The sequence below is a fragment of the Pollicipes pollicipes genome, unplaced genomic scaffold (genome assembly GCF_011947565.3).
Source record: "Pollicipes pollicipes isolate AB1234 unplaced genomic scaffold, Ppol_2.1 Scaffold_7233;HRSCAF=8593_pilon_pilon_pilon, whole genome shotgun sequence".
Lineage (NCBI taxonomy): Eukaryota > Metazoa > Arthropoda > Thecostraca > Pollicipedomorpha > Pollicipedidae > Pollicipes > Pollicipes pollicipes.
The window spans coordinates 1-69,364 of record NW_023597035.1 but is presented as its reverse complement, the minus strand read 5'-3'; the positions used below and the strand labels follow the sequence as shown (position 1 = coordinate 69,364).

At 55.3% G+C, this 69,364-nt stretch overlaps 1 pseudogene; it reads left to right on the top strand.

Moving 5' to 3' along the window:
* Nucleotides 1–32,145: 32,145 nt before the first annotated feature.
* LOC119110810 (zinc finger SWIM domain-containing protein 5-like) lies at nucleotides 32,146–64,808 on the top strand (annotated as a pseudogene).
* The last annotated feature ends 4,556 nt before the right edge of the window (nucleotides 64,809–69,364 follow it).

The window sequence follows — 69,364 nt, the reverse complement described above, 5'->3', positions numbered from 1 at the left end:
CGGAGCGGCTGCCTGTGCCGCCGGGCTGTCCCGGCTGGGGACGCCGTCGGCGGACCCCGGCCGACGGCCGCGGCCGACCGGCGGAAGGTCGCTGATAACGTGCTCGGACCATGCCCCTGCGGCGCGGAGCTGCAGCGCGGCGGTCAGGTGTTGGGCGCGCCGTCTCCTGCGCTGCTTCATCAAAACCCGAGACATGCTGTGGCATGGAGCCTGCCTTGCTTTGAAGCAAATGCACTCCAGACTAAGATGTTGCATGGGTGATGAAATGGCAATATGAAGAAATCAAAACGGTTTAATTGCTGCAAGCAGGAATTCTGCCGCAAAAGGCAAAAAGCCTATGCGCCATTAGGTAAAATAGCACCTAGGCCTTTTGCTTTTGGACGGTAGAATTGTTGCCCGTGTGAGGTTGTGTACAAAAGCGCTGAAGTTCTTTAACTACCTTCGATTTTCTCGCGATGTAAATGGCTTACGGGTGCTGCGCTATCAGTGAAGCGCTCTGACCTGGCCAAAGAGCCGCCGTGACATTCTTGTGGGGTCGGCCGCTGATCGCCAGGCAGGAAGTACCATTACCAAGCAGCCGTGGGGTGCGCCGTCCGGCCGAGCCTGTCCACATCGAACGCACTGCTGTCAGGTCGGCAGGCGGTGCCAAGCGAGCCTTGTGCCTTTCTGCACAGCAGAGTATAGTGTTCGGGTATGCTGGAACGGCGAAAACAACCTGATTTACTTAGGAGGTTGTCGCTCAAAATCATATTTGCGCCAACAGGCGATTGACGCTTCGGTAACGAAGGCACTTCGTATCAGCAAGAAAGGTCTGGAGCTCTTGGTTTCTGAAAATGATCGAACCTTATTATGCCAGAAAGAACGCTTGGCGTTTCGAAGCGGCACGTACTAGAACGAATGCACATGGTAAAACGCACAATTAATGTAACAAAATTCTTAGGCATGTGAACTTCAGCAAATGTTCCGAATTAGTGCAAACACTGCCAATGAAAGGCTACGAAAATACTAATAATCCAATATTCGACAGCCTATCACCCGATTTTCAGGGTAATTTGTGTCGATTATATTTAGCTCAGGAACACCCATCTCATCGTAATTAAAGGCAATTAATCTTGAAATCTGACATTATTCCAAGTAAAACGGTAGTTTTGTTGTGATAAACATGGGATATCGTTGCGGTTTTTAACCTGTTGGAATTGTGTTTATTGAAATGCCATGTTCGCGTAATATCGTTGCGTCTACTTAAAGCTTGAGTTTATACGAAAAACGTCACGGGAATATTTGCCTTTTCTTGATCAGCATCACAACAAAATAAGAAACCAGTAGCCCACTCTCATGCGTACTTGTGGCTTAGCCCGACATATGTCAAAAGAAAACTGTAGATTTAAAGCCTTTCTGTCACTAACGTAAAAAGCAAACCAATGTTGTTTTGTTTTTGTTTGGCTGACCTTCTGCCCGTCACCCTCGTTGTCTCCTCAACGGACCCTCTGCTCGACTGGCCGTCGTTCTGCCGGGTCGGTCACGGTCTGCCTCTTACCGCCGACCATCTACCCAGCCGGCCCCTGTCCATCTTCTCCTCCGGCAAGGCTTAGTCGGTCGGCGTCGCCGCCCCATTCCCCACAGCGGCGGCGGACACCGGGCCCAGTCGGTCGGCGTCGCCGCCCCATTCCCCACAGCGGCGGCAGACACCGGGCCCAGTCGGTCGGTGTCACCGTGCCGCACCCTCCGCTCCGCTGTCCCCTGCCTGCGACCCGCCCTGTCGATGTGGCCGCTCCGGCTGCCCCCTGTCTGCGGGCGGCCGGGCCCAGGCAGCAGCGAGTGGGTGATGTACCCTCCACTCGGTCGTCCTTGCCTGCCTCCCGTCGTGTCAATGTCTCCGCTCCGGCTGTCCCCTGTCTGCGGGTGGGCGGGTCCAGGCAGCAGCAGCAGGTGCTGCACCCAGGAGCGGAGGGTACAGCGGAGGGTGCTGCACCCTCCGCTGTACCCTCCGCTCCGCTGTCCCCTGCCTGCCTCCCGCCCTGTCGATGTGGCCGCTCCGGCTGCCCTCTGTCCGCGGACGGCCGGGCTCAGGCAGCAGCAGGTGGGTGCTGTTCCCTCCGCTGTACCCTCCGCTCGGCCGTCCCCTGCCTGCCTCCCGCCCTGTCGATGTCGCCGCTCCGGCTACCCCCTGTCCGCGGACGGCCGGGCCCGGGCAAGCAGCAGTGGGTGCTGCAGGCCGCCCATCGAAGCCGCTCCTCAGGAGGTGACCGCAGAAATAGTCGGCCCGGTAAACAGGGGTTCGATGGTGCGATAGGCTCGCTGTCGGCCCACCCCGCGGCGTCTGGTTCGCCGGGCGCCCAGTAAACACGGCGCCGCCCCCGGGCGAAGAGAAGGGGAGAAGAGGGCGGCCGCCATCCCCGCCCGCTGCGCCGCCCCCAATCCGGCCGACCGGGCCGCTCCAGACTGCGCCCGCGCATCGACTGCCGCCACTTGCGTTCGCATGAGCTGTCCATTGCGGCTGAGTTGGCGCGGGCGCTAAGACCGCGCTCCCAGCCCCTCCCCTCGACTGTCCCAGGATCCCAGGCCCCCCTAGGCGCGGAGCCCGCCCAACCGTCCCCGGCTCCCAGCCGGCTCTCCTCTGTACCGGGCCGTTTTCACCTGAGTAGGTCTGTGCCGCGGCTAAAGAGATTCCTCAGGAGGGGAGGGGAAGGGGTCTCGCGAGAGCGTATGGAGCAGCTGCTCTCGAACGCCACAGTGCCGGTGCGGACCTCCTGAACCGCTCCCGTCTGGAGTGCGCGCTGCCCCATCACCGGGCACGCAGTGTCCGGATGAGATCTCCGCACGGGAGGTGCCATGGCACTGGGAAGCCGATCACTGCAGCGGTATTGTGCCGTGGCCTGCTTAGCTGAGGTCGACCTGTTTTTTTCTGTTTTCGTGTGGATATTCGAGCCTTGGAGGGTCAGAAAAAACGCTTCAGAGTGAGCGCGGGACATGTGTGTCGTAGTGATGTAGTGATGTAATGTGGGTGATGTAGTGATGTATGCTCACAGCTCATTGCTGGCCTCGGGGGTACAATCCCCTTTTAACAAACCAGCTGTTAGTTACGTACGTTGCGATATTTCTGCAGTTTCGGCTTTAATATGCGATCCGTGGAAGGCTAACACCACAAAGTGGTACAGAAATGGCGTCAGTGACAACCGATCGGGTGCGAACCATAGTAAGTTGTATTGGTAATGGCTCGCGGCTATCATGAACACTATGGTTACTGCTGGAGCAAGGCTTATTTCGGATCCCCCTGGCGCCCAATATGTCATTCAAAGGTAGAATTAAGCTAAAAGCAGCGACATGCCGGACCTTTTCGCAACTACGTCTTCCACCACGAATTTGATGCTCCACACCGCATGACATCCGAACTCTAGACCCCAGCGTTACACCAGCTGAACAAAGAAGTAAAAAATTACATTTTCCTGTTCTGCACCTGCTGGGGTGAAAGCGGACACAGGGTACAATAAAGGTAAACTTGCAAAACCCTGTTAAGCCAGGCTCATTCTGTTCTAATTTTTTTCTCAAAGTACCTGGGTTCCACTAAAAAAACTGTAGGCTAAGAAGGAAGACAGCTGCGACCCATCTATCTTGAGATTTCATTAGAAGAAGTTTTGTTAGGAGTTTTTTCACACTGTGATACCTACACAAACATGTGGCCTTAAAAGGGGCTCAATGGGAGGAGCCGAGTACCGCATCGCGATGTTGTAATAAGCTTTGGCAGTCTTTTATCTCATAGAGTTATTGCCGAATACGAAACGGAGAAAATCGTGCTTTTTCAGGTGTTTAACAATTACGGAATAATAGAAATCTCTTGGGAAGTTTTGGTAAGCGGATGTCCCGCTTGTTCTAGAAAAAAGATGACTAGGTATCCTGTTCATTAGGTTTGGTCCTGCAGGATCCGTGTAAATAAGCATAACTGTGATTACATTGACAGAACGTCCAGCCGTACCCTTTTCACAGAAAGCGTAGGACCTTAATACCGTACGCCATTGAGCAGCCGCAAATCAGATATCAAGCCACATCACGCAAGCCTTAACCATAAAAAATAACTGTATAAATAGCCAGGAAACGTATATAGCAGTGGGGGTGCCGACAGTGCAGTGGTTAACCTGTCTGCTTTAGCCACTGAACGTCTGAGAAACCAGAGGTACGGGGTTCGATTCCCTCGGCACCCACCCTTTCCGCCGGGGTGAAAGGCAGGCGGCGTCACATAGGTTCAGAAGCTGAGTGCATCGTTAAGTCCAAATACGGCACATGTGCTCATGTCAAGGTAGATGCGGTCAAACTGTTCTAAGTCACCTTCTAAGACTGATCTTCACCACTCCCAGTTGGGCCTTCCGGCGAAGCAGCTCGGCGCTGGGGGGCGGGCCGGACCGGCCGGGCGGGCGGGCGGGCGGCGCGCCTCCGACCCCGGCCCAGCGCTGCGGCCGCCGACCGCACTTGTTTGCGCGCGGCTGGCCGGCCAGCGCCCGGCCGTGGCGGGCGGCGTGACGGCCGGCGGCGCGGCGCGGCGCGGCGCGGCGCGGCGCGCGGCGCGCGGCCGGCCACGGCAGGCCACCACCTGGCCGCGCCGCACCGCCCCGGGCCCGAGCATCCGGCCGGCTCGCGGCGCGGCGGCGGCCCTGAGAGCCGCCGCCGCCGCCGCTGCTGCCGCCCGCCGGCCGGGGCGACAAATGTGTATGCAAAGCTGCCCGCGCCGGAACAATGGCGTCGATGACTAGCGGGACGCCAGGGTGGGCTTCTGTGAGATTGGTCTTAAGAAATAACAATACACTTGCGCAAATACGTTTACGCCTTTGTTGGAGATGCTCAAGTGACGCCGATAATGCCCTATTTCATGTGCCAACTGATTCCATTTTTATGGGTATGAATGGCTCTAAGCCGATCTAAGAAAAAAAGGCCTTCAACACTTGGTTTCTCGGCATTATGAGTTCAAAGTTCTTGTGTTGAACTAACGACCTTCAATATGCTAGGGAGTGCTGGTTAAATGACGTTCTGGCCCTAATTAACAAATGTATTAGCGCTACTCATTTTTCCAAGATCTTTGTATATATATATATATATATATATATATATATATATATATATATATATATATATATTACTTCCAGATATTGGGTACCATAAATAAAATCGTTATTAAGCACAACATCGTAAGCAGAACCTCCTAGCATATCAAAGGCCGTTAACTTAACATAAGACCTTTGCACCCACATCTATCGGTCCTCTGATGGCATTCCCGGGACAGGAGATAGCTCGCTTGCCACATTGCGTGAGGTGGAAACTTTGCCAGCTGTAAATGCTCCGGAGCTTCTAGGTTCGTTTCAGATCACTGTACCGGGATGGGTCTCTGGCTCGTCTTACGCCGCACGGCAAAAAAGTTATAGTTCGTCTTGCGTCACGGGACCGTACGTCAGTCGATACCAGGTCGCAAAGACGTCACGCTATGTCACATCTCAAAGACGCCACGCCACGGGACGTCGCGTCACAAACACGTCACGCGACGTCACAAAGGCGTCGTGCCACAGAACGTAACGTTACGGAAAATTACGCTATGAGACCATCACGTTACGAATTCGTCCCGTCACAGGTACGTTACGTCACGTAGGTGTTACGTTACGCTGCGATACGTTACGTTACAGAAACTCCACGTGGGAGGGTCTCTACATCCCGGTCATGTCGCGCCTACACGCGCGTATCCAGGATATCCTTTAAGGAGATCACAGCCGTAACGGAGACGCGATGAATTTGCAATCGCACCGTTCAAACTTGTCCTGTGAAATTTTGTGGACGGGGAGGGTTCACATGATGCGCCAGGCGCGAAACCCTGCGCGTCAAAAACTGGTGTTATTTGCTGGTGTTGTTTTCCGGCAGCAGAACCTTCTTACTTGGATAATGAAAGAAACTCACCATAGCATTTGACGGATGACGTAACTGTCAACAATTTCACGACAACTAACCGTTAACAAAAAAATTGATCAGACATCCTGTTTTTAGAAAACGCTTGATTACGCCTAGAACGAAAATTGCACTGAGCGATCTTGGGACACAGCACGTGAATGGAATGTGTGATCATAGGATCACCATAGGATGGGATCACCATGGGATGGGATGGGATCAATGAGATCACCACTGGGATGAAGGCCAGTTGAGGAGATTGACCGGGGTGGTCGCCGTCACAGGTGGCATGCTATCCGCTCAGCTCCAGCTGTTGTAAGAGAGACCCCTCGATATGACGCACAGCATCGGCATGTAGTTTATGTGGAACACCTGGTATTTGTTTCCAGTGGTTAGTTGGCGGGCAAAGTTTGTCATATATGTTTCGTTGCCAGAATCCAGTCCAGTCCAGTTCAAAGCTTTAAAATTAATCCGACCGTCTCCCGTCCCTCACAGTCCGAAATCGTATCCCATCCCATGCCATGCCATGTAATTCTATTCCATTCCATCACATCCTATTCCATCCTATCCCATCCCATCACATTTTGTTCCGTCACATCCCACCACCATCACATTGGGGTTAGGGTTCTTCAGTTCGTATGTCGAGGTTGGGGTAAGGTTCTTTAGTTCGTATGTCAGGGTTGGGGTTAGGGTTCTTTAGTTCGTATGTCGGGTTTGGGGTTAGGATTCTTTAGTTCGTATGTCGGGTTTGGGGTTGGGGTTCTTCAGTTCGTGTGTTGGGGCTGGGGTTGGGGTTCTTTAGTTCGTATGTCGGGTTTGGGGTTAGGGTTTTTTAGTTCGTATGTCGGGTTTGGGGTTGGGGTTCTTTAGTTCGTGTGTTAGGGTTGGGGTTAGGGTTCTTTAGTTCGTATGCCGGGGTTGGGGTTCATGGCGCTCATCTAACTGTGATATTTACGCCGCCAGCAACAACTGTCGCAATGATGCCCCTCTCGAAGCAGGATTTATCGATAATCGAAACGCCTTTGCCTTGCCAGCTTCGTCGCTGCTCTTGCGCGTTTAACGCTTACTCTTACCGAAGCATCGTGATGTCATGCCTTTTACCTCAGATGCGTAAAATACCTTTAAAGAACACCGGACCTTAGATACCCAACCCTTTCCGACGGAGCCCCCTCCGCGCTCGTTTGAGGGCTTGCGTTTCAGCCTTCTGCGGCACATGTGTTGAGCTCAAGGGCGCCGCTTCGCCTGAGTTTCGTCTGAGTTTGGGCCACCCTGCTATTTAGATTACGAACTCTTTTGCACATGGGAGAAGCACTTACTCTCTGCGTTCTTACGTCTCTACAGCTCTTCTCCTCTATTCTCCCCCACACCCCTCTCTGCTCTACTCCAACCTTCTCTCCTTATGTTTCCGAGCTTCGGGAGTTCCCGTGTTTGCTCCTGTCTGCATCTCTGTAGCTATCGTTAAATCTCAGGGAATGACATTAAAATTCGTGGATCTTTATGGGAAATTCGTCCATGGAGCTACAATTCTCGGCGTTTAGGCACCGCTCAGTTAAGAAATTCCTGAAATAGCCACTTAGGCGTCGTAGTGGGACCACGAGCCTAAAAATTCTCTGGATCCAAAAGCAGGGCACCTGTAGCGACGAAGTCAGGATCCCTTTGCTGGAGTCCTATGCCCCGCTTTGGCCCAACGCTGCGCGAAATTCTGGCTTTGCCACTTACAGGCCAGGTCAGTTCAGGGGACCTGGTCGACTGAACCAGCCGGTTTACCCGTTCACTGCGTCTGAGCATCCCTCTACCTCGGCTTAGGGCGCACCACGATATGTGCCTGGTCTGCCGGTCTGCTCTGTTTATTGACATTCTCCCGTAGACTGGCGGATACGCTTCTGCTGATGCTTGGGGCGTCTTTATATCCACGTTTGTGAACGCTCCTCTTCCTGGAATTCGAGGTGCCAGTCTCCTGGACCTGGGGCATCTGCAGTTTGCCTGGGCCCTCATTTGCCTGCACGCATGGCGGGCCTCTGGCCTAGCGTGGCGTGGGGCGCTCATTTGCACGTGCCGGACCGTCCGCCAGCGGGGCGTCGGGCTCGCTCACGCCCTGCACTCGGCCCTGTCGCAGCCGGCAGCGGCGCCGCTGGGCGCGCCCGCCGGCGGACTGTTCCGTCTCTCGACCGACGTCAGGACGTCAGATCTGGGGTCCGTCCGGCCCGCCGGCCCAGCGGCTCCCTCCACAGCCGGCGCCCTATTGATTTAACGAATCGCCAGAACTCGTTAGGCGGCAGGCCGCGTGCCCGCCGACGGTGGGCCGGCCGGCGGCGCGACTTGCCCAGGGCGCCGCGCCTTGGGCGCGGCGGGTCGCGCCCGTGCCCGCGCTCCGACCGCGCCCCGCCCGCCCCTGATCGGCCGACCGACAGCGGTGGGACCGGCCGACCACCGCTGTCGACGACACTCTCACCCGCTGGCCGACGTCAGCGCCAGCGCTGGAGGCGTGTTGACACCGGTCGCAGCATCCGCCGCGACCCGACACGTGCACCTACGTATTGTGCATGCCCACACTTCACACTCACACGTATTACGCGCACCAAACATAGCACGCCAGTGACCGCGACGAGCGCTGTGGGACTCCACCGCCGTGTCGTGACTCACAGCCGGTCTCCTTGGCCGTGTGTCCGCCGGCAGCGTCGCGGGCTGGCCAGGGTGAGCAGCGTCGCTCTGACCACCCGTCCTCCAGTCGTCTCTCATGCGGCTCACGTCTCCGCTGCTGGCGTCTCCTGAAGCCGCTCGGCCGGACCTGAGCGCAGCAGCTGCAGCCGCCAGATGGCGCGCCGGCGGGCGCAGGTGCCGCCCAAAGAAAGCCCGGCTGGACCCATAAATAAATGATTAAGATTGGATGTCACCCGAGGGCAAAAAGCGGCGTCGGCGGCGGCCGCGGGCGGCGCCGGCGGCGCGCTCAATGGCGCCGAGCGCGGCGCCACTCCCACCGAGCTGCGCCCCGATCCGTCGTGGGAAACAGCGGCGGCGCCGCCACGGCTGCTGGCGTCCGCCGGCCGCGCTCCGCTCCGTCTGTGGAGTGCGCGTCCGTCCCCGTGTGTGTGTGGGTTGGCAAGGCATGTGTGGCACGACTACGTGCGAGCGTTGCCGGCCGCCGCCGGCCGTCCCCGCCCCCCGCCGCCGCCGGCCGACCCCACCCTCTGCCAGACGGCCGCGCCGCGCCTGTGCCGACCGCCCGGTCGGCCGGTGCGCTGTTTGGTTTCGGCGCTGTTTGGCGGCGCCCGGCCAGCTGCTCTCGTTCTCAGCCGGCGCAGGGGATAGCGCGGAATGCCGTCCGGCATCGCGTCTGCCGTGCCGCTGCCGGAGCCGTCCTCAGCGACATCGCCGGCAGTCGTCATGGTTCGGCGGCGATCGCAGGTCCGCGCTTCGGCCTGTTCGTACTCATTGAAAAAATTAATGGAGCTTTGGTCTAAACAAGCAGTTACCGCTCGCTGATCTCTCAGCTATTGGCCGCTGGTGAACTAACTTTTAAGCATTTCGTAAGCTCAAGTTCTTCTTCCGTCACTTCTGGATTCGTAATATGGTGTCCACGTGCAGCATCGTTAATGGCTCTCTCAGGCCAGGGTCTGTGCTGCCAGTCCGACGAGAAGGCTGTTCGCCTGGCTCCAAACGTACGTCTGCTGCCCCGAATCCAGCTCAGCCCGCCCCGCGGCCGGCGCTCCAGACAATACCGAGGTTTGGCCTCGGGCACTGTTGCGATGGGTCAGTGACCATCAGGCGGATGCACCCATGAACACCACCACGCGCGTGCCCATTCGTCCCATCTTCACCACAGCGTCGACTGCGGGGGCACTGCCCTTTTGGACTGCGGCGAGGCATCTCCGCGTCAGCCGGCCATCCTCCCATCGACCCCCAAATGACGCGGTTGTGTCTCGCGGCCGCCTTCCCGATGGCACGTCTGCTCGCCGCGGCCTCCTCCGCCGTCAGCGGCCGGGGTCGTGCGGCCGGGGCCGTGCGGCCGGGAGGGCCCGCGGCCGCGGATGGAGCGGTCCGCCGCGCTCGGTCGACGGCGCACACTACCGGCCACTGACCCGGACCAGTTGGGCGGCATCTCCGTGGCAGACCCCGGCCCTGCAGCGCTCAGATCAGCTGCGAGCGGGCCGCGCACTCTGCGGACCGGCCAGACCGGCCGGGCCGCCGCTGTAGTCAGGCTACGAGCAGGGTCAGGGGGGCGCAAGCGTCCCGTTCTGCAACCACGCGGAAAAACCTTGCCGGAGCGATAATAACTTCGGGTTCTGATGCTCAAGTTTGTCTGTAATGTTGTGTTTCCGTTTGGCCTTTCACTATCTAGGGTCGTCGTCAATGGGTGCATAATGGACAAGTGACTAGCGTCTTGACCTCCCACGTAGTGGCCTGGGTTCGTATCCCCACTGGCGCTGGAGAAAAGGGGCGCGACGACGAGCGCGACACACGTCGCTCCCTAAGGTATATTTATAGCCGTCATATGTTATGTTTAAGACCCATGCCGGTTTTTTAGATATCTGGCAACACCTGGCGTAACAGCAGCTGGCATAGCTCACGTGGCGCACTATTTCATATAGCTACGAACACAATTGGTTGGGCTGCCCAAGTAAAATTCGCTGCATCTGGTGAGATATGCGTAAAACTGATGTCAAGCCCTTAGAACTGGGATTGTCAAACATAAGGTACACAGCATTCAATGAAGCTCAGGCGAGACAATCTAACGATAGGATAGTGGTTACTGCGCCCGTGCTAACCACTGCACGTTTGGAAAAACCAAAGATACGGGCTCCAGTTCACCGCCATACCCGCCCTTCCTGCCAGGATGAGAGGCAGGCGACGCCACATAGCCTCTGGAGCTGCGTGTGTCGTTAAGTCCCAGGGGCGACGGTGACACAATCTAACAATTACAGAACTGACAAAAAAAGAATGGATATCACCATAACTGATGCCATGCAAGGATGGGAGAAGCTTGATACTTGCTATTTGATGGTCTTAAAATCGTTTTACTGCTATCAGCTCTCACCAATGCCCGTGCAGCGTGGGAGGTACGGCTAAAGACAGCGAGAACATGACTCGGGCAAAACTAAAGACTGGCAGACAAGTGTATTTTGGTGTCCGTTGGTGTGTGGTCTATGGCGGTGACTGGCTGTTGTCCGGCGAGATGTACCTACAGCAGTCCTCAGTCGGGTCAAAAAGAATGATCCGCGGGAGCACAAGCGTCCCGCATTTATCTGCAGAGGTATAAGAACGAGTGCCAAATATTTTGAAACGGAAACCCGGCCTGGGTTCAGTCAATCAACATCATGTTTGTATATACCAGATGGGCTGGACCCGTGATATATCACGTACCAAATGTACTTTTCTAATTTGATAGCCAAGCGCTCTGCTGGAGCTCGCGCCACGCTCTGGGTTTTCAGCCCGCGCCGAAGACTGCTGCGGTGTAGCCGACTAGATCGCGGACCGCGGACCGCGGCACGGTGTAGCCGACCAGACCGTGGACCGCGGACCGCGGCGCGGTCCCTCCGTCCGGACCGCGGCGCTGCTCGGTACCGAGGCCGCCGCGTGTGAACTGGTGTCGGGACTGCTGTGCTGTAGCGCAGCGTTAGAGGCCCTGTCTGGGTCCCGTATCAAGACCGCCGTGCCGCAGCCCGTCCTCATGATCGCCTCACATACCCGGTTTACATGGGCAGCCGAGGATAATTCGAATTAAGATCGGAACGGATCATGCGACGTTAACCCTCTCGGCGAGGGGCGTTTACATGGGCGAAACCGGCTTTACGTCGGATTAACGGTCGATAGTTCGATCCCGCTTAGTTCGAACCAAGGAACGGGTTATGGGCGAAAACTGCGCTTTTGAGGCGAACTGAACAAAACAAGAAGAAAAAAGCCGGTACTCTGCGTATGGATGGCGAATGTCACGAGCCAGGGTGGGCGCGAGACAGCTTTGAGGGCGAGGAGGAAGATGGACTCCGTTGGAAAAATGATCTGTGCGGGACTCAGGCTTTGAAGCTACAGCACAAGCCATAGCACTTGAAACACGAGTTGCGCAGTCAGCACTGCCAAATCTGTCACATAAGCAGTGTTATATGCAATTTTTTACTAGCAGGAAACTGGCTAGCACGAAATCAGTATTTTCTTGTATTGGCCAATGACACTCACAAACTTACCACACTCATCAGTATGCCACCCAGCATCATGTCATCTACTTTGCGCAGCCCAAGAAACACATTACCTAATCCCGCACCAATGCATTTATGAGCAGCCTGCAACAGTGAGCTAAGCTACAGAAATGACTCATGAATGCTACACAGTTAGTGGCAAAAATTGTGTAACTATGTTGTCTTTCCCCATCCAATGCAATTAGTACCTGAGGGCAGCATTGCCATTTAGACTTGGCATGGACTGGCAAGTCAGAATGCAGCTATTTGCTTTCTTGACATACTAGGGTTGAAATACTGCTTTGATATCCTTGCAGTCAACAGCATTGGCTGATATGGACTGATGGCTAGGTGGCACAAACAGCCGTGTTCGCACAGTCCAAAGATCATAACGTGAACCAGCCCCAGAGCTGTCATGACAAAAGCAATCTGGGCTCAAAATTCATAACAAATGATTAATTATAGCAACAGCTCAATTATCCACCTCATGGTTTGCAAGGATACATGTCACAAAAAAAGCACCAAGGCAACATATTTACTCACCAGTACAAAAACAGGTAATGATGTGCACTGCAGATGTTCTCTGCACATCATGTGGCATTAGGTTAGGTTTACTTAGTTTATGCACTGTTTTCTTCCACATGAAATGCACAAACCTGGATTCGACGGAGTCCTGATGACAGCTAATTTCATCCAGTGCTCACATTTGCTTTCTTGACATTTTGGAACCATCACTGGGCAATTTTTGTCCCATCATTAAAAATAGTTCACATTCTGCACTGACTGCAATGATCTATTGCCTATATTTGTTGATCCTTTGCATCATGCAGGAATTATTGAGTTACCTATCTCACACACACTAAACTGACACAAACAAACAGCCTAACTGCATCAAAAACAAATATTCCAGGCCCCGCTTCCTTGCCAGTTGGTCTACCAGTGTGACGTAACTTCATATTTCCTTGACAAGCCAGTCACCAATATCCAGCACATCCCTCCTGCCAATAGGTGGTCAACCAAGTGTTCAAATCACAGGAGGAATGTCTGCAAAATCAATCCTGGGGCATTTATGTATTCACCTAATGAAAGAAACTATTGGTACTCCCTGCAAGAATTGTTGAACAGTTGAATTACCTACCTCGTGGCCTGCAAAGACACCCATCACAAAAAAGCACCAAGGTGACATATTTAATCACCAGCACAAAAACAGGTGATGATATGCAACACAGACGTGTTCTCCATGCAGCATGAGCCATCGTGTTAGGTGTTAGTTTATGCACTGTTTTCCTGCACATGGAACACACAAACTTGGATTTAGCAGAGTAATGATGACAACTATTTTCATCCAGTGTTCACATTTGCTTTCTTGCTGTTTTGACCCCATCATTGGGCAATTTCGGTCCTACCATTAAAAAAGTTCACATTCCGAGCTGACTGCAATGATCTATATTGTTCATCCGTCATATCATGCAGCAATTTTTAAGCTACCTTTCTCACACAAATTAAACTGACAAGCAACCAGCATCCTAATTTAAGGAACATCTGCAAAAACACTCCTGGGGACTTAAGGTATTAACTTAATGAACGAAACTTGGAGGCATTCTCTGCAAGAATTTTGAGCAATCCAAAAATTAAAATGAGAACAAGTCAAAGCTATATAAAATAACCATATTACCTCCATCTGGCTTTTGGAAGCATGGAGCCTGCCCCAGATGTAAACTAATCTAACCTTTAGGCGGAAAGATAGCACCAAACACCGTCGACGCCTGCTGTCTGCATAGATCAAGCGCCTAGCAAGGCTAAATTACGTGAGCATTTCTGTACTGCTAGCCACTCAAGGCCCTCAATAATAAGAGTAGTTTTAGCAGCATGATGTCAACTTCACCTTCCTTCTCTTTTCCCTTACCATCCTGGACTTGAACCGTCTCGAGCAATAGCTAAAAACCCGTGGAAAAGCGGTAACACCGCACAAAGCTGAAATGGCTATGAACAGAACTGCGTGCGCCAGGCATTTTTCTTTTTTTTTGTTTAGACAGCTGACGGCCGATAATTCGGACGAAATCCCTTCCTGAACGGATGATCCTCTCACGGGAAGGGATTTCCTCCGGCGCACGATTCGAATCAGCGGAACGGCGCGTGAGTGTATACATGGGCCAGATAGTTCGGATCGAGGACGGGTCCTGGCTTAATTCGAATCACAGCTGCCCATGTAAACAGGGTAACTGTCGCCTGGTGTCGCGCCTGGAGTCGTTCCACCGGATGAGCCAATTACCTCCCCTCCCTGGCGGCGCCCATCCCCTGCTCCGGCGCAGCTCCCCTCCCAATCAAGCCGGCTCACTTATCCGTCCCGCTGCAGGATGGAAACGGCTCGCACGCGCAGCCCGCGTCCGCCTCAGGCGGGCTGAACCTCTGTCTAACGAGGCTCAGCTTCGCCTGAGCTCACGTGTGGCGGTTTCGTTCGAACTCTGCCGCTGGACGACTCGCACGACTTGGTCAGCCCTGCATGGCGTGAACGGCAAGCGGCCGTGCAGACCACGCAGCCGCGGGCCACAGCGCAACGTCCGCCATTTGTCTCAGCCGCGCCGCGAGCGCCGCCGGCCGTCTTGGCACGCCGCGCGGACGCCCGGCCCCATTCCTGGGGCACCTGCGGCTCGCCTCCGCGCTGCTTTGTTATGCTAAGACCCCTTTTGTTCAAACATTTGTCAGTCGGCTCACAAAGAGCAGGCATCGGGGGTCGGCCGGCCCGCCGGCTTCGAAGGGCTCTGTTATAGGCGGCTGTTTGTCGGAGCCGGCGCCGTCCGTGCACGGTACACGTCGCCGCTGCGGTTTTTGCCTCGCCGTCTCCGGACGCTCCGGTCCTATGCGCCGGAATTTATCGCAGGGTAATTGCAGTGGCCATGGGTGTACTTTACATTTTGCCGACTGTCGTAAATAAAGGCTGAGTCGGGCGGCGGCCGGCGCCGGCGGGCGGCCCGTTCTCCGAGGACAGCGGCGTCTGGCGGCGCCCGCGCGCTGTCGCACCGCCGGTCCACCGCAGGCCCGCTGCGGGCACGCGGGACGGCTGGCCCGCACTGCCCTCAGCTGGCCGTGCCGAGGAGAATCCAGGGAATGCGCTTCACCTTCGGCTGCAGATATGCAATCCTGTCATGCCCTGCGGGTTGAATGGGCCATTTTCCACTTTGCAGAAACACTGCAAAAGTATCGCAAAAATTCAGCGGACATGCTACGGAACCTGTTAAGTACGTTCCCAGGAGCTGCAAGTGCTTTAGTTGGTAGGGAAACTAAGTTTTGGCGGAATTTATTGCTTGCCATACCCTTGCCTCATCTTGTACGAGTTGCATTGCAAGTCTGAAATTATTCGACCCCGTGACAGCCCAGTAGGGTAGGCACGAGAGTACCGTACGGCGCCCATCCAGTTCTAGCTGTCGCGTAGTTGCACCTACCTGGAGATGGTGGAAAACATTTGACCTGCTGACCTAGGCGTCCTGCTGTTTTTATGTCCGTTAACATACGAGATTTCAGTATGTGGATTTTGTTCCTCGAGTCATCTGCCGTTTTAGTGACTGGTTGAATTGGCACCCTGACTAATTTGAAGCAGTTGGCAGCTTAAATTCAGGATGTGCAGTGACGTTTGTCTTGTAAGCAACAACATCGACCAGCAGTTGTGTCTCTAACATAATGCCCCGAAGCAACCCCGCAACCATGCACTCGTGCGTCGTAGCATTGAATAGTAAAGGAAATAAGTACACGAATAAATAATGAAGGAAACGCGAATACGCGTATGAATAGATGGACTTTGTGTTGCGCAGTTCACATCTCTTAGCGTGCTGTAGAACGTGACCACTTCGCGGACCGCCCGCTCAAGCGCTAAAAAGTCCTGGCCCTCTATCCGCAGCAATGGGAGGTAATTCGTGTCTGATTAATCACTTGCCGAGCGCTATTATCCTATGAATCCAAGGCCTCTGTGCGGATATGCCGCCTGCAGCCACCCTCGGGCGGCGTGGTGATAGGTTATCGCGCAGGCTCGACGCGGACGGACTGCGGTGTGTGCGGGCCTTGAAAACCTGACGTCTTGCAGCTGGGATTATGTTCTGAAGCACTTCCTGGTGGAGTTGGTCGTCGGCTGTACATGTCGGCGTGTGCGCTGCTGGGTATGGCCTCTGAGGAGTCCATTCCGTTCGGACGTTTGTTTCAAGATTCCACCAGTCGTTGGACAGATCTGCTCAGGAGTCCACCAGTTGTTGGACAGATATGTTCGGGAGGCCACCAGTCGTTGGGACAGATATGTTCTGGAGGCCATCAGTCGTGGGACAGATATGTTCTGGAGGCCACCAGTCGTGGGACAGATCTGTTCGGGAGGCCACCAGTCGTTGGACAGATCTGTTCGCGAGACCACCAGTCGTTGGACAGATCTGTTCAGGAGTGCACCAGTCGTTGGACAGATATGTTCTGGAGGCCATCAGTCGTGGGACAGATATGTTCTGGAGGCCATCAGTCGTGGGACAGATCTGTTCGGGAGGCCACCAGTCGTGGGACAGATCTGTTCGGGAGGCCACCAGTCGTTGGACAGATCTGTTCGCGAGACCACCAGTCGTTGGACAGATCTGTTCAGGAGTCCACCAGTCGTTGGACAGACCTGGTCAGGGAGTCCATCCACCTCTGAGCAGAGCCGCGTATGATCGCACTCTTTTGTGACCAGGTCCGCATCGGGACAGGTTCCGCCCGTCGTTGGCCAGATCCTTCTGAGGTCATCTGCGGACAGGTCCATGCAAGGGATTACACCTTCTGTTGGACAGACCCTTGCGTGTATTGCAGCCGTTCATAGACACTGGACGGCGGACAGATCCGTTTTAGCGGTATCTGTGCATCCACCCGAGCCCGCCCTGCGATTCCGTCTGCGAAGTCAACCAGCCGCACGTCCGGCCTAGGAGTCCGCCACAGGGATCCTCCTCAGCAGTCCGTCTCAGGAGTCCGCCGGCAGGATCGCTGCAGTCGGTCGCCTCACGGGAAACAAAGCGGCCGCTCACCTCTCATTACTAGCCGGGCCGTGATAAAATCAGGTCTAACGATCGGCGTTGGGCGGCGGCGGCGGCGTCCGGTGCGGTATGCGGCACCCTTGCCGGGCCGGGCCGGGCCAGACCGGCCGGGCCGCTCGCTCCGCCGCTGTTTTGTCCGCGCGCAGGGAATGTGACGCCGGCGGGTGAATCCCGACCCTGAATCATGGCAGACGCGCGCCTGAACCGCAGCTGAGTCACGGCGAGTCACAACTGGGACGTGACGAGTCACAGTTGAGCCGTAGTGAGTCGTGAGCGCCACAACATGCCCCAACTGAGCTGCAGTGAGTCACAGTTCAGCTGCGCAACGGGTCACAACTGAGCGGCGGATCACAACTGAGCGGGGCACATGTCGGCTTGGCTGAGGCTGTACCGTAAATTTTGCTGAGCCACGGAACCGGACATGGGGCATGTTTCGCCTCTCAGTCACCTGTCGCACGTTTGTTGCGCTTACGCGGGCAATCCTCGCAACGCCTCGCGGGAGATGGTCCTCCTCGCAACACCTCGCGGGAAATGGTCCTCCTCGCAACACCCCGCGGGAAAGGGCCCTCCTCGCAACGCCTCGCGGAAAATGGTCCTCCTCGCAACGCCTCGCGGGAGATGGTCCTCCGCGCAACACCTCGCGGGAAATGGTCCCCCTCGCAACCACCTCGCGGGAAATGGTCCTCCTCGCAACGCCTCGCGGGAAATGGTCCTCCTCGCAACGCCTCGCGGGAAATGGTCCTCCTCACAACCGCCTCGCGGGAGATGGTCCTCCGCGCAACGCCTCGCGGGAGATGGTCCGAGGCCCGGCAGGCGGTGAGATTGAGGAGAAACGATTCCATTTTGGCCCTGTAGATAGACCATTAAATGTAATTTGGTCTGTTGTTACCAAAACTAGAGGCCATGGGCCGGCTGCGCCGACCGATATGTAAATCAAAGCGGGTGAATCCCCGGCATGGACACAGACTTTGGGAATAATCCGGGCACGGCGATAAGTGCAGGTACCAGTTCAGAACGCATCATCAGTTGGCCCAGCTCCCTTCACAAATAGAAGTCATCCGGCCATGTAAAGCGAAGTTGCACAATACAAATTAAGGTGTGTTGTAATGTTTCAAGCCAACGCCAATACCCGTCTGTGTGTGAAACTGTGGAGGTGAGTGTGCACGTCCAAGCATTTTGGCATACCGAGCGAGTTAGCCAACACTGCAGACAATGAACGGGTACTAGTATGCCTTTACCGTTGAAGGTAACCCCGGGCGTGGAATTTGAAAACCCCGGGCGTGGAAATCTAGCATGAACACCCTTGCGCATTTCTGTTGAATAACGGTGGTCGGCGCGGCTTATCACGCGATCCCTCAGTGGAACTACGTCTAACTCAGTGGTCACGTATTAGAGCCCATACACGATCCCTCAGTGGAACTGCATGCGCCTCAGTGGTCACGTGTTAGCGCCCACACACAATCTCTCGGTGGAACTACGTCTACCTCAGTGGTCACATATTAGAGCCCAGTGTTGGGTGTTATTGGTAACGAAATCAGTGGTTTCGGCCATCCCTCGCGCTTGAGCCGACTGTTGAGATAGTAGGGACCAGGTTTAGCTTCGGGCTGTTGAGGTAGTAGGGACTAGTTTTAGCTTCGGGCTTACCAGGGATGCCTCTTTCTGAACGTGGTTGGAGGACCCAGCCGAAAATATTGGCCCAACCTATCCCAAAACCCGATTTCGCCCTGCATTTCGGCTATTTGAACCTGCGTTTTCTGTGTTGAAATTAAAGAGAGACTTTTTAAACATTCCGTGGATTTATTTTTTCCTGCAAAAGAAGGACTTCCCATGTCAAGTTAGCACGACAAACCTTTTTATGAGGAGCTTAGAATAGGGCGCAAGTCACAAAAAAATATATGAGTAAATATTATTAATGGGCTTATGATGAATACCGCTGGCGCTGAACGTGTTGTGTAAGTGAATATGACCTGCCAAGTCACCAAGTGCCCTACCATGACCTGATGAAGTGAATATGACCTGCCTTTTTATGAAGGTCTTAGGATAGGGCGTAAGTCACAGAACGGATATAACTAAATTTTATTAATGGGCTTATGATGACTACCTCTGGCGCCGATCGTGTGGTATAATCAACACAGCCACGATTTCGCGAAAGACACGCTTGCCACTGTGGGGGAAAACACACATGAACTTTTAGCTGGGCCACCCTGTACTTTGACAAGGTGCCGCATATTGCAGTGAATTGTTCTTTATTCCAATCCAGACGTTGTCATTTGCAAAAACTTGCCAGACATTGGCAGACTGGCGCAACATACAAAGGAGTGAGCATGATAAAAACATCAGGCACCTGCGGGATACCACGTGGTGCAAAATTGGCATGATAATGATAGTCATGTGCTGAGGTACCTACCACCGCATAGTCATGTGCTGAGGTACCTACAACCGCCAGCATTGTGGACTCAGACTCCCGATGGAAATAAAGGAATAATGAAATCACTTAAGGTGACGTCCCTGGGGTTTGCCCTTTGTCCCAAAACTTTCTTTTCCATCACGTATTTGTGCACAGTTTTCCGGGGGGATTGGCGCGAGGTGCAAGTATCACGGATGTGTTGGATGGTTGTTGGTTGGTACGCATGGGTCACGATTGCGTACATACTAACACACCAGACGAGGACGATACTCCAACCAACAGTCCCATCCGTGATGGTTTGTCTGTGGGATCGGACCATTCACACGCGCGGTCCGCGGCGGTCGATGGGATGTCGAAGCAGTCCATGCCCCGGGGCAGATGGTGTCCTCGGCGCAGCGTGCGCCGTCGCTGCATCGGCCCCTGCGCGGCCAGCTGAGTCAGCTGTCCACCGTCGGGGGACTTCCCCCAACGAAATGTCGTCCGCCATCATGTCAGACTCTCCTAAAGGTCAGCTGGGACGTCAGCATTTTGTCCATGGCTCCTGTCTGATGTTCTAAATGCCAAACCTCAACTTGGCTGTAAAACCGACTATATTTTGTACAATTTTGATATTTAGCACGCCCGTTTTGTTGACCATCGCCCTGATAGGAGAGGGGGTTCGATGCGACCCCCTTAAGGGTTTTCTGCATGATACCTCACCGACGTTTTGTGCAATAGCGCCTAAATGCTCAGAAGCATAAAGGCATCTATTGCGCGTATTTTGACACCAAAGAGTGTTCCTAGCTTTTCTGGTTTTCGAGCAGCGGCGGTTTTTGAGGAGCACTGCACGGCGATCTATGACTTGGCGCGGCCCGCGGGCGACACCGACGGTGCCGCGGAACGCTCGCGGAGGCCCACATTTACGGAACCATGTATCATGAATGTATGCTCAAAACACCAACAAATATACACCGTTATGCCCACAATTAAATTAGGAATGCGCCTGTTAAGATTTTTTTCTCGCCACGAGACGTGGTCTCATATGTATGGCGTGGTAAAGATGAAAAAAGCGATTTTCCGGAAAATATCATCTTTGACATGGGAGATCTGAACTTTGACCTGGGGCAATGACGCTAATTCTTACCTAATAACATGCAAACTTATACCAATCGCGAGATCGTGTTCAGACCAATCTGCTGGTGTTTCTCGTCAAGCTCTATATTCATAAGTTTGAAAACGCCAGGAGAGGGCCGCATCGAACCCCATATCAGTCTGCGTCATGAAAAACGACGAATCAGGGCAAGGAATAAACTCAGCTTAGGACCATGATGCGTCCTGCCAGCATACCCAGACATGGCTGAAGCTTTCCATGTATGCGAGAGGACAGAGTTCGCCGAATGTTATTTGATGAATAACGTTTGCACGTAACCCGAATAATTCATCGCCTAACCAGGGCGAATTCCATTTCTCCGAAACATAAATTGATGAAACTAAGCAGGAGTCCGACCAAGTTGATTGGAATCAGACTTGTAATTGACTCAACTTGGGTGTGTACTGCTTACCTGTACCGCCTGGTACACGTACCAAGCGTCACTGGCCAGACGACGTTATCAAACATTCATTGCTATGTATTACGAGAAAGCCAACGTTTCAAGGCAGTGGCCGTCGTCACGAACGCTCCATCGCTGGTATAATTATGGGAATTTTCTCATAATTTATAAGTGTATTCAACGTGACATTGTTGTTCAGTGAGTGCTCTGACCTTCTCACCGTAACTGGTTAGTGCGAAATTCTGCTCCCACCAAGCAGGGCTTAGCTGAGCGTTTCGCTTTTTATGTGCAGAGGTAGCTTATTATACTTTTCTCATCATTTCTCATCATATGTCCCAATGGTTCGTGGTGACGTTATTTGACCCGCACCTCTTGATATATTTTAAGCCTGTTTGATATTAGCGAGTTGAATTATGTGCTCATATTAGCCCATAATGCCGAAAAGCCAAGAACTGAAGGCATTTCTTGCTCATATCTCTCGTATCCCCACCGGCTTGGCAGACCATAAAATTGCACGTAATGTGTTGCATTAAATGTCCCCGCACTTAAGCTGGGTGCCTTAGCTTATTCAGTGTCAAGCGAACTATGGAGACGCTGCAGGGTGGTGCAAGATATTTTAGCATGGCCAGACACGCACGACCCTGTGGTTGCAGCGAGCGCCACGGAGCGGTGACGGCTCGCGCACAAGCTACCCCGTTCTCCGACCCGGGCCGGCCACGTCTCAGCCCGGCCAGCCAGCCCCCCCCCCCCCCCCCACCCTCCCCAGTGCCAGCTGGCCAGGCACGTGATGGCCGACCCGGCCTGACCCGTCCGTCGAAATCGATGCGGTGATGTCATCGCCATCGACGCGTCATCGACGCCGGCCGGCGGAGAGGAGGGCAGCGCGGGGCCGCTCCGTCGAATCGATGCGGCGCCGGACGGGGAGCTTGGGGCGGCGGAGCGAACACAGCGCCGGAGGGGAGCGGCCTACCGGGACTCCCGCCGGACCGGCTCAGGACGGGGCTGGGACCCCCGCCGGACCGGCTCAGGACGAGGCAGGGACTCCCGCCGGACCGGCTCAGGACGGGGAGCTCGGAGCGGCGGAGCGAACACAGCGCCGGAGGGGAGCGACCTACCGGGACCCCCGTCGGACCAGCTCAGGACAGGGCTAGGACTCCCGCCGGACCGGCTCAGGACGGGGCTGGGACTCCCGCCGGACCGGCTCAGGACGGGGCTGGGACCGGGGCTGGGACCCCGCCGGACCGGCCCAAGACGGGGCTGTGGCTCCCGCCGGACCGGCTTAGTCAGGACTGGGCTGAGATCCCCGCCGGATCGGCTCAGGACGGGACTGGGACCCCTGCGGGACCGGCTTACTCAGGACGGGGCTGTGACCCCCGCCGGACCGACTCAGGACGGAGCTGGGACTCCTGCGGGACCGGCTCAGGACGGGGCTGGGACCCCTGCGGGACCGGCTCAGGACGGGGCTGGGACCCCTGCCGGACAGGGAGCTCGGAGCGGCGGAGCGAACACAGCGCCGGAAGGGAGCGGCCTACCGGGGCTCCCGCCGGACCGGCTCAGGACGGGGCTGGGACGCCCGCCGGACCGGCTCAGGGACTCCCCACGGGGCTCCCCACGAACCAGCTCAGAAGAGGCTGGAGGGAGGACGATTGGAACTCCAGTCGGACCCACTGAGACCAGGGTCCCCCGCCGGACCCACTAAAAGCCAGGTACCTAGTTGATTGCCTGCTTCGGGAGATATCGGTCTGCACATCAGGTTTGTTTGTCGGCTGCCGCGCAGACCAGACCGTCTAGCCCGCCCACACCTGGCCTGTCTTGCGCGTCGCGTGCAGGCTGGAGGTATCCATACACCGGGCATGGCCATGGATACCCAAACAGAGCCGCTAAATCCGCGAATTGTGGTCAACATTCGGGAAAATCTCCTGATACTGGTACACTATGGGCATCATACACCTTTTTGAAAACGCGGGCGTGAGTACAGGTTGTTGCTAGATTAGTGCAGAGGATGTTGCCAGTTTGACTAGATCAATTTCAAATAAAAATCTCCGTGTCAACAAAGCATATTGCCACGATCCAGATGGTTGTGATCTTTTCAGTGCTGGCAAGTGATATCAGTGTATTTGTTTCCATTTTTTGTGGTTGGAAGAAATAAAAAAAGAACGACAGAAGAAGCCCAACTCAGGCAGCAATCGTAGGCATCATGTCTTAAGATATACCCGCATTACGTGAAGCGCTGAATATATACAGATTCCCGTGAAACGGGAATAATTTTTATAAGCCAAGGATTTAATTTTGTATAAAAAATGAAACATGGCGAAAAAAATCGCCGTTTTTCGTAGTTAGCTTTATTTGTTTTTGGTTCCTTAGTTTATTTTTTGTAAAAACACAATTATTGTCATGTTGAAGATCGTTCCTTGTTTTGCTGTAATGTCGACAATGGCATGGATCCACAAAATTTACAGGCTACACCAAATCGCGCGGTGAACGGTGTGTGTGGTTTCTGTGGTTTTGTGATCTCTGGTCATCTGTGGTACGGTGTTTGAAACGGTTGGATAAACAGAAGAGTAAAGCCTACGGCTGCATACACCGGGTGGCCGGCGAGTGCGAGTAAGGCGACGGGGGTACGAACGTCGAAACCTTGTTCGCAGGGCTGCAAACTGAGACCGCTCGCTGTCGCGGGTTCGGCAATGTGATGGGCTGGCCTAACGGTACGGCCGTCATGGCGGTTCTTTCTGCACGCATGCGCACTCATAACACTGCGGTCCGCAGGCTTTCATTCCGTCTGAGTGACAACGATACAAATTACTGTAGAGATATGCTGCCTGCAACTACTTTGGCCGCCAGTTCTGTGTTGTCAGACGCGCAGAGTGTTTGCTGTCAGTAGACTCGCTGAACCAGATCTGAGCACTGGCGGACGGGATTTATGATAGCGGCGGCTTTGGCCTCCTCATCTCCGCCGGCGTGGTAAAACTGCCATGATCGAATGCCAGAAAGCAAGTTAATGTGCGAACTGAACACGATCTCTGCGGCTATAGCGGGGTTCTCATGCCACGTGTGGATTTGGCTTGCAACTCGTTAGCCGCCGGGAAAGCGTTCATCCGATCTTCGTGACAGCGGGCGTGTGGGCCGGGGGAGCAGGGGCGCGTGCAGCAGCGCCGCAGTACCCCTGCGTTCGCGAGCGGATCGCATTAGGCCGGAGATGACAGCGGCTCAATGTAAGCCAGCTGGCGCGGATGCAGAGACGCAGATCGGATCGCCGGGAAGGACGCCAGAGCGGCCCGGTGAGTTTACGTCAGCGCTGCCAGCCTGCTCATGACCTCGGGAAAGCATCGGCGTTCGCTGGAGTTCGCGGGGTCCCTGGGGCGGTCCGTGGACCGCGGAGCCGGACTAGAGGCCGCTGAGGCACATTCGAGCTTGGAGCGCGGAGACGGACCAGAGGCCGCTGAGGCACATTCGAGGTTATTGGATACTGTGGGGAGTCAGGGAGTTCAGACATAAGCCAATGGCCTGCAAAAACGCTGTGGATCACGAGGATCAAAGAAGGCGCCGGGGGGAGGGGGCGAGTGGGGGGGGAGGGGGTAGATTTGCTTGCTGCCGATCACGGGTGACAAAATAACAGGCGTTCTGAATGCACAACAACAGGCTTGTGGGGTGAATGATATATATGTATTCATCTGGTGCCGCACTTCGCTTCCCCTTCACTTCTTATTTGTTTTGTCCTTCTTGGCTCATAATAGAAAGACCTCCTTCTTCTCGTCCGTGTTGTGAGAAACGTGGGACCCGCGTAAGTTTGATGCTGTGAATTTTTCAGCTGACGCCTTTCTCTTTCTGTCCAAGTTTTGCATAAAACTACTTTCGTGCAGCAGCTGTTGGTCCGGACTTCACATGCAGTTCCTCAATGTGGAACGGTTCTATTTCAAACCCCCCTCTGCTCCACTGATAGCACTGGAAATGTCAGCTTTCCGCACTAGAAACGTTCTCAGGACCGCGGATATATGTGCGAGACCACATTCCATCCTTTGTCATGTCCCAGAAGACCTGCGTTCAGTGCTGTTCAGCGTCCCTGGCGCTAGCACGGCCAACGATCGGGTTTTGTGCCGATGCGATACTGTCGGTTCCCACGCGTGGCATTAAATTCCCACGAGGAGTCTGAAATTCTCATGAACAGCTGACAGCCGGCCGACGTGATTCGCAGCCGGGCAGGCGCGGCTCGGCTTTGCCGGCGCGCAGAGCCGGAGCCGGCCGGTGGCGCGGCGGTGGTGTTGGCCGGCCGGGGAGGGGAGGGGGAGGGGCGGATTCACGGGCTGTCGCGGCGGCTCGGCCGACGGCGGACGCACCGCCAGCCGACAGGTTCGCGGCGGCTGGACCGAGCCGGATCGGGTGGGCCTCGCCGGCCGGCGCGGCGGCATGGGTCACTGGGGTGAACGGCTGGCCGCCTGACTCGCCGCCGCCCCCACAATTATCATTACCCATTACCCGCTGTTTTTGTCAGCTCTAATGAAACTGGCGGTCCGGGGCAGGCAGAGCCGGCACATCCGGCGGCGCCGCCCCTACCCTGCCCGCTGGGTGCCGAGCACGGCCTGCCCCGCTGCCAGCGGCGCATCACTGTCCTGGGGGAGTCCACCGACCCCGTCCCAGCACGGCCTGCTCGGCCGCCAGCGGCGCATCACTATCCTGGGGGAGCCCGCCGACCCCGTCCCAGCACGGCCTGCCCCGCTGCCAGCGGCGCATCACTGTCCTGGGGGAGCCCGTTGACCCCGTCCCAGCACGGCCTGCTCGGCTGCCAGCGGCGCATCGCTGTCCTGAGGGAGCCCGCCGACCCCGTCCCAGCACGACCTGCCCCGCTGCCAGCGGCGCATCACTGTCCTGGGGGAGCCCGCTGACCCCGCCTCAGTCGGCTGCAGGCCGGCGCACCAGGGGTGTGAGATCTACTAACGGTCTGCGAACCAACGGTCTGCTAACGACTACGAGTGTGATTTCTTTTTTGGGAACTGAGGCTACAGAGGACCACCAGCTGCGTTTCGCAACTGCTTTGAAGCTTGAAAAAGCCCTACGATTACGAGCAATAACGCATGTAGGAACAGACTGGGGCAAGGGTAAGATAGGATAGAATAGGGAAGACTAAACGATTAGAAAGGGGCGCGAACTTGTTGAGGGGTGTCACTGCGCGGTGGTGGAATGGTTTAAGTACCCCCCCCCCCCCCCCCATGGTCTGTCGCAGCATATTTTAGCTGAACATCACATTTTGAACGTTCTTTTACTGGCACGTTGCGTCACGTTGGGAGCGAGTCTCCGTGGACGTATATGCAGCAAAGCGTCTCACTCTGAAGCATGTTTTTATGCGATTTTTGGATTACTTGCTTTTGAAATTTGTCTTCAAAAAAGTACTCCGGACTATCACATCTGGATGTTTGCTCACTTGGTGCTGCTCCAATCACAACATGGACTAAGCCAAGAGTGAAATCGTTACCTGGGCCTATGTCCACCGTTCACCACACCGTCTGGGCACTTCTAGAGGCCCGCAAATTGCGTCATGAAAGCTCGTTTGACTGTAATGTGATAACCTCCGCACTGCACAACAGCTGTGCAACCGCTGGGAGGAAATTAGCTCAGTTAGCAAGGGAAGGAGCCTCCATGTTGAGATATCGTTCAGCGTCCTTCCGCTAGTAGGGCTGCAACACTAACTGTCGAGGTCGGTACGCTCTGTCCCTGCATGTGACCCGGTGGTCACCTGGTCGGTTCTGCTTCGAACAATGCGCAGATGCCGAACTCATTGTTATGTCCAGCGACTTTCTAGTCCAGGATAGCCATATACTGATCTCATTTATGACGATAAATGTCCCTGTGGTTATCAATGGTTTTTACCACTTCGTTGGACCGAAACAATTAGATAAGATAACGAGGTCGATAAGCCCTAGTTGATCTGCAGTCCGAACCAAATTGCGATCAATTGTGAATGACGTACGACCAATTGTTAACACACAGTAACTCAACAATCATCAGTAACTCAACAGCAACTGCAGTAAATGCAGTAACTCGACAATTGGGAAATCATCAACCGTGTGCTTTACGATAGATCAAAGAAAGTTATCCACTACGTTGCCAATGGTAAGTAACAATTATATAGCACGTTTATATGTAGAGCATACAATTTAACTTGTTAATAATTTGAGTATAAAATTTAAACTATTTGTATCATATCACAATGTTTATATGACAGTTATGACATACAAAGCTATTAACCAAAAGAACCATGGCTGCTTTGCCTGGGCTCTTCACGCCAGATGTCGTCTCGCTCCAAAAGTTCTCCCACTCACGAGGTGAGGCAATGTTCTGTTCAGATCGAACTGACTATTGGTAACTGGGTGCGAGAGAGCCCTCCGGTTCTGTTGGGAGCTGTGGGGTAACCCGGCTCGGGTCCAGAGCGCATGGGTGTCCTGGTCCCGGTCTGGAGGCTGTTCTGAAGCTTGGCCTGGCCCGGTCTGGAGGCTGCTCTGAAGCTTGGCCTGGCCCGGTCTGGAGGCTGCTCTGAAGCTTGGCCTGGCCCGGTCTGGAGGCTGCTCTGAAGCTTGGCCTGGCCCGGTCTGGAGGCTGCTCTGAAGCTTGGCCTGGCCCGGTCTGGAGGCTGCTCTGAAGCTTGGCCTGGCCCGGTCTGGAGGCTGCTCTGAAGCTTGGCCTGGCCCGGTCTGGAGGCTGCTCTGAAGCTTGGCCTGGCCCGGTCTGGAGGCTGCTCTGAAGCTTGGCCTGGCCCGGTCTGGAGGGTGGTCTGAAGCTTGGCCTGGCCCGGTCTGGAGGCTGCTCTGAAGCTTGGCCTGGCCCGGTCTGGAGGCTGCTTTGAAGCTTGGCCTGGCCCGGTCTGGAGGCTGGTCTGAAGCTTGACCTGGCCCGGTCTGGAGGCTGGTCTGGAGGCTGGTCTGGAGGCTGGCCTGGCCACGGTCTGGAGGCTGGTCTGGAGGTTGGCCTGACCCCGGTCTTTAGGCTTGTCTGGAGGTTGGTCTGACCCTGGTCTGGAGGCTGGTCTAGAGTCTGAAGGTTGTCCTGATCCCGGTCTGAAGGCTGATCTGAAGCTTGCCCTGACCCCGGTCTGTAGGTTGGTCTGGAGGCTGCTCTGGAGGCTGGTCTGGAGGTTGGTTTGACCCTGGTCTGGAGGCTGGTCTGGAGTCTGAAGGTTGTCCTGATCCCGGCCTGGAGGCTGGTCTGGAGGTTGGCCTGACCCCGGTCTGGAGGCTGGTTTGGAGGCTGGTCTGTAGGTTGGTCTGGATGCTGAAGGTTGTCCTGATCCCGGTCTGGAGGCTAGTCTGGAAGTTGGTCTGACCCTGGTCTGGAGGCTGATCTGAAGCTTGCCCTGACCCCGGTCTGTAGTTTGGTCTGGAGGCTGCTCTGGAGGCTGGCCTGGCCCGGGCCGCAGCGGGAGACGGCCCGCCTCGGCCGTGTCGGAGCCGGCTGGGACCGGTCCCGGCCGGCGCCGCTCTTCGCCGCCGGCCCGCGCGCCCCGGCCGGCTCGGTGCGGGCGGACAACACAGCCGGCCGCCAGCCCGACGCAAAAAGCCGCCTCGCCAGTCGTTGCTCCCGCGTCGGCGCGGGCGGCGCGCCGGCGCTCGTGCCGTCGCGCCCGCCCTGCTACCTCCGCCTCAGCTGGTGCCGCCGCCCCGGCCGGCGCCGTGACAGGAGGCCAACCTTGGGCGGACTCTGGGCGCAGTATTGTGGCCACTGGGAGACGTTTGGGTACTGCTCGGTGTATTGCAGTGGCTCCGCACGAGCTATTGGTGCTGACGTTCTAAGGAACCTTGAGCCCAACACATTCTGTGGCCGGGGGGCACGTTGTTCCGATCATGTGGACACAGACGACCGCTGCGTTCGAGGCGCTACTTTCGTTTCCAAAATGTGGAGTCAAAATCCGGGGCAACATTGGATAAGTGGAGGGAAGCATCGAGGAAGACCATGGGCCCAATTTTAAGACATTCCAGCGTCTTCTCTGAAACGTGTTCGAAGCCTTTCGGCAGCGTCCTAAGTCTGCACAATATCCCCTGCTGGCCACTGCTGCTTGGTCCGAAGCCCGGATGATATCATGTGCAGGCATTTACGGCTTGAGGTCACGTGACAGCTCTGCCCGCATGTCGGCCCCAGTGGTGCGGGGTATGCCACGCATTAGCCGATGGTGGCCACGCAATGGCATCGCCCGCATGGGCCCTTTATGCTGCGGGCGTCCCGCCAGTGGCGGGAGGTCACCATCTGCATGGTGGATGGCATCAGCTGTGGGACTGCATCATACGGGGACGGGGATGAAGTCAAGGGATGGGGTTGGGGCAAAAGGGATTGACCCTCCCTGAAGAACGTGTGGATACATTAATGTGGTATGCATGCTTCTGTCGATTAATTGACATGCAAGAATCACGAATGATCTTTCTACGAGGTTTCCAGAAGCGTCTATGGGTCCTGGATTGGCCAAGACGCCGTTACTGGTCTGCCACGGGCCTTGTGTTTAAAAGAGCAAGCTACGGCCAATAAAAACGACTTTGGGAGAGCCTTACGGAAACTGTAGGGCACCAACAGGTGTCGGGCCATTCAGGCTACAAACCTGGACATTAACTCCCCGCGGCGAAATCCTACCCACATGTCCGGTTATGGCGCCGTAATGACCACAGCATGCCATTACATGACGTTTCAATACTAAAAGTAGGGAACGTAATAACACTGGTCTGAATTAGTAATTGTACCACTGCGCCGCCCCGGTCCATCCTTTTAGGTTGATGACGAAGCCTAGGGCACTGTATTGCAATGAAAGGTGCAGCGACAATAGGCCATATGGACTGAGCATGGACATCGCCGTCTTCTGAACAAAAGCCATGCTTCGGCACAGCCAGCCGCGCCACGCGACGCTTGCATTGCGTGATAGGGATGTCGGGGTCTCCCGGCGGCGCCATGTCACAGCTCGGTGATCTCCAAAGGCCTCGGCCCGGTCTTCCGCAGTCGAGATGCGGTCTCGCCGTCGAGATACGGTCTCGCCTTCCCCAGTGCAAGCCGGCTTCCGTCGGCCAGCCGCGGTCAGGGACGGATCGGCGCCTTCCCTAGTGCGAGCCGGCTTCCGTCGGCCAGCCGCGGTCAGGGACGGATCGGCGCGGTCCCCGCACCCGTCGCAGCCGGTCGGTCCTCTGGCGCGCGCTTTCCCGAGGCCCCGCGGCCGGCCGGGGGAGGTGGGGCGAACCGGAGCGGCCCCAGATGTGTAGTCCGGGCCGCCGCCGTCCTAGCGATAGCGTCCCCCTGGCTGCGGCGGGTGTGGCGCTGCTCTCCGCCGCGTGTCGCCCTCCTCTTCGCGGGGTGACGCGTTCCTCCTCGCCAGGTGTCGCGCTCCTCCCCGCCGGGTGTCGCGCTCCTCCCCGCCGCGTGTCGCCCTCCTCTTCGTGGGGTGACGCGTTCCTCCTCGCCGGGTGTCGCGCTCCTCCCCGCCGGGCGTCGCGCTCCTCCCCGCCGCGTGTCGCCCTCCTCTTCGTGGGGTGACGCGTTCCTCCTCGCCGGGTGTCGCGCTCCTCCCCGCCGGGTGTCGCGCTCCTCCCCGCCGCGTGTCGCCCTCCTCTTCGCGGGGTGACGCGTTCCTCCTCGCCGGGTGTCGCGCTCCTCCCCGCCGGGTGTCGCGCTCCTCCCCGCCGCGTGTCGCCCTCCTCTTCATGGGGTGACGCGTTCCTCCTCGCCGGGTGTCGCGCTCCTCCCCGCCGGGTGTCGCGCTCCTCCCCGCCGCGTGTCGCCCTCCTCTTCGCGGGGTGACGCGTTCCTCCTCGCCGGGTGTCGCGCTCCTCCCCGCCGGGTGTCGCGCTCCTCTCCGCCGGGTATCGCTCCCGGCTGCGTGGGGTGCAGCCGTCCGTCCGTCTTGTCTCTGAACGGGATGGGGCGTCACAGGGTGTCTGGGTGATGTCTGAATGTGACCTGCATGAAGCTGTCGGCCACCATACGCTTGGATCGCGGGGCTGTATCGAGCTCCCCGGGAACGATTTTCGTTCATCGATAAGCCCACATTGATATGGTAGTATCGCTGCGATGGCCGGTAAAAGGAGGGCCCCAGATGATATCGGTGGGCGGCGGTGTTGTGAGCCAAACCGTTCGCAGACGTCTCCGTACGCAACACACCGACTGGCCACTGTGACGACAGGTGCTCCAGTTTCCGTGTGTGAGTCACGACACGGCAAAGGCGGGGCTGTTGCCAGGGCCCTGGCGGCACGTGTCTTTCCTCCTTCGGCCTTGACCGCGGACGTTCCCGTCAGCTGTGACCGACCCTCCCCCGCACTGCGCTGGTCAATCAAAACAAACCCAGACTCTCACTGGTCTCCTACAACCGCGCCGGCCGCTCAGAGGCGATCCGCCGCTGCTGGTCGAAGGAAAAACACCCTTACGCCTCCCGAGACTTACTATATTGAGTCGAGCGCCGACGCGCGCTCGAACCAGGGGAGGCAGACGGGGGTTCTCTTCCGCCGCAATGTTTCAAGTGTTTATGCCTCGAGCAGACCAAGAATGTGGGAAGGAATTTGACTGGTTTGAATGACAGTCTTGTGGCGTGAACTGGGGAGGAATTTGCGCTTCGAATCTTTATGTGGCTTGTAGCGGGCGCAGTTTTTTCGGACAATTTGAAAACAACTGCGTTATGGACAAGACATTGGTTAAAAAACACTGCTTCGAAACATGAAGCCTACCGCTTGCTCGTGTGCATTGCCCCGAAGCGCTGGCACGGATTTTTCATGTTACTGAAGACGTGTGATGCGTTTAGTATTTAACCAGCATTACAACTCAGAACCAAACGATGTCAACGCACCACATCCGCGTTCAAAATGCTGAAAAATGACTGAATCCATAAACTTATGAGATGCGTTCGAAGACGGTATTATCCCATAAAATACAAAAGCCGTGCTTGCGCAAGTACTCACACAGTGCTTTTGATAATATTGACGTATTCGTGTACTAACAATACAGCACTGTCGCATGCTGACGCAACCGCTCAGCTGCGCTGGCTCATGCTGGAGACGATGCCTGTCCGCCCCAGACATCCAGCCCGAGGGGCGCGCATGACTGTCGTCCTGTCCTCGGTTTCAGGCTTCCACCTCAGCGGCCTGGTGCACTCGTCCAAACCGACGATGCCTCTGCCGCCCGGCTACAGCATGGAGCCTGAAAAGAAGTACAAGGTTTCGGTCAGTTTCGACAGGTACGTGCCAGCAGGCCGCAGTCTGCTGTGACCTAGCGCCGCCGCCGCCGGACCTCCTCAGCCGCCGGTGGGGAGGAACTCAGTTTAGAATGCCTTATAAATGAACATCATACCGGTTGTTTTGACAACCTTAACGGCAGACTTCACCACCATCGTAAACGCATGCTTCGTTTTGTTGCGTCTGTGGCGTACGTATTATATTTAGCTTATTGTAGCAGCGCCATATGAATGGACGTGTTTTGTCTGGATGGCTTTAGAAGGCCTGAGTCGTCCCAAGAACCTAGGAGTTCCCAAGTGGAGATGGCCATACGGTCACCATGACGTAAGAAGCAAAGGGCATCCAGGGTGAGAAGTGACTCGGAGCTGCTCAACCGGCCACGGCATCTGAACGAACGGGGTCGAAAACAATCTGAATGACTGAACATGTCTTTAAACACGTACTGACCACCAGAATGAAACCGATATGTCGAGGATGTGACCAGAACAGCAACCTGCACTGAGATATGTCAGCTGGCGTTGATCGACCGTTTTCGAGGCCTTTTGGATAAAACGCGCCTGTTTCCAAGCTTAAGGTCACCTCAGTTACGACGACGTCTGTTTCCAGGTGTAAGATCACATCTGTGACGTGCACGTGCGAGACGCGCGACATCTTCTGGTGCAAGCACGTGGTGGCGCTCTCCCTCTACCGGATCCGAAACGCCGAGACAGTGAAGCTGCGCGTGCCCATATCAGGTGAGCAGGTGACCTCCAGGGCCGCCTGGTCAGTCGGATCGGCCGTTTGGATACCTTAACACCGGGTGTTGAAATGAATAGCAGTTGCCGACATCGTTATGTTGCGACGACTACGTCCAGGGGTTCAGGACTGGGGCTTCGGTAGGCTGAGCCGATTAACAGGCACGCAAATTTTACTTTGAGCGAAACGGGACGTTGATCTCTGGCATTACCTGGCAACGCAAGCGCGAGAATTCGCAGCAGATTGCCGTGAACAAGTGCCGTGAACTTTCATAACTTGCGTGTTTTCAGACCAGAATCGGCTATTGGGTCTCTGAAAGCCAGTCAACAAAGCGTGCTCTTTAACTCTGGATCCTGCGGAAGCCTACGGGTGTTTTTAGGAGTTGTCTGGAACCTTGAAGGAAATTAGAAAAAAGCAGCTGCAGCTGGACAAACACCGGACCGTGCAAGCCGAAAGATTTGTCCGTAAAATGCTCGGCAGGATCTCGCCTGCTCTCAAGCACATTTGTAACACGAAGCTTTTGTCGGATTTTGATGCATCCGGATGCAGGCGAGAGGGGTCCTCATCTGGGTCCCGGGTTGTATGTCTGAGCTGCGGACCGTGTCTGGCTGCGCTGCGTCATGATCCATGGGTCCTATGTACGCTGATCCGCACACCAGCCGCTGCCACACACATGGCGCACCGCGGGAGCTCGCCGGCTGCCGAGCCAGGGGTGTCGCCATGTTACCCGACCGCGCCCCGAGTGGGGCGGGGCCTGCGGGGAGGTGGAGGGGGTTGACCGGGTCGTGCCGGGAAGGAGCGCGAGGGAGTCCTTCGGCGCCGCCGTATCTCGCGTTGGGTGTCCCCTGGAGGCTGGCCCAGCACGACCGGCCCGGCCCGGCCCGGCCCGGCCCGGCCTGCACGCCACACGCACGGCCGATCGATACGCCGCCCCGGCCGGCGTGCTCCCGGCGGCCCCGGGCTCATTACGGTCCGGGGTGAATCAGAGTCACAGCCGGCGCCGGCCTCGGCCGCGGCCGCCACCGGACCGGAGGCCGGCGTCGCCAGCGTCGCCGGCTCTGTGCCAGCCCCCGACCGGTCTCGGGCCCCGGCCGGCCCGCCGCCGCCAGTCACTGAACCCGGCCGCCGTTATTGGTTTATCCGCTTCGTCTCGGTCGATGGGGAGGGGGACGGGACGGCGTTTTAGGGGGCCTGCCGCCAGTGGGGGCCTCTCGGTGGGACGCAGAGTCAGCGCAGCCTCCACACCACGGCCTGGGCCCAAGCGTGCCGATGTAGAGTAAGCGGATGGGTGAGATAGGTGCTAAGCATTGCACTGTTGGTTATGTCCATGTCAGACTCTGGAAAGGCACAGACACGCAGTCATTCGCAGTTCGCCGTAGGTGGCTGACGGTACGAAAGCACTGTTTGCCTGTGTGTTCATCGAACCCGTGGGGCTGGCGGAGCCCCGCATACGCATCTGCTGGGTCAGTCGTACACCCCTATCACGTAGAGCGTTAACCCTGCGCGAACTCCCGAGCAGTCATTAACGCACCATGGCTTCAAGGATAACTTTACCTTTTCATCATCATTTATTCGTCGAGCGAGCACACACTTTGCAGCTCAGCACCGCGTCACGACCGCGGACCGAGCCCATGGGGGCTCGTAACAAAGCTCATTCGCAGGCCGAAGCCGACCATGATTCACTTTTCATTCGGTGTGCATGGCACATGTGCAGTCTCGCGTTTCGGGCTCGGCCGGCGGGGTGCCCGCGGCCCTGACGGCGGACACGGTCCTGTTGCAGAGACCCTGTTCCAAATGGACCGGCAGCAGCTGCAGAAGTTCGTGCAGTACCTGATCGCTGAGCACCACACGGAGGTGCTGCCGACGGCGCAGCGGCTGGCCGACGAGATCCTGCGACAGCGCTCCGAGATCAACCGGATACAGGGTGGGTAGAAACCGAGCACTCCGAGATCAGCGGATGCAGGGTGGGAAGGGATCGGTCACTCCGAGAATAACCAGATACAGGGTGGGAAGAGATCGATCACTCCGAGAACAACCGGATACGCGGTGGACAGAGATCGGTCACTCCGAGATCAACCGGATACAGGGTGGGTAGAGATCGATCATTCCAAGATCAACCGGATGCAGGGCGGGTAGAGATCGATCGCTCCGAATTTAACCGGATGCAGGGTGGGAAGGGATCGGTCGCTTCGAAATCAGCGGAATAAAAGGTAGGTCAATATACATCTTTCGGAAATTAGCCTGATTGGGGATGGGCTGAGACTGGCCATGCAGCAGTCAACCGACTGGAAGGTCGACTGATATAAGAGTTCCGAGATCATCTCATGCAAGTTAGTCCCTCCGAGACGAATCGCCGGGAAGTTGTCCGCCGCGAGATCTATCGGGCACAAGAGCGGCCGAAATCTACCGTTTCGAGTTTAGCCGGCTGCTAGCTGGGCGGTGACCGGTCTGCGGGACCAGCCGGCTGCTAGCTGGGCGGTGACCGGTCTGCGGGGCCAGCCGGCTGCTAGCTGGGCGGTGACCGGTCTGCGGGACCAGCCGGCTGCTAGCTGGGCGGTGACCAGTCTGCGGGACCAGCCGGGTGCAGTCTGGGTTTAGACCAGCCCCAGGCCAGCTGAGTGGACGGAGCTTGGGCCGGCCTCGCCATTGCGATCCTGTCTCCGCGCTGGTGAGGTGGGCTGGCACCAGCCGAGGGCGGAGGCACGGGGCGACAAGAGACGGCCTTGCGCCTGCGCGTGGGTGTGGGTCAGGCTCCACAGGCTCCTGATGTGTGTCCAAATGAACTCAGGGAGACGGAGCCCAGACCGCCGGTTTGAACGCGCTGGGCGGACACTGCGGGACGCTCGGCCTTATCGCGGCGCCGCGGCCGAGGGGCGCACTTAACCTGCCTGGCCCGACATATCATCGGCGCATTCACAGATGTGCGAGGCTCGGCGGCACGAGTGTGTCCTAAAAGTATACGACGGCCGTAAGATTTACAGCCCCGAGCACGCGTTCGTGTGACGTTTGACCTTTTCCCGACCTGCTTCCGAGTGATGTGAACACCACACCTGGCACGGTTTCAATATTCCGTGGTGCTCCCGCCCGGGCGGTGCTCCTGGCCGGGCAGGAGCACTGCCCACCGGCTGGTTCCTACCTCGCCGTGCCCAGACAGTTCGTGCTCCCCCATCGCTGGTTAATCCAGGCGATGTGGAACGCCTCACGTCGCTATGGGCGCCTCCTGTTCGCCTCTGAAAGGTGGCTGCGCGCCCCTGAAAGGAGTTTGTTCAGGTTCCGACCGCCTTTCGCCTAGGCGCCGTGGTCGGATAATACGCCATTGTCGCCGTACCCCAGTGTAAATTTTCGCCGTTGGAAAGCCAGCGCTCGTCGGCGCGGGTGGATTAGACTTGGCCGGCAGCTGGCGGCGGGTCTTGAAAGGGTGCTGTTTGCTCGGCTCCGCCCGGTGGCCGCTCCCCTGGCGCGGAATTTGACGGCGTCGCCGCCCGGCGGCGGCCGCTGCGTCACGTCGGGCGAGCGGGGACGCGCGGTGAGCGCGTCCGAGGCGCGCGGAACGGCGGATCATCGGCCGCCGGGGTCGCGCACCCGGCCAACTCGCCAGGACTCGCCGCTCGGCCCTCTCGCGCCGACTGGGAACGCGGGCACGTTAGAAATGAGTGGATAGTGAAGGCACGGTCGCCGAGAAGGCTGTGGTCGTATTGCTACGCTACTCTGCCATTTTTTTTTTGTCGTGACTCATCGGGAATCTATCACTGAAGAAGAATGCTTCCTTCGGGACTGCCTGGCCCGAAATATCGCGTTACCATAGTAACGCAATGGTTGAGTTGAGAGGTTTGGATGCATGGAAAAGAACATGGACGTGCACAAATGCTACCAAGCGTTGGCAAATAGAAAAAATAATTCCAACTTTTCGGAGGCTAGCGGTCTCGACGTGCGCCCATGGTTCTACCCCACAAGCTATCAGTGGACGATCATTTTGACAGCTGGGTACCCTCTCCCTCCCTCGTACTTTTTAACCGTTTCCAGGCGTGCACGAGGCTACCCGTAGTGTGCGTGCGTGCGTGCGTGAGTGCGTGCCTGCGTGCGTGGATAAGTGCAGAACGCACGCAGGCCCACGGGGCGGGTCTGAGAGCCAGATGTAATGCCATCTGCCCAGCCAGCGTCGTAGACAGCAGTCTGGTCCAAGCCTTCTGCCCAGCTGGCGTTCAGAGGCAGCAGCCCGACCCGTCACTGACGTCACTCCCCGCTCGCCTGGCGCGATGGCGTCACGCATCTCACCCAGATATCACTGTGTGCGTCCAGAGGTGGTGGTCTGGTCCACCCCTGACGTCACTTCCGGCCGAGCTGGTGTGATGACGTCATGCATCTGGCGCCGACAGACCGGTGATCTGCGAGCATAGACGGGCGGAAGGGAGCCGCGGCCGGCACTTGCCGCTGGGTTGGTGTGGCTGCCCAGCGGAGATGGCTGCCCGACAAGGGTGGCTGACCGGCTGGGATGCCTGGCCTGCTGGGGTGGCTGCCTGGCAGGGGTGGCTGGCCGACGGGGTTGGCTGCCCAGCGGGGACGGCTGGTCGGCGAGGGGGCTGCCTGGTGAGGGGGCTGCCTGGTGAGGGGGCTGCCCGGTGATGGTGGCTGCCCAGCGAGGATGGCTGCCCGACAGGGACGGCTGGCCAACGGGGATGGCTGGCCAGCGGGGACGGCTGGCCAGCGGGATGGCTGGCCAGTGAGGGTGGCTGCCTGGCTGGGGTGGTTGCCCGGCTGGTGTGGCGTCCGTCTGGGGTGGCGCGCAGTGCCGCGCGTTTCTGCGTTTAGTTTCGAGTGCAGGCCACCGCTCGATCCCGCCTGTCGGCCCGTGCAGTTAAGTCAGGGCACGATGTCTGCAAACGGCGGTGTTGGCTGTCGGGACGTGCAATGTTTGGTCGGGTGCCAGTCTACATGCCGAAATGTTCCCGGCATTTCGCGACACCGCACGCACGTTACTAAGTAAGCCCACCAAAGCATGGCAGCTCTCGCGGCGACTGCAATAGGATGTTCGCTCGCCACAGTGATTTGACTCAGCCTGTGCACAGCGCAGCACACCAGCATGGTGCGTGGGAATGAAGGAACAAAATACCCGAAGTGAGACAAGCTGCGTGGGTCTGGGTTCTCTAGCGACCGGACCGGCTAGGTGTGAGGTCTTCACCACCGTGTGTGTGTGTGTGCGTGTGTGTGTGAGAGAGACTCGGGCAACTGACCAGGCCTAAAGCGTCAGCGGTTTGCTCATGTGGCGGGTGGTTTCCTGACTGGAGACCGGTCCTGCCTGGGTGCTCAGCGATGCTCTCTGTCCCTCCAGGCGCGCCCGACCCCACGGCCGGTGCCAGCGCCGATGCCGAGAACAGCTGGCACCTGGACGAGGAGCAGGTGCGGGAGCAGGTCAAGTCGTACCTCTCGCAGGGTGGCTATTGCAGCTCCAACAAACAACTCAACTCCATGTTCGCCAAGGTAATGCGGCCGTTACGCTGCGCTATGAACATTTTGGAAAGCGATAGCTAAATGAACATGCCTGATTTTGAGATGCGCTGTGCTTGGTTTTGTTTCGCACTATGAGGCACCTTGGGCAGGACGTTTGACGTCATTTTTGGGTCCTTCCAGTAGATTGTGCCTAAAAATTTCCCCCTATTCTTCCACAGCGGATTTTTTTAGCGATCGTGGACTCGGGTTGCCTTGACAGCCTGGATCGGCAGACGCGCGTCTTTTCCTCATCGTGGGGAGGGGGAGGGAGAAAGGCGTCCGTGCCGCTCGGTGACCCTGCGGCCGCGCGCCGGGCCGCGCAGGAGCGACCCGCGGCACTCCACGCGCCCGGTACCCGGCGAGCACAACCCCGCGCCGGACGGCGCCAGGGTCGCGAGTGCCGCGGCGCGCGGCGTCACGTGACCGTCGTTCGCCTGTCGGCCACCAGGTGCGCGAGATGCTGCGCGCGCGCGACTCGAACGGCTCGCGGATGCTGATGCTGATCACGGAGCAGTTCCTGGCCGACCCGCGCCTCATCCTGTGGAAGTCGCAGGGCAACCCGATGCAGGACCGCTGCCGGCAGCTCTGGGATCAGCTCGGTGCGTCGGCTGACAGCCTGCGCGCTGCAGCAGAGAAGTTAGCTGGTAGACTGCTGACGCCCCAGGCGAACATGCGCTGAACTGTGGCGTTATTGTCTTTGATGGCCTGGCAGTAAAGCACCGAAAATGGTTCGCAACATTCTTGTACTCAGACCTTTTGCATTATTTACTAATGAGGATTATCACGTTATAAAATTATTAATCTGAATTAATTTGTAACTAACTTGTCACGTATTTAACATGCCTTCATTTCCAAGCTGCGTGCGGCAGCGTTGACCAGGACTCCCTGCTGTCCAGGCGCCCTGTGGGTCTGCGTCACGCTTAGTCCGACCAGCACCAAGCTGGACAAGGTGCGGTGGCGGGAGCTGCTGTCGCGCTGGGCCCAGGTGGAGTTCTGTCCACTGGAGGACCCCGACTACCGCGCCCCCCAGCGAGCAGCGGGCGGCGACCGCAGCGACGCCGTTCCGGTCAGTACCTACGGTTGGGGAGAGGGGGGAGGGGGGGCTGAGGCGTAACTGCACCGTACTCCGCCCCTCGTAGAAAGCCGTAGTGCAGTTCGGGAACATACTTCCAAAATAAGCAGATCCCCCAGGAAATATAGGCAATGAAGTGTGTGAATATGATGGAACAGCGCGGCCGTTGGCACTACTCGGTCATGCCGCGAATCGGCTAGCCAGGTGTGGTGCCTACTGCGCCGTCAGGCAGTGCGTGACCCCCACCGGACCGTACAGCGGTGGTCCGCTGCTGTGTGTGCCGCCCCGTTCACTGGCGCTATCACCCCTGCCAGTGGCAGCATTCCCGAGACCGACTCAGCTCCAGCGAGGACAGCTCGGACGACGACGTGAACATGTCGGAGGGCCCGCCACCGCCAGCCTCGGCCCCAGTGCCCGCTCAGTCCAGCCCGACGCCGCGCACCGTGTTCCACAGGTGAGGCCGGTGCTGCGCCGGTCCCGACGGGCTCGGCCCGCTGTGAAGCCTCGGAGCGAGAGAGCGAGAGCGAGAGCGAGAGCGAGAGAGAGAGAGACGAAGAGAGAGAGAGAGAGAGAGAGAGAGAGAGAGAGAGAGAGAGAGAGAGAGAGAGAGAGAGAGAGAGCCAGAGAGCCAGAGAGCCAGAGAGCCAGAGAGCCAGAGAGCCAGAGTGAGCGAGAGCGAGAGGCACCAGGCTGTTTGGGAGTGTGGGTTCGTGGCTCGCGCCGGCTCAGCGGCGGCGGCGTGCTCAGCTGCAACTAGAGCCCTGATTAACGGGCGCGGCAGTCATGGATCCGCCACACGCGAGCTCAAATGCCGCTAGGCTGAGCCCTCGTCATCGCCCGACTTACGCCCGACTTACGAACATTGCCCCTTAGTCATCGGCGTTGCTTTCAGAGATTGGTGCGGACCAGCGTGACGACGTGTTGTAATAAGGCCGCAGTTATGTTGGCCGGTGTCGCGTAACGGCCACCTGTGGCCTTTTTACTGCGGTCATCCAACTGCACCCGTAATCTCTCGCATAATCCGTTTTTCACATTTTCTTTTTTTGTCATTTTTGGTCTCCGCACAGACCTCATGACATGTGCGTGCGGTATGTGCGGTATCATGTATGTGCGGAAACCAGTTAGACCACGGCATAACGTTCCGAATGTGCATCTTTGCGCCCGTGTGCCGGTGTTTGCCGTGGTGGCGCGGTCTCAGCACGTGCATCAGCACGTCCTTGGTCCCCGCAGAGCCATCGACGGCACCTACCTGACCTGGGACAACGAGCATCTGCGGCAGATCTTGGCGCACGACGCGCCACCGCCACCGCGCCAGTGCCACTCCGCCAACTACGACGCCCAGGGACAGCCGCTGTGGCGAGGTGGGTCACGATGTAGGAGCAGCCGCTGTGTCGCGGTGGGTCACGCTGTAGGGACAGCCGTTATGGCGAGGTGGGTCACGCTGAAGGGACAGCCGCTGTGGCGCGGTGGGTGACGCTGTAGGGACAGCCGCTGGGTCACACTGTAAGGGCAGCCGCGTTGGCGAGGTGGGTCACGCTTTAGGGACAGCCGCTGTGGCGAGCTGGGGCACGTTGGTTTTTGATCAAAATATCGTGTACGTCGATGTTTATTAAGTAAACGCGGACCAAGTGTGGCAGGGACAGGTACTGTTTTGTTGGAGGTGATCAGGACCATAAAGCGGCATGCGATGAGTTAACTACCACTTAGAGTAGCAACTGCTGATGAATCGGTTGTGGATTAAAAAGTCACCTGCCGCATGATCTTCTCATGCACTTGATATTCTTATTCTAGGCATCAGTTTCGTCGTTTGCCTCACAACTATTCTGCGAGCTGTTGCGATCAGCGTGGGCCCTCTGGACGCGAGCGTGCGACGGTGGTTTTTCATAACAGGGCCTTTGAAAGTGAAGAGGCGACAGTATGACTGGTAATCGGATGAATTTTGATCAAGCTTTCTCTTTCGGAATTATGGCTACCTTGTTGCTCCTGGTAAAGGGGTATTTTTTGACCAGTCACATATTTTAAGCCTGGCTAGTAGATTTTAAATCAATATCATTCAGTGTTCATGTGGGGTGTCTTTCTCTGTGCGTATCAGAACATCGTTGCCTAACGAAAGTTTCCCTCACTTGATGTCGAATACAAAGCCATTCACCGGCAAGATTTCTTCACCCCCCCCCCCCCTCTCCTCCTCTTGGCTTGTCAGTGGAACCAAGAGCGTCCCGTCCGTGTCCTGACGGGATGTCGATTTCACCTGTCACTTTACTACCCGTTCTGAACTGCCCATCAACCGCGTGGCGATCGCTTACCGCCTCTGCAGCGGCTTGTCTGGTCATTGGTCTCGTCGGGATGGCCGTGACGTCATGTGGGCACGTGACGTCTCTGGGCAATGCCAATGATCTTAACAGTTACATGCGTGGAGAAACAGCAAAACATAGCTATCGGCGACGCCTCGAGCGCGAGTAAGACGCCTCGAGTGCGGGTGAGACGCCTTGAGCGCGAGTGAGACGCCTTGGGCGCGAGTGAGACGCCTTGGGCGCGAGTTAGACGCCTCGGGCGCGAGCGAGACGCCTTGAGCAACTTGTGAGAACGCCTGCACCGGTCCTGTTCCAGAGCACCTGCCCACGGCCTGCGCTAGGGTCAATGCCCTGCGCTCTCACGGCTACACGAGGGAAGCACTCCGGCTGGCCACCTCGATCGTACGCACCCTGAAACTCTCCCAGGTGATGCGCGCTAGAGGCTGGTCCTGACGCCGCACACACAAACCCCGCCGCCGGAGAGGCAAGGTCGCCGTGACCCTTGACCGCTTTTTGTCGTCATTCCACCGTTCACTTGGGTGACAAGTTACACCTGATAACAGGGACATTGTGCCTTCGAATCACGGGAAGGGAGGGAACGCTCAACTTGTTATTATGACCAAGATTGTCCCAAAACTTGCACAAACCTAGGTTTTGACCTGCCTCATTGGCATGGATGGGCCAATCACCTTAATTTACGCGGCGCTGAGTAGATAATTAGGGACTGTAGCCGCCTACTGAGCCGAAACCTCAGCCAATTTGCCCTGTATCCTGCCACGCTTAAAGTCTGGTGGCATGATTTGGAGTAAATTGATGAGCGTTAACCACGTATAGCATAGGGATGTTCCAATGATAGCCACTCTGGTGCTTGTAACCATATTTTGTGGTCACAGCTGTAGTATGTATTTCGCGATGGCCCGATGCATGAAGCAGACGTTTCGTGAAGTATGCACAGCTGACGTTGCCTAAAAACGTCACATGCGTTATCGCCGTTTTTCCAAACGCTCTGGTGGGCACAACGGCCGTTTCCCAAAGCTGTAGTGTGTGCAGCGGCCGCGCGAGGGCAGCTCCGTCTGACGGGCGCCCGGCGCATGCCTCAGCTGCAGGCGCAGCGCCGCTGGGAGGAGGAGAAGAGCCGCGTGCTGGCGCGCTGCAGCTACTCGGGGCGTCTCGCAGAGTCCGACGCACGCGTGCCAGGAGGGCTGGATCGGACAACCCGCTGGACCCGGTCGGCGCCCTGTTCGACACGCTGGCAGAAGCGTCCGTGCTGCCGGACGCGCTCGGCAAGTGCTGCTAACTTCTTCAGGTGCGTGCCTCCCGCGTTGCGGCGGCTGATTACGCTGTGCGGTAGGGGCAGGTGGGCGGGTGCACGGTGCGTCGTCTGCTGTGTGGGATGGGGTCTAGGGTGACCATACAGTGCTGTGGTCGTGGCGTGTACCCCTTTCAGTTGTGTGGAGGAGCAGGTCATTTGAGCCTACCTGCGTTATATGAACGTTATCAGCATCCTGCGTTATGCTGAACTCGCTATTTTTACCTTTGCAGTGTATGTGTCACACCATTTTGCTTAGTAAGACATGGTGAGGCGGTTGCTTGAGGAAGGTTTGATAACGTTACTGACACGATATTTCGGTGCCTAAACTGCGGGTCTGTAGAGTGTCGCGGGTAGCATGTTTTTCTCCCAACACTATATGTGCCGCAACAATGATAAACGGCTTCCTTGCGCGTAGCCGTGTCCAGCTGAGGGACCACCGCCGTCTGCCTGCCCCGTGCTAAGCCTCTCCCCTTTGGCATCCGGGGGCCCGGTACCGCAGTGCGACGCCCGGACTGGCGTTCTCACTGGCCGTTCTCACCCGGCGCTCTCGCCTGACGCCCTGGCCGCTCGCCGTCCGCAGAGCCGGCCGGCTCCAGCGACGACGGCAGCAACGTGACGCCACCACGCTATCACCACGTGCCGGTGCCGGGGCTCGCGCGACCGCGCCGAGACTCTGCTGACGCTGGCGGCCGAGGGTGGCGCTGCTGTCGCTCGGACAGCAGCGCATCATGCCCGTCGGCCTGTACGCCCAGGAGAAGGCCTGCAAGCAGGAGGATCGGCTCATCGCCAAGCTGACCGAGATCGAGGCCGACGGCCCTGCTTGTGGCGGTACGTGGACCATCGGCGGGCCTGTGCTCGGCGTGGGTCAGGTGGGAGGGGTCCGAAGTGGCGCTGTCACTAACGAGAGTGCGCAGACGGACCTGTCTTCGCTGAAGCTGTCCCTCTATACGCGTCCGTTGATTACAATGAATGGACAATGGACGCGAAGAAGCTATTTCATTCTGCTGTCCTGGTTTGGAAATTCAAAACTGTGTCTGAGCCCATCGTTGGCCGGGCGTAGCGCTCTAGCCGAACGGAGGGGTTATATAGACAATGCGAACACGAATAATTAGACCAGGAATGGTGTCAACGATTGATTGCGCATGCGGCGATATCAGGATACAAAGAAATGACGCTCAGCGAAATGTGAACTGCGGAATTGCGTATGTGAAGTACAAGCGAATTTTACGTTTTGATTTGCGACATTGACCTGCGAAGGTTTGCGTGGGTGTAGAGTGGCGTGCGTATATATATATATATATATATATATATATATATATATATACATATATATATATATAATATACATAGATATATATATATATATATATATATATATATATATATATATATAATACTTTACCGACGAGAAGCGCATGAAGAGGCTGTACACATATGACGGTAGGCTTGGCGTGCAGGAGGCATGGCGCGAAGAAACCGCGACGCAACGTTCCATCCGGGAACTGCTGGAGCTGTATCTGGTGGTCTGAACAGCTGTGATCTGGCGACACGATTCCGTCCTGACCAGCGTTCCAGGTAGGCCTTGTGCCGTTGTTCTGACCAGCGCTCCGTGGCCTGCCCCCGTCATGACCTGCGCTCCGTGGCCTGCCCCGTGTCCTGACTTGCGCCCAGTGACCTGCCCCGTGTCATGACCAGCGCTCCGTGGCCTGCCCGTGTCATGACCAGCGCTCGGTTTGCCCAGCCCGTTTCCTGACCTACGCTCGGTGGCCTGTTCGTGTCCTGACCAGCGGCTCGGTGACCTGCCCCCTGTCCTGGGCAGCTCTTGGGGCCTGACCCGTGTCCTGACCTGCGATCGGTTGGCTTGGCCCGTATCCTGGCCTGCGCTCGGTGACCTGCCCAGTGTCGTGACCTGCGCTCTGTGGCCTGACCCGTATCGGCGCTTCAGGTGCTGCGGTGCCAGACGCTGCTGCTGCTAGAGGGCGGGCCCACTTCAGGCCTCGGTCAGGGCATACACCCGGAGTCGGTGCCGCTACACACGTTCGCCAGTACCTGTTCACCACGCTGCTGCCGCCACGACGTCGACCTCGCGCAGCGGGTCGGCCTGCGCGCCATGCGGTCAGTGGTGCCGCCCGGCGGCCAGCCAACCGAACTACCACTTGCCACTTATCGACTCGCGAAGTGACACATGGCGCCGTGCGCCGCCGGCTGCTGTCAATTGCGTCGACATGCGCCCAAGTTTTTTTCTGCTCATTGTCCGATCCCGAACGATTGCATTGCCTCCTGTTTGCTTAATGCTGTCCACACGCTGATGACAAACGTGCACTGTCACTTGTACGCCCGCGCAGACATCTGTTGCCGTGCAATACGCATTATGCTCGCTTGTTGTTTTCCGCCTGCTTACGTCTGCGTGACATTTCGCCTTTTCACACCCTTGGTCAACGAATGATAAACTGCGGTGAGTTTTTAAGTTGCGTCTGCATGGGCACGACTGCCCTCCGTCCGTTAGCCAGCCTACCGTTTCAGCCTGCGGTTACTTCGCATGACTCTCAGGCGTTCATGACTTCATTTGGAGCACCATGTTGACGTCACACTTCACTCTTAACAACAGAGACGTCATATGGCGTTCTGTGCGGGGCGAACTTCACGTGCTCTTGCTCGCACCTGGCGCGCCCGCCGTCTGGCTGTGGTCTGCACGTGCCCAGCGCCGTGCTGGCGCCGGTGCTGACCCGCGTCTGGCGCCTGCCGGCAGCCTGCCGATACTGGAGGAGATCGAGGACCCCCGACGACGCCACCGTTCTCCAACCTGGTGCTGCGCCGCTACCCGCGCTGGTTCACGCTTGGCAGCATCGAGAGCCAGCAGTGCGCGCTGGCCTCCACCATGCTGTCGGCTGTCAAAGGTGAGGCTGGCGGCCGAAACCAGGCTCGGCCCGGGCGTGGCTCTAACGGAGTATGATCAGCGGAGCTCTAACGGAACATGACCAGCGGAGCTCCACGGAGCATGATCAGCGGAGCTCAAGCGGGGCCTGGCCAGCGGAGCTCTAAAGGAGCATGGCCAGCGGAGCTCCAACGGAGCATGATCGGCGGAGCTTTAGCCGAGCTTGGCCAGCGGGGCTCTAGCGGAACTTGGTCAGCGGAGCTCTGAATGAGCATGGCCAGCGGAGCTGGCGGAGCACGGTCAGCGGAGCTCTAGCGGAGCTTGGCCAGCGGAGCTGCAACGGGGCATGACCAGCGAAGCTCTAACGGAGCATGGTCAGCGGAGCTCTAGCGGAGCATGGCCAGCGGAACTCTAGCGGAGCATGGCCAGCGGAGCTCTAGCGGAGCATGGCCAGCGGAACTCTAGCGGAGCATGGTCAGCGGAGCTCTAGCGGAGCATGGTCAGCGGAGCTCTAACGGAGCATGGCCAGCGGAACTCTAGCGGAGCATGGCCAGCGGAGCTCTAGCGGAGCATGGCCAGCGGAACTCTAACAGAGCTTGGCCAGCGGAGCCCAGCGGAGCGTGGTCAGCGGAGCTCTAGCGGAGCTTGGTCGGCGGAGCTCTAACGGAGCCCGCGTCTGGTAGATGTGTGTCTTCTAGAGAGGGGTCGGGGAGGGGAACGGTTTCCGCTGCCAGCCACGTACCAAAAACGCTGCAGCCACGATTCGCCGCGTCCAGTGCGCAGAAATCACTGTGTCACGCTGTTCCTGTTTTGTGTCGGGTCACCCGGTGTGATGATCCCGGTCACTTTTGATTATATCTTTTCAGTCAACGCCCACGTCAATTTCCAGAGTCAATGTCAATTTTCAGAGCTTTGGTCTTGACCCCCCCCCCCCCCCCCGGCCCCCGCAGTTTTCGCGGCTCCGCATTCAGGTCTCGGATCGTCTCTGCGCGTCATCGCCTGGCGCTTTATATTGCCGCAGCCCCCTGCTCCAACACGGTCATGCTTCCGTGGTGGCGAGAGGCATGCCTGCTCGCACTTGTTCTATGGTTAGTCGCTGGAAGGCTCTCATTCATACGTCTTTTCACACATGTGGGCTTCACGGTGTCTTTGCTCTGAAGGTATGAGTGAATGACTTTGTGTATTTATTTATGTCTGGTATACCTTGCAGACGCCTAGTTACCTAACTGCCGACTGCTGACACTTCTCTCTTCATGAGTGAATGGCAAAGCTGAATGTAGCTGCGTTGGAGGTGTTTACGTAGTCCAGCGTTGATCCACTGCCCAGCGTGTCTGCCGGACTTAGCCGCCGTGCCTCCCACGACTGCGCACCTGTAATCCTACTATCCACGTAGAAATCATATAGAAAAGCGTACATACTCAGAAAAGCCTGGGAAGGATGATAGCCTGACACAATTGTGCCGTGCAACGTCGTCACGGCGGCTCGTTGAGACTGCGGCTCGGCTGCGCGGAAGACCCCACTGGGCGGCTCTACGGTCTGGCGCATTGTCATAGTCGACCGCTGTGAGATTGGATGTAAGATGCGAAATGTCCGTGCCGGTTGCGCCAATGCTCCTATCTCGAAAAGGATTCAGATTGTTCATGACCGGCACCCGGACAAGTGAGCGCATCAACCTTTTACACGTAATGAGTTGGAGTCGGCTTGCCAAGGGCTCTTCTAGCACAGCAAGGAACCTTTAAAACCAGGTGACGTATGTGGTACCTATGTCACCACCAAGACGTTGGAATTTTAGAGTGCCTACCGCCCACGGATACCGTGGACTCCGCGTGCTGCTGGCATGCGGAAGACTGTGGGTGTTTCTCATCAACGGAAGTCTCTTGCCCCCTGCCTCTGACTGCTGCACGCCATGAGCGCCACCTATGTACCGAATGCGCTGGGCGATGTTTGTGTGTGACGGGGCGGGTGGTGCGATTGAATCGTTTTGATACCGGTCACTTCCTGACATCTGAGGCGTGACGCCTGACACCCCCCGCAGACGACATGTACCGGCTGCGGCTGGTGCGGAGGCGGCGCAACTCAACATCCACGGCTCCACACACCTGTTCAAGCTGGCGCAGGACGCCTTCCGCTTCGCCACCTCTGTGGACGGCCCGCGCCGGCCATGCTGCTGTCGGCGGCGCTGGGGAACTCGGTCTGCAGGTGGGCAGTCCCGCTGGCCCTGTTGTGCTGAGGGCCTGCCCGCCCGCCCCAGAGCCCTCTGTGAGGCGGCGGGCACCGCGCTGTTGCCACAGAACCACCTGGACCTCTTCTGCAGTACTGCAGAGTACTGCATGTACTGCAGGGGGGGGGGGGGGGGGCGGGCGGGGCCCGGGGCGGGACGGGCGGGATAGTGGAATGTGCCGTGTGTTGTGACCCCCGCTGGACGGAGGGCTCGCAGAGAGCCGCCGGTGAGCCGGCCCGCCCCACCGCCCCGCTAACTTGCCGCCGCCAGCGCCCCAGGCTGATGCGCATGACCCTGGACCTCGATGAACTGGAGGCGCCGGTGAGATGGTGGTGCGCTGGCTAGTGGACCATGGCGCCACCGAGGGTGGGCGGTCGACGCGCTCATCCACCATCATGCACCACTGGTACCACGCTGTTCACGGCCCACGGAGGCCACGGGGCCCGTCCGCCCATCCCACCACTTCATGATCGCACACCTCCCACCATGCTCGCGGCTTAACCTGGGACTTCAAGGGGCGCAGGAAGGGACCCTGAGCCAACGCGGCGCGTCAGCGGGCGCTTGCAGTGCGCCACCAAGGTGAGAGGCGTCATCCCCGGGCGGCCGCTGGGACAGGGGCCGAGGCTGGGGTTAGGGACCAGGGCCGGGGCCGGGGCCGGGGTTAGGGCCGGGGCCGGGGCCGAGCCCGCGGTTTCAGGACCGGTGGCCAGGGTTGGGACCGGGGCCGGGGCCGGGGCCGGGGTTAGGACCAGGGCCGGGGGCCGAGGCCGCGGTTAGGACCAGGGGCCGGGGTTGGGACCGGGGCCGGGGGCCGGGGCCGGGGTAAGGACCGGGGCCGGGGCCGGGGCCGGGGCGGGGCCGGGGCCGGGGCCGGGGCCGGGGCCGGGGGCCGGGGCCGGGGTTAGGACCGGGGCCGGGGCAGGCTGGCAGACTGGTACTGGATAATTATGTGCACCCAAACCGAGTATTATTGCATCTGGGTATGTGTCCCTTTTGATTTGACAACTCCTATGTAGTCATTAATAATAAAAACAAACATTAGAAGATCGATATCACTGGTCAGGGGCATGTAAAACATGTAAGACGGGTTAGGACCGGGGCCGGGGCCGGGGCCGGGGCCGGGGCCGGGGCCGGGGCCGGGGCAGGCTGGCAGACAGGTACTTGATAATTATGTGCACCAAACCGAGTATTGTTGCCTCTGGGTATTGTCCCTTTTGATTGACAACTCTTTTGTAGTCATTAATAATAAGAGCAAGCATTAGAAGATCGATACCACCGGTTAGGGGCATGTAAAACATGTAAGACGCATGTCACGGTACCTATTGCGAAATATGCCACCCTGACGCCCCAGCACAAATTTTGTTTTTTGGAAACTGTCTTTTGGAGATATCCACTCCCCCGTCCCATTCCCTAAACTAACTGGCCTGATGGGTCTATCTGTATATGTATGACGGCAGTGCGGACCTTTTCTCTGAAACAGTTTATTAAAAATGCGTACGCTCATATGGACCTTTACGAACCCACCCTCATGAATTCTAAGTTGGCAACCACAGCCAATGCAACGTAAACCTGCTCAAACGACGTTACAAAGTAAACATTGGTTAGATACTCACATATGATGGCACAACATGTTACCATGACTTCTCTTGCATTCACCGAAAATGTTTCTTTTAAACACGTAGCAATTTCGTTTAGTACTTGCTGCGGCATGTGGGTGATTAATTTAATTTATAATCATTCTTGTTTTAGAGAGCTAAAAAGTCAGTTAAAACACAGGAGGATCGGGGAGCTCACATAACTGCTCACCGTCTTAATAAGCGAAGAAGTCCTTCCGCCCCCCGCCCTGCCCAAACGTGCTCCATTCCTACGCATATAGCAAGGACGACACGTGGTCGAGCCATTGACTGCACGTGTTTTGACGAGGGTGAAAAGTGCCCTTCTGTCACCGACGAAATTCGGAACCGTTTTAGCTGTCACCTGAGGCCAGATCTGTCAGAAACCGTTGCAATATAACTCTTGACGCGATATACCACAAAAAAGACAGATGAAATGCAATGCGGCATAACCATGAAACATTATTGTTTCAGAAGTTGATTTGCGCTCAAGTATCACTTGCTGGCCATCAAGCACTGAATGCTTGCCAGCAAGGACTAAGAGCAGCCTGCATCCTTCTACTTAACATGCACTGAACCCAATTCATTACCGTGGCGAGCACCCGAACTCATCTGTCTCAAATGAAACAACGCTTTCAAACGTAGCTTAGCAAGCTGATCTCGCTCGTCCTAAGAGGCTGTGAACAGCCAAACTTTTAGGACTAGAGAAAGCCTAGTTATTTGACATTTCATGTTGTTTGGTATGTCAGGTGACTTGGCCAAAACAATGTGTGAAAAACGCTGATCCGAGGAGCATCTGAAGTGCCCTGAGTCACCGCTGATCTGTAATGTCAGCGCTGATATAATGTACCTTGTAGCGGGACCCCTCAAAGTTTATCTGAAAACCCCGCCGTGACGTCACCGCGGGGCGCCTGGACAAGCCGCAACGTTGTAAGCCTGTAGGAAAGGGTCTTTTTTAGAGGCAGCCTTTCGGCACATTGAGGGGGTGCAGACGGCTGAAACACCTTTAACATGAGGCAAAACATGTGTTCTCTTGTAGGTCAGGTGTGCTTTTAAAGCTCAATCCCTTAGCTTTATATTGCGAGCCATTTTGCACAGGCGTTGCAACGCTAACCTAGGTGGTGCCACTGGTATAAACACCTGGTTTATAGATGGCGCTAGTGCTATTTTTGGGCTGATGATGCTCATCCAGTTGTCCTAGATGCTTACATTTTGCTTCTCGAGGCGTTCTGCGTGTTGGAATGCAAGCTAACTGAGTTCGAAGTATCTTAACATCTTGCATGCAAATACCTTTCCTTTTTCGGTCACCAAGGCATATTCTCGGGTCAACTGCCTGCCATTCTTGTTTAAACGCCATATGATGTTCGGTCACTGTCTTGGTCACCTACATGTGTCAATCTGCTAAGTTTGACGCTAGACTGAAAATTTGACGGTCGTTTGAGCATGATCGACGCTTTTAACCCTCCGAAATTGGCTGAATATTGAACACGTGACATCGATATGCGACATTTCGAACTCGCCATCGACATTATGTGGGCAGGTTGGTGGAAGAATTATTTGTCCCCGAAAAACGATAATTCCGCCCATGTATGAGATGCAGGACATATGCAGAAAGATAGCAACCCCGAGGAACCTACTAATTCAGTGCATATGTTGTGATGTACCGGATGTAAAGCACATGGTAAATATAAATACGACACAGATATACAACACGACACGAGAGAATACTTTATTTACCAAATAGTGCAGGCGTAGGAAGCGGCAATAATACCAAAAGGGTCGTAGCAGTGGACGTGCAAGGCGTCATGCTGTCCGCATCGAGGCACACAGAGATGCGCCGGAGCCTTTGAGTCCAGACCAAATATAGTAGCACGATAAAGTCGGGAAGGCGTCACCTGCCTTCTACGCATCAGAACCACGCGTCCAAGGTATGCGCTCACCAGCTCCAGGAAGGGCGTCGGGACGTGGAACCTGATTAGCCCCCCCCCCCCCTCCATCCAACCTGCGGAATAGTGAGTAGCTAGTTCGGCCGGCCCGAGACTGCCACTGCTGGTTATATGGATACACAGTAACACGCGCTCGGGCGGGAGGGGGTCAAATTGACTCCCCCCCCCGAAGCTTTTCTAGAGTGGTTTCCAAACGGTGCGCCTGACGTAGCCCCGCGAAATTTTGCATACTGTAGACAATTAAGTGGCGGATCGTTTGGCCTAAAAATTTTGATGTACCTCGTAAGGTCGCTGACCTATGGCAGGTCAAAGTCAGGCCATGGTTTCAGCGAAGACAATTTTTAGGGAATCGTTCAATCCGATCCAACAACGGAGTGTTGGACGAAGCCACACATATCTGAGGTACTTAATTAGGAAACCCAACAACTGAATTAACTAGTAAAATTGACCTAAGGTCAGTTATAAAGGTCAGACCAAGGTCAAAATCAACACATCTGCCCTAGGCTTTATTTATTTATTTTTTACCCTACGGCTTGCTGTGTGGGGTAGTTTCTGGTGTTCATTTCGGATTTATTGATAACATAAACCGCATCATGCACCTGCCATAGACTTCTTAAAGGTCAGAATAGGTCGCCGACTTGGAATCACCCATGTCAACATTTTGTTTTTGGGAACATACTATCCTGCGTAATCTGTATCGTTTATCCAAACGCAAAACTCAAAGTGGTCCTGGTCACCATGACCTTCAAAAGGTCAAACGAGGTCACCGACCTCAGATGAGAATGTGACCTTTTGCTTAGAGCAGCCATCTATGTTCCATGGGCCCTTTGGAGACAACCTGGAATTTGACCTAATTTGACCTTACTTGACCCGAAGGTCATGACCAAGGAGTATCAAACTCTGACCTTAGTGAGTTCACGTACAGGTCAACACGCCCTGTGAATTTGGTGTTTCTAGCTCCCTGAGTTTCTGAGATCTCAGGGGGTCAAATTGACACCCCCACCGGAACGAAGTGTATCTAACCGGCCACCCGGGCGCGTGTGCTTTTCGAGCCCCACTTAACCAAATTCTAGAATTCACTGCAGCACATTCTGAAAAAATCCATTTTTTTAAGATGGTGATCAAACGTCGTTTTTTACAATACATTTTAGCCGCATGTGGTAGCTTGAGCTCATCTATACCTACAAACAACCATGCAAACGTCGAAATCTGTGGTGAGTTTTCGATGATAGCATGAGCATCCCTAATAACCGTTCGGTAGTATTGTACTTGGATTTGCCCCACTAGAGGCATGGCCTGGCAGCGCGCCAAGAACGTAGGCGCTCTGGCATGATTGGCTCACCCTAAGTCAAGTTTTTGGGACGCCCGTCAAACTAGCAACAGTTTTATATCAAGTTGTACATCGATATTCAGGGCTGTCCGATCCGGCTAAAAATTGATAGGCTAATAACGTTAAGCCTACGCGTTTCAGAACCTGAAAATGTTTTGAAAAGGTGGCCATTCACAACTGCCTGAAGAATATGAGGTTGAAGTTCAAGATCAGTCAGAGCGAACAATTTTGATAGAGCTCGAAATGTGTACTCATAGACCAGTGCCCAAACTTCTTAAAACATTGAGTTTGGGGCATATATCTCGCAACGTTTTGTCGTCCAACTTGGCTTTTCGTAGTTTGAGATGCATGGACTTACCTTTTATCAGTCTGCCGTTTTTTAGCTGAATTGTGACAGCCCGTAATATCGATTGATGGTTCGGTACAAATATGCTGCTAGCTTGGCAGGTGTAGTTTTGGGGCTAAAGAATTGGCTAGGGCCAAGATTCCGCCAACGTCTCGTCCATCCTTTGACATTGGAGCATGTTATTTGGCATTATGATTCGCGTTTAAAATTAGCGCTTGTCAATATTTTCGGCGTCTTTACGAATGAGCAGAGGACGCCATTCATGCGTCTGAACGCCAAATCAGAGTTCAACCATCGCCCTGACTTGATGTTTTTCATAAGACAATCTGATAAGAGGGGGGGGGGGGGGGTGGGAGGAGCCGACGCAACCCACTCCGCCAGGAAAGCCACACACACGTTTCAACCGTTTCATTCTGAGCGTATGGAATCTAGTTTTGTGTGTTCTGAGCATATGTGTATAACGTAGGGCTCTGTCGCTGTAACAGGCGACGTCCCCGCCGCCGCGAACGGCGGCTTTTGTCGGTTGCCACCCGCCGGTCGCGCCGGCTGAAGATTGCCTAAGGAGGTCATTTTTCGGAAGCCAGATGTCACGGACACATCTTTGTGTCCAAACACGCGTAATGAATGGCGCGGGCGACGCAGAAACTTGGACACGATTGCACAACATGTCGGAAAGGTATCCTCGAAACACCTTTAAGGAGGAGAGGGCGCCTCGACAGTATTCTTCACCTCATCGATCCTCTTATTAAGGGAGGTGCTAACGCCGCCACCGGAAGCGTTCCATTTTGCGTTGTTCATGATGGGTTTGCATGCAGCGTCCTTTGCGAGATAGAGAAGTTGAAACTTCAAGTCGCGTTCAGAACCCGTATGCGATAAAATGCTTGGAACGAATCGTGGCTCTTAACATCTTAACAGGCACTTTATGTCGGCAATGGTGAAACCATGTCGTACCGCGCGTCTTGTCTTAATTTCATTTATAAATAGTAATGAGGCGGCGTCCGCCGTATCATTGTTTCGCAGTGCAGGCTGCAGTACGATCCTGCAGGGGAATTCTTTAGCGATGTGCATCAGCTAAAAATGGCACACTTGCGCTTTAAACTTTATTTCACAAACCTATGCTGTGCAATAAGATCGTGGAAACCCATGCGCGTAACAATGGTAACCACAACAACAATGGATTTTGAGGAGGTATCAAATTTGGCTTTTCTGAAATGTTTGGTACAAAACAGAAATATGTACTAAATTACTCCGGTTGCCTTCGTTATATATTTATAGCAAAAGTCAATCAATGCCTTACAGCACACACTAACTTCTTTGGTTTATTACATTGTTTTAATAGGAGACCGTATTGTTGAGATAAGCGGCATTAGCCAAGCAGTCTAGCCGATAAACCCCGTATCCAATGGAAACTACAGTCACCCGCGAGTACGTCACTGGTTGCCAGGTTCACATAATCTGTAGATCCAGTAACCGTGGTGTGTAGTGTAGTTTTGCCATCTAAAACTATTTTTATTTAAGCAACTATGCTTGCTCTATCTGCCCATACAGCGAACAGCCAACGCTTTGACATGTGCTGTACACCACCTTACGCTGGAAGTGTTAGCGAGTACAGATCAATACTACGCTCGAGTTTCGTCTGACAGGGATAGTCTCTTAAAATGTAGTCTAGTCTGTTGTAGTTTGTTTCTATTTTCGCAGTTTTGTCAGCAGTTGGCTTGCGTAGGTGCTCGTGTTTGTCACCGACCATGTTCGGTAAATCAGAAATCTTTGTCACCCCTTCGTGTTGACACGTCGGCTTACTCAAGCATTCATTCCGTGTTTTGATTGGAGCTTCAACACACACACACACACACACACACACACACACGCACGCACGCACGCACGCACGCACGCACGCACGCACGCACGCACGCACGCACGCACGCACGCACGCACGCACGCACGCACGCACGCACGCACACTTCGTCCTTCAAAGTTGTCAAAAACCCGCCCCTGGCAAGCTTTTGTCGCATCTCGCTGTGGACCGCTAGAGCGAACCATGGGATATGCGCCCATAGTCAGCTAAAGGAACGATTCGCTATCACGCGACTCTGTGTGTGGACGGCGCCGGAGCAATGTTGTGGCTGAGGCTGCCGCTGGGGCTCCGCCAGCTGGCGTGCTTTGGTGGCCTGTGGGTGAACCAGAGATGTTGTTGTGTCGCCCCTTGTCCGTTGTCTGTAGTCGTGTTGTGCCGCCGATCCCAGACCGGTGGCTGGGCAGATTGCTGCCGAGCGAGCTCCACTGTACACTGACTTAAAATTAAAAACGCCTCAGCAAAAGGCGCCAGAGAGACTGGAAGGTTTTTGACAAAGTCCTCAAGGAGATCAGAATCAGTGCAAAATGTTGATACCATTTGCTTAGGACACATCTGTCCGTCTGTCTGTCTGTTTGTCTGTCCGTTCGTCGCGTTTTGCGTAACGCCGTTCACGGGCCTGACGGTGGGTTGTTGAATGGTGAAATATGGACACAACGCGCATGTGCACCAGGCGGTTTTCCACCGGTAGATCGCGAGCCGCTGCGGTCCGGGGTTCGCGCGTGGTATGTGGTGGAAGGACCGCTTTAGGCCCAGAAGTTGTGCACGGATGGCCCGAAAATGTGGCCCTCAACGAAGCCGCCGAGCAGCCGCTCAAAGCTTTAGTCTCACCTCGACAACTTGGGGTCGGAGCAACACAAAGTTAACACGCTGGGGTAGATGATTTGATTGGTGCTTGGTGATTGATGAGTGATGATTAAGAAGGACATCGCCTGTTGGCAGTTGTGCGGCCGCGCGTATCACGTGTACCCACGTACACAGAAGCGGCCAAGATGTTTTTGGCTGCTTTAACGGGTTTTGACGTTTTACACTGTGTCTCGGCAGGCAGAATGTGTGTAGGCGCGAATCTAAATTCCAAGCGTCGACCGACGTACCGTCGTCCATTTATGTGAACTATTCCGAGTTTATGCGGTGCACGATTGCGACAGGATTCGTTGGGCAAGCCGGGAATGTCAGCATTTTGGAAAAAAGCGGAGCCAAATACACTCTCGAAGCTGTAGCCGGAGTCGTGGCGAAATGTAAATAACCGCGTGCAACGATTCATTGGCTGTATTTACCAACCATCTGTTGGTCATTATGTACACTGTCCCGCCGTCCGTGCATCGACCTTACTTAAGCGGTCGGAACTCCACATTTCGCGTCGCCGAAATTGCCGCCGGTTGATTGCCCGCTCAAGTATTTTAAGAAAAGACAACGGAACACGCATGCGCCGTATGTTGCTGCAGTACGACAGTCACCATTCAATCAATCATTTGATGAACATCAGAGGGTTCCTTGACTCGTTGTGTTTGCATCCCCGAGATCATACAAACACAACGCCCATATACGCCCCGTCGCCTTGCGAAGCAAGCCTGGAAGCATTTCGTCAATCTACCGTAATTACTAAAGATCCCCAAGACGGCGGCGACGGTGACGCGGCGGCGGTGAATCAGGCCATTACGCATGCTACCGGCGTCCGGCAGCCGTCAGTTACTCATTCATTCCCTCCCCCCCCCCCCCCCCGAACTCCGGCCAGGGAATCCCAGGGAACGCATCCCGGCATCATGCCAACACAACGCCCATGTACGCCCCGTCGCCTTGCGAAGCAAGTCTGGAAGCGCTTGCGTCAGTCTACCGTAATTATTAAAAGATACCCAAACGGATATCCCGAAATAGTCCATGGAAGAAATCATATTGCACCTAAAATTCTGAATTCTGATGCATTGGTACCGGCTCTGTATGTCTCGTACCTGTCTACAGCGAGCTAGAATCGCTTTTGAACTAGGGTGGGAGTGAAAAATTTCATCGTGAAAAGGCCGTACTAGAGTGAAAAATTCAATTCACAAATAAAAGATCTTATGAGCTAGTGAGAGATACTTCAGCAAAGAAAGATATGCATTTCAAGTTGGCATGGCGTAATATCACAACCCTGTTAAAACTCGTTTGTTTTTTAACATCTTAGGCCATTCAAGTGAAACAGAATATATTAAGCATAGTGATTTCATAGCAGTGTAATTAGCCATAAAACACTATGTAACGCCAACAATTGTATGCTGCGTTCTGCACTTCCCATCCACAACATTTTTTAACACAAAACAAAGCAAAGGAATTCAACAACAAAACAACAGCAGAAAATGCAACAAGCATAAAGCACTAAAAAACCTTGGACTCCCACACATCAGCCCATCAGCAAGTCAAACACAATAGACTTACCTCTGCCTTCTGTTAGGATGGGGTTAAGGAAAATAAACATTATGTCACTGTTTCTTACAAAATTCCAATGCTTATTTCCATGAAAGTAGCCGAACTATGCCTAACGTAAAGAGGCCTTACCTCATGTCATCCTGTCTAACCTGTTTGTATCACATCAGCATTTGGGAGTCACTGATTCTTGCACAATTCCTGTTGCACAAGCCATGCAATTAACCATCTTAACCTAACTTAGAGTAACCCGCATGTTGAACATCATTTCAACTTACCTCACCTATCTGTCGGCAGCAGCACTGGTAATAAAAACATGATAAAGCTCATTTTTGGCTAGTTTCAACTTCCACTTTCATTCAGTGCATTTGTGTCAGTTTGTTGACACCAGACGAAATGGACAACACACATGTCAAAACACTTCAAATCACTTTGAACGATTTATTCTGATTGCCATGCTGAACCTCTGCCAAAGGCAATAATTGGTATGCTCCACAAAGCAATTCCTCTTCTCCAAAAGCAATATAACTTTTAGATGACCATACCAGTTTCGCTGCTCGTTTTTCAGCTGCAACAAAGGAATCTATTTAGATTTGTTTATTCATATTTAATGGCAAAGTTTGATATGTGAGCTTCACATTTTGAATGGGATGGTCTGACTATTTGCTACATGCTGATATTTACCTCATATAATAATTGTTATGTAGCTGATGGTATCCTTGTGTTAAAAACATGCTGTATATATACAGTACAGTCATTGGCCAGTCAGCAACCATGCCAGCCATGAACAAAATCTGGTTAAAGTAGCCATGAGGGGGTGTTTCAAGAAATGTGAGGCAAGTAATCAACAATATGGAACCAAATAAGTCAATTACATGTCTTGTGGCATCATAATTTGTCTTATGACAAAAGTCGATGGACTGAAACAGAAAAAATGGCTACCTCTAGTTGCAAATCATGTGTTGAAAGCAGATAAGGTGAGCAATTACTCGCTCCACAGGAGTATTACCGGCTTTGTAAGGACACACTTATTCGTGTTCCCTCAAACAAAAAGTTATTACCTTTCCCATGGTTTGCTGACAGACAGGGTCATCCCATTCACCCCCAAATATAAATATAAATCATGCCCACCAACCTACGAGATTAAAATGCGAAACAAGTAATTGATGTGCATGATACACAGTTCCAAAAGGCAGAATTTCGCCACCAAACGCTCAAGTATTAGCTGCGTCAGGTCTGTCCCAAAACAATGTATGGCAGCATGACGTAGCCTGGTGATGTAGACACTGGAAAGGGTTTGGATTTGTTATTATCGAGCACCGCCATGAACCAAAAAACGGCTCTAGGGATTCAACAAGGCAAGAATGGCGGTAAAAATAAGTTCCGTGCTTCAGATTGTGTCCTTCATTCGCTGTGAATTGTTTACTCCTGAGTGCATATCAAACATGTTTGGGCGGCTGGCGAATTAATCCAATTTGTGTATAAAATACGTGCAAGTTTGCAGCTGGAGCATTTTGCAGAGAATTTGGTCAACATTTTAAGCAACAAATGGTACATTTAAAGGCAATCAGAAGGGAAGCGAGATTAAGTTGTATCTCACTCATATGATACCAAGAAAAACAAAAGTGCTTAGATAAATACAAAGACTGCTGTCAAGATCTTGTAATCAGCCGAGTTGACTTGAAATCTGTGAACTTGAATGCTGAAATGGTGATATTCATCTTTTAAATTTCATTTAGAAGATATTTCTCGAATGTTTCACTCCTGCATTTCGGGAGTGATGCAATTTAGTGGTCAAGTTTCTTCGGGTGAAAGCAATACGTGGAGTAAAATTATCTACCAGGCTTTGCTGGCGTTTGCACCAATCTCCGCTTTCGTGGTGTGGTGGTGAGGCCAAAAAAGTTAGCGATGCGTGAAAGCCTTGCATTTGGCACACAGCTGTCAACTGTGATGTATTTTGGAAACAAACCAAATTTGATACATGCAAGCGGATGGAGTCGCTGGGGCTCTTGGTCTTGAAGGTACTTGGCGCCCTTGCTCTTGCATACAAAGCCATGCTTCATGACTTGATGGTAGACTTTGCAAATGTAATAGATGCAGGACATAGCCATAAGCGCCCAGGTTCTGTGGAGCCTTGTTTATGCATGGTGGTTTCAAGTGAGTTCGGTTTTAGAGAGGGGGGAAATCAGAAAGGGATATATGGGTTTGGCATCTGCGATTAGACAATATGAGGCAGTAGTGAAAATCCATGTAAAGTGTGGGGAAAAGGAGTGAAAAATTTCTCCTTATAGGATGTTGCTTTACACCTAAAGTCGCCAATTCTATGACACGGTCTGTATGTGACGGTGTCTGGCACGGCCGACCCCAGCGGTTGCCGCAACCCTGACCTTTGGTCTGACCGTTAACCTGTGGCTACCCGGCAGGACCCGCCCAACTGCGCCCTGCACGCCCCTCACCCTGTGTGAGTCGGAGCCGATCGCGTTCGAGACGGCCCTACCAGATCGTCATCGACGCCGCGTCGCACATCATGACGTCATCCCAGCTCTTCACCATCGCCCGATACATGGAGCACCGCGGCTACCCGCTGCGGGCGTACAAGCTGGCCATGCTCGCCATGAACACCATCTATCTGGTGTACAACCACGTGAGTGGCGGCTGGCGGTGCCTCGGAGTGGGAGGGAACCTCGGCGGACGGCTGCGCCCGTCCCACCAGCGTGGACTGGTGCTGGTACTGTCGGCGCCGACCGGCATTGGTGGCGGTCGCGGCGAAATCGAGCCTGATGTCTGTATGAGACGGGAAGTCGCGCGGTGTAATGAAAACAATGCAGGGTCGGCAGTATTCTATAACGGTCGAAATCTTCCGCACGGTTTCGGAGTCCACGGGGTGCATCTGGGTGGCATGGGAGTCTTGTGGCTTTTTTGTGTTTAGAACAACGCGGGGAGCCGCGCGATCTGGCGTCAGACACCGTTTTCAGCGAGTCGGGCCACTGCACTGGTCTACATCTTTGACGAGAGTTGTTGCCATTGTCCAGCACGGCTACAGAATTGCTGTGACCAAGTGCGGCACGGATTGTCGGATGTTTTGAACAAGCGCGACTCAAAACGCTGTGTTTTTTTTTGTGTCCCTCTCCCCCCCCCCCCCCTCCTCCCCCAGTGACGCATCAGCAGCGCCGACGCGCGGCATGTGACATGTTATCCCCGACAGTGATCAGATAGACGTGGGGGGGGGGGGGGGGGGAGGGCAGGGCGTATACTGCCAGACGCGATTTCCAGCCAGATCCGCCGCCGAACAGCTGACTGGTGCCCCCTCCCCTTTCTTGTCGGTTCTGCTTTGGTTAGTCGGCTTGTGGTGGGGGATGGATTCGAGCCAGCTTACGTCGGCGGCTATTGCACACTGGCCGCGCCCGTCGACTCCGGGCCGCACGGACGGCCCCGCGCCGGCCGCATCCGTCGGCTTAAGACCGCCCGACGCGCCATGGATCCGTTGCTCTGCGCGGGTAGAGTCGTGTTCCGACCAGGAAAAAGACGCGAACAAAAAGAGCAGTCGGCTTTGGGCCCAGTCGCGTCCGTCAGCATGCCGAGCGATGGCAGGTCGTCAGTATGGCATACTCGGGTCGATTTACGGAATCAGGCTTGGTGAATGAGAGTCAAAGCATCGCTGAGATCAGTTCTACCTGGTGGGATGACTTCAGCTCGTTTAAGCAGGCGTTTTGTCAGCCCCGCATGTAATCTGAGAACAGGAGAGCCGGCGTCTGCATTGCGTTTGCCCAATGTTCCCTGCCTTCCAAAACATTTACTATGCTTGGTACGAGCACGATTTTCACCAGCTCTGATAAATTTGAGGCCTCCACATATGGTCTTGGGAATCTATTCAGCACCTGAACTTACCATTCAACTGTAAATAGTTTTAGCGGTTAACACCCGCCCGGGTGGCCGGTTGGATATCCTTCGCTCGGGCGGGGGTCAGTTTGACCCCCCTGAGATCTCAGAAACTAAGAAAGCTGGAGACACCAAATTCTTAAGGTGTATGACCTACACGTAAACTCACATAGGTCAGAGTTTGAGGTTCCTAGGTTATGACCTTTGGGCCAAATGTGGTCAAACAAGATTAATATCCATCTTGGTCCCCAAAGAGCTCCTTGAACCTAAATAACTGTTTGAAGAAAATGGTCACGCGTCCATATAAGGTCAGTGAGCTTTTTTGACCTTTTGAAGGTCATGTTGACCAAAGTAATAGAAGACTGCTTGGAAGTTTCGGATAAGCGACAAAGATGACGATGGTCAGTGTGTTCCTAAAAACAAAGTGTCAACCTGGGTCATTTAAGGTCAGTGACCTATTCTGACCTTTGAGAAGTCAATTGAAGCTGTATAATGCGTCTCTGTTATCAATAAACTCGAAATGAGCATCAGAAACTATCCCACGTAGCAAGCTCCAAAGTAGCAATGCGGGTTGGTATGACCTTGGTCTCACTTTCATACCTACCCCTAGTTCAGTGTAATTTGTTTATTCATTTGTTGTGCTGCCTAAGAAAGTATCTGAGGGATGTGTGACTTCGTCTAACACTCCGATGTTGGGTCGGATTGAACGATGCCCAGAAATTGCCCTCGCTAAACTGTGGCCTGGTTTTGACCCGCCATAGGTCAACAACCGTACCAGGTGAATCTAATTTTTCATTGCCAACGATCCACTGTTCAATTGTCTACAGCTATGCAAAATTTGGCGTGACCGCGCCGCATCGTTCGAAAGCCATTCCGGAAAAAACCTTTGAGGGGTCAATTTGACCCCCACCTGGGCTCGCGTTAATGTTAAGCACCCGAGTTATTCGTTTACCGGTGGAAACGTGGTACGTAGACATACGTTACTTTGTTCGGTGTTAGCGACATGTTTTCTTGCGTCATCTCTTTCACGCCTTGGTTTGCACTCCCACCACCACGATCACTTCATTCAACCAACGCTCAAAACAGAGCACCGCGTCTGGGAACGCTTCAGCAGAGCGCCGGGGGTTCGTCTCACACACACTGGGGCCCGTCTCACACGCCCCGCGCTGTTTCAGGACACACACCCGGCCATCAACGACATCCACTGGGCGTGCGCCCTGAGTCACTCGCTGGGCAAGTCTGAGCTGTCAAGCATGGTGCCGCTGCTGGTGAAGAACGTGCAGTGCGCCACCGTGCTCTCGGACGTGCTGCGCCGCTGCTCGATGGCAGCGCCCGGTCTCTCGTCGCCGGACGCCAAGCGGCGGCCGGCCAAGCCGCTCGGCTACGAGCGGCCGCCGCTCAAGGCCCTGCTGGAGGCAGCCGTGGCCGCCTACGCCAACACGACCCACTCGCGGCTGACGCACATCAGCCCGCGCCACTACGGCGACTTCATCGAGTTCCTGAGCAAGGCGCGCGACACGTTCCTGCTGGCGCCGGACGGTCGGGAGCAGTTCGCCGCTCTGCTCGAGAACATGCGCACGGCCTACAAGGGCAAGAAGAAGCTCATGTGCCTGGTGCGCGAACGGTTCGGGTGATGCTTCCGTTCGTTAGCTAGCTGCTGGTGATATAGTCAACGATCTCAGACGCGCGCACGGCGGCGCGTGTGACGTCATGACGACGTGGTGCCTTGGCGGCCGCGGGCGTAGCGTGGGTGGATCCGGCTCTGGGGCGTACTGGGCAGGGTGACGCACCGGCCACTGGACCGCTCCCGGCTGAGGGGCGCACCGGCCGCTGGACCGCTCCCGGCTGAGCGTCGCACCAGGCTCTGGAACTCTCCAGGCCGAGGGGCGCACCAGCCGCTGGAAACGCGTGAGCCGAGGGGCGCACCAGGCCGCTGGAACGCGTCGAGCCGAGGGGCGCACCGGCCGCTGGAGCGCGCGACGAGCGGCCCGCCTTGCTCTGCCACGACCAAAGATGTACAGGGCCGGCCGGCCGTCTCTTCCAGGGCCGCACGGGCCTGTTTGGGGCCGGGAGGTCGCTGTACATAGGCCGGGCGACCGGCCGCCGGCGCCGGGGGCGGACAGCAATACCGCAAGCCGGCCCGGGCGCGTTCCTAGTTTTCTACGTCGGCTTTAGATGGGCCGACGGTGGCGACGTCGCCCCGCTTGTATGTACATCTGCGTGTCCACGTGGGGTAATATGTGCTTGCTGCTGGTCGATAGGGGCACCTTTGCGTCAGATGACGCTCGCCACGAGAGACTGAGTGGGGCCGGTCGTAGTGTGGGGTAACCCAGGGCATTGTCGTGTTTATACCTCATTTTGTTCGTCACATGCCTTGTTGGGCTATCCAGCCCGTGGGCGTTGGCCCCGTTTATGTTACATATCCCTGCTGGTGTTTTGAACCGGTGTTGTCGATATTAGTGAGGCCGCTTGTTCGCGTTCTATGCACACGGACTAAAGTGCCAGTGTGTGGTCGCCACGCATCGTTTAGATTGTTCATCGGTTCGGTCGTCGCGACCACTTCTGAAGTAGTCTACAAATGCAGTCCATATCCTGCTGGAAAGGATGGAGAGCTGACTGACCTGACACTGGCGTATGGTTCGGTTCGATTTCCATTGTGGCGGTGAAGCTGGCGCCTGCAGCTTACGGTTTTCTTCCTTAGGCTTCAATGTATTATTAGCCTTTTACGGCTGGCTATCCATCCTCTTCCCTTTATTATGCAATCAGACATGTTGGACGTTGCCGTGGCGTCAAAAGCGTACCGACTGTTCAAAACACGCCACGTCTAATGTAAATGCGATCTGAATGACTTGCAGCTGCCTTGGTGCACAGCGTTCTCGTGCAACTTCCGTTCTCCAAGATTCTTTGTCAAGCAGCCAGAAGTTTGTGTAGAGTAGCGGAGGACATGTTCCAGAATGAACGGCAGCATTTGACCCGTCCGGTGGCTGACAACGCCTTTGCGGTTGTGTTTGCCTCCGTTTCTCGGAATGGGGTCCGCGAATGCATACACGGCTCTTAATTCTTCAGGGGGTTGTTTTGTAACTTATTGTTCTCCTCGATGTCATCTTGTTTATTGTGATTCAACATCTTGTGAAGTTTCTTCCATAAGAAGTATGCATAACCCCTGTCCTTAAATTGTATGGAAAATGCAATCTTGCGCAAGTTTTTGTTGTGTAGTGGTTCTAGAATATTTTTGTATGATCTCATGTCGCAATGAATACATGTTGTTAATTGCCAGACCTGGGCTACGTTTATCATCTGATATCCCACCACCGATGAGCTGGGCTCGAGATGCCGTCCCGGCCTCTGGTGGTTCGGCCGGGGACCGTCAGCATGCCGGCTGGCTCCGGGACCGTCAGCATGCCGGCTTGGCTCCGGGGACCGTCAGCATGCACGGCTTGGCTCCGGGGACCGTCAGCATGACCAGCCTGTGCTTCCGGGGGACCGTCAGCATGCCGGCTTGGCTCCGGGGACCGTCAGCATGCCAGCCTGGCTCCGGACTCACCACGACACAGGGGTCGGATTGGTGGGCCACACCTTCCTCGGCCCATTCAGATTAGGTCGGAGCATGGGTACTACACTGTCTTCACTGATCGTCGACTGGTCGGCGGCAACATGAGGATGACATGCATGGCGGTAAATGAGTGAAGATGATTGGTGCAAAGGGACTGAAACGTTAACATCAAACAGAGCGGCAACTAAGCATACGCGGACAAACGCGTCACCCATCTCAGCCATCGCATTACTGGCGCGCCTGCGCATCGCAGCCATTGCCTGTACTGCCGCGCTCACGCATCCCGCAAGGAGTACTCAGCGCTGCTCCGAAGAGTGATGCCGAGCGTTCCAAGAACTCTGCCAACCCCCCGTGAGGCACCACCTTTCCTTGGTTTGGGGCATTGTGTGTCCCAATGATCTTGCGGGCGGTTTGGGAGGCTTTTAAAGCGCCCCTTTCGGCCAAAGCGGAGAGGCTAAACGAAACGTGCCTTCTGCAAGGGCTCTTGACTCGTTCAGGGTAGGGATTAGCAACGTCTCGGCCCCAGCTTTTCAGTCTTTTCGAGGCCTCGCCGTACCCCGTTGGATCCGCAGGTAGCGGTGAAGGGATCCTAGTCACTGAAGGAGTTGCCCTGCGGATCATTTGGGGCAGCTTATCAACACGTGGCTTTGGCCCCAATTTGTTGTCCTGCCGATGCCTCGTGAAGTTTCCGCACGAGGAGGTGGGCTGGTCAGGCGTGTTTTCGCGACACTGGCTTGGAGGCAAAGCAGACCATGGATGGGTGTTGAAGAGGGATGCGTATTGAAACTTCCGGAGTTCATAAAGTCCAGTGTTCAAAAAGTTCAGAATCGCAGCATCCAGCGTTCATAACATCCAGAAACCGTTCAAAACCCCTGGACAGAGGAGAACATAAAGTCCAGGCTCGCAGCATAAAGTGTTCATGGAGTCCGGTGTTCCTGAAGTCCAGCGTTCATAAAGTCCAGCGAGCGTGAGATCCATGGGTTGCGATATTGCCCCACTTCCTCGCAACCCTTTACCTAATGGTTCGTATATTGCCCGATAGAGGGCTACCGCAGCCGATTTCGCCCGGCTCAGCTGACGAGTGAAGTCATGCGGTACAGTGCTGCCCAGTTAAACCACTGTGCATGGATATGGACAACGTTTTGTTTGAGCGCACAAGCTTTGCCGCGAAAGCACGTCCTTGGCAGCAGGTGCATTCAAAATTTCAAAACTTTGATCCATGGCTCGTGGAATCGGAAATTGCTGGTTACTCGGCAGCAGCTGCACGGTAATCGTGGAAAACACTTTTCGGGGTGCCTGCTGTTTGGTATTGTGGGCCATGGGTAAAATTATCTGCGGAATTGGTTCCGTTATTTACTATTTGTTTGGTGATATTTCTCATTTTTTGAAGGAATTGATGACTGATGTGTAAGGCGGACTGATTTGATGCGTGCTCCAGGTAGGTGCTTATGTAGATCTGTAGCTCCCGGCACGCTAACCTATATTGTGAGTGGTTTTATTCGGCTGATTCACCTCCCTCCCCCCAACTGCAAATTCTTTCACACGCTCCTGCAAATGGGACTCATTCTGAATTCTCCATGCCTTTACCCTGAAAAAGAGGGGGTGGGGCGGTCTCATCAGCTGAATCTGGATGCTACTCCCTGGTAAGGCACAGGCTCAATGGCCCAGACTACAAACAACTCGTTTCTTCAGTTAGGCACCTTTCAAACGAGCGTGGTTTACCAACATGGGTTGGTTGGCTGAGCGATCAAAATACAAGGAATAGTGCCGTGATAATATGCCAACAAATTGGTTTCTCTCCTAATTTGGCTCACTTTTTTCAAATCTGCCGGTTGCAACCCAAGTTACGGGCGGAGAGGAAACCCCTGCAACTGAATAGAAACCGCACACTCCTGGTTACAAGTCAATGGAAAGTAAAAAAGAAACGTCGACTGCGAATATCCAACTGCCTGCTAAACGCCACGCAAAACACTACGCACGTGTTGCGCTTACAGGCGCTGTCGATTCACCATCTGAACAGAGGAGCCGGGAGTATGTCACTGAGCTGGTTTGCGGTATATCAGCTGAATGAATTGTGAGAATCGTGAGCTTGTTTTCAGCATCCTCTTCATCGATCTTTACACGCTTTCTTCCTTTTACGCTTCTGAACATCCTAAGTATAGAATTTGGGATCCAGCAATACCAGTCTGGAGTTCATCGAGACCGATGCAGTTCGCGCCGCTGAGGGGCGATGGTGGCATGTTGGTTAGCGGCTAGGGTGCTCATCTCTGGACTTTTCTGTCCTGGGATGGTGTCCTGGCCACACCACTACCTCATCCCACGTACTTAACGCCTGATCAATATGTAATAGAGGGGTTCCGCCTCGAAATAGCCATAACAGCCGGTGAGACGTAAAGCCCCGATCGGTATTATATCCCGTCCCTACAAACAAACCGCCGCCCGCGAAATTTGCGGGCAATGCTTCCGCTCAAGCCCTGTATATATGCGGGAATAATAATGTGCAGTCGGTTGGACGCGGAGCTCGGACACACAGGCTAGCCCAGAGGCTGCCCAGCTCGACGGTCCGGCCGGCAGCCACGCCCGCGGCGGGCCGGCGGACGAGGCAGTCCGGCCGGCAAAAAAAGAACGCATTCATGCGCGCTGTCCCTCGCCCGAGAACAGAGGAACCACGCCACACGCACGCGAGGCCTGGCCGTGGGACAGCCCGTCCGCGGTCGAAACACTGCCAGCTCAGTCGGGCGCGCCGCCATCTTTGCGTCAGGGCCCAAGACCCGACCGACTCGGTTTCACCCGGTTCGCCGCTGTACGCATCCCGGCGGATCGGACATCCGGACATGTCGGACATCTCGGGATCTCGCTCGTGCTGGACCGGAGCCGCCGCCCCCCCCCCCTTCCCCCTCCTCCTTGACGGGCGCCTTAATGGAAGAGCCTCGTGTCAGTCAGGAACCAGCACCGGACAGGGTCTCTCTGCCTGTTTCTCTACAGCCGAAATACGTCGAACTGGGATCCCTGTGTTCTTTATTAAACCCGCTGCGCTCGGGACCATTTAGGGTTTGTGGGTGGCCCCCGTTGATCCAGGGTCAACCATCCCGGTCAGAGGGCCTTCGGTGTCAGAGAGGGGACCAATGTATTATGTGAATGAATAGTAACCGTCTGGAAATCTGAAAGGGAACGGAAAGGTCCTTCAGCCCCAATCTGGATATGCATGGGGTCTCAAGTCTTGACTGAAAACTATTTTGGGGTCTGGCTGTTGAAGGGGGAGGGGGAGGGGTGAGAGAAGGGCGAATAATCCAGGAACCCCTGTGAGGAGCTGTTTTCGGAACCGTGAAGCCCAAAAATGACCGTACTGAATGAGAAGAGCAAAAAAAAAACCATTTGTCAAATAAAGATTCCGACAATACCGTAGCAATACGTCTAGCAGTCCAGGAAGCCCGCTCTGGTAAACTTGTGGAACCCTCTGGTCGCTCAGTTGGGCCTTCCTGGTCGTCAGGGTACATTGGTATTTAAGAGCCTTTACAACTGCTGAGGCCTCTGTTGCCCTTCAAACTATGGACACTAAGGGAACTGGCAAACTACTAGGACACCCTGGTCGCTCAGGGGTCGCATTCACCACCGCTCAAGGTACCTTCAGCTGCGCACACAAGTAATGTACAGGGGCCCGTGCCCCGCCCCCCCCCCCCCCGCCCAAGGGCTCTGGGGACAGACGATCAAAGACCCGATTCGTGGCTTCGAAGGGCCCGAAGAGCTGGGTGGAAATCATATTAGGAATCCCGGCCCTGCGGTCCAGGTCCGCATAGCCGATATTATTTGCGCATAACCGGTGTTACAAAAACTGGTGTATGTAGGTATAAGATCCATGTGAGAACAGCACGAGATGACTTACACAAATTGTTTAGTGCATTAGCGAGGAACATTACTCACATAAATAAGACAACAGCAGTATTAGCCTTATTCCTCGGAGAAAAAAAACAGGAGAATGGAAATATGGTTTGGTTGGTATGTCGGCAAAATGCCTTTACCTAAACAATAGCAGAAGTGAATCCAAAATTCCCTGCCGATGATCCTACTTCATTTTTCAGTTTTTTAAACATCAGGTGACTGTTTTTACATGACAACATTATTTAGGGTATTAAACAAGGGTGATTGTCAGCCATTACCAAAACAGTGCCTATCTAAGAATTAGAATGCGCGAACATACGTATACA